Raw genomic sequence first — 67,710 nt, 5'->3', positions numbered from 1 at the left:
TGAAACGTTTGCTCCTGTTGCCAAGATGAACACTATTCGGGTTCTGCTCTCGTTTGCTGCTAGTTTAAACTGGCCACTCTGACAGTTTGATGTCAAGAATGCATTTCTTCATGGAGAGTTAGCCGAGGAAGTGTACATGAGCCTTCCACCTGGGTATGTAGTTGCTTCTCCCACTACCAGAAAAAAATGGTCATTTAGGGCCCACAAAGAGTGCCGTAAATGACGAATTACAGCACACAAAAACGCGCCGTAAATGGACATGCCGTAAAAGACAAACCTCTTTTACGGCGTGTTTCCAGAACGCAGTAAAAGACCCCACGAGCGCGCCGTGAAAGATATAAAAGAGCGCTGTAAAAGGGTTTGAGAAATTCTTAATTTCGATTTTGAAACATTAAAGCGCGCCGTAATTGACCAATAAGTGTGCCGTAATTGATCACTTAAGCACGCTGTAAAAGACAAAAATGAGCGCCGTAAAAGAGTTTAATAGATTTTTTATTTCGATTTTCAAATAGGAAAGCACGCCATAATTGATATCTGAAGCATGCCATAAATGTAGTCGTAAAGATATATTTAAGACGCATAACATTTGCACTGATTTTTTTTTCCCCTGTAAATGTTGTGATACCATTTCAAAATCGAAATAAATCTATACAATTTATTGAGATAAAAAGAGAGAGAACAAACTGCAAGTTTCTAATCTGATAATGTAAATTAATATGCCAACAACAATTGAGTATTGTACAAAAACAACTTAACTAAACCAACATATCATCACCATGCTAAAATCTATAACATTCTAGATTAACAGAGAGCATCTTAGATTTCCGTTCTTTGTTAATTGCATGAGATAAATATATAGCTAGTGAACCATCCTGTGGCCTTTTAACTATCTTCATATTATGCTTGATGCCAACTTTTACCTGCATAACCAAAACAAACACAGAGAGCAATGAAATCTGGTCAGTCATATTTGTTTTTCATTCAAGGAAAACATATACAGCTAAAATTCTAATTTAGCAATTAATGTATCATAAGCAAATAGAAGCAATTACCTCCGAAATGCCTAATTCACTTTGACGTACTTGATAGGCCATGCAATTGTACTTTCTGTGGATGTGTAAAGTTTACTAAATTCGCTTATGGAGTAAAGTATCAACATTACTCCATGCTTATGACAGCTCTACACAGTAAAGTCAGTAAACCAGAATGTGTCACAATCACAACACCCCACAAAGATTGGAACATGCACAAAAGCAAATGAAAAAGATCAGTTAAAAGCTGCAAACAAACGAATTTATTAAGTCATAAATCAGTTCCTTTGTAACAAACCTTACAGGAGTGGGAACTATAACAATCTCTGAAATTTCAAGACTACATCACATTTCCAGAAGCAATACACATTGCATCAATATTCAGTTAGATATTTTGACAATGACTAATCACATGTAGTTGCAAACAAGTGAAACAAACACAAATGGGATGCTGGTGTTGGATATCTTTTCTCAACAGCGCTACTGCAATGTGCAATAACTCATTTTCAAATACGCCAGTAAAATTGTTTATTGCTGGTGTTGGATATCTTTTCTCAACGGCACTACTGCAATGTGCAATAACTCATTTTCAAATACGCCAGTAAAATTGTTTATTGGTAATTTATCCTACCGAGTGGCCATTCAGCAATGTGGCATACTACTACATGTTGGTGAAAGGGCACTGAACTAATATGATACTATAGATTTTTACTTTCAGTAACCTCTTTCTCTCGAAAAATGTCTAGAAGAAAGAGAGTAGTAATAAAGAAGAGATCAAACAATAAACATGCAGTCAGAATATTTCCCTTTCAGGCAGCCCTAGTATGTACAAGAATAAAGAAGCAGATATGATAGAGAAAAGTAGTACCTCCGTCCAAGAGACCGAAGAAAATTCTGCATATTTCCAATTAGAAGAGCAAAGAAGAGTCCCAGTCCAATAATTACCATGGTAAAAACAATTTCTCCATTAAAATAGCTTGGAGTTTGATTTCCTGCCAGAGTGCTGATTTGCTTCATAAACCACAGGAGATAATATGTTAGCAGAAAGGTTTAATTTATTTGTGGAATCATAATAAAATTGACCAAAACATCTGTAGACTCACTATCAACCAAATTTGAAAATTATTACTCCCAACCAGGGGGCAAGTGGTGGTAGTGCTAGAGGCAACATCATTAACTCATCATCATCAATAAGAATAAAAAAATATACTGAGGCAAATTTCCCTATACGGATATCCGGCATTCCATTTATTTCTTGATGATGAGAACAGATAGAAGTTTCCTTGATCATTAACTAATTTACCCTTTTCCATCAAAAGAAATGGAAAGTTGAAATCGAAAGACACCATGGATTCATATTTTTTGTTTTTAACTATACAAACAGCTAAACATATTTCTGTTATAAACAATGAGAAGATATAATGTAAGGTACCTGGAATCCCCAAAACAGTGAGTATAAATATTTAGTCATGCTATCTCTTGTAGTGAGATTGACAATTGGAGTATATACTCCACATGAGAAATCTCCTTCCGGATTAAAACAACCAGCAGCCTCCTCATTTTCTCTCCATTTTGTTGACTCTGGAATAGATTGAGCATTGCAACAATCTATTAAACTCCCGCATGACTGCAGATTAGAGTTATGGCAGGCATCTCGAAGACATTGGTTAACCCTTTGGAACAAGAAAGATTACAAATGTATTATCAAACAGATAAGGGAATCTGCATCTTTAGGTTAAAGAAGGAAAGGAACTCCACACACCTCTAAGCCAAGGAGGTACCAGCATGACCCAATAACATGGCCAACGAACAAGAAACTGAGAGTGTTTATAAAAAAATTTGTCCAAGCTGACTCGAATACAAAGAAGCCATTTGGAGATTGACCAGCAAGCAGGGGCAGAACCCTATACAACCTGGGAAAATATTGAAATCTAGTCTGCCAGGCGAAGAAGATTATTTGTTTGATTAGCCGAGAATCCTCGTACAGCTTTAGCATCAGGGTTCACAACTCCGAGAACATATGGATACAGAAAAGAACAGGTTCTTTTAAACCATCCTTTAGCATCACCATACAAAATATTATGGAGCTGCAGAGAATCACAATCACAAATTCTGCATTAGTTTCATTTTATTTTAGTTTTGGACGAATGCATTAGTTTCATAGATAGTAAGAAAATAAACGCATTCTACAATGGCCAATATACAGACATTTAAACATTATAAAAGTCAAATTTAAGGTTTGCTTGGGACTTTCTTTTGTTCCATGGGGAAAACACTACCAAAAGAAAAGCAATGTAACCTATGCAAACAAGTTTAGTTAAAAATGGACCACCAGAAAAAAGATATAAGAAAGAAATATTGCAGGTAGAATAAAATACAAATCTTTAAATTACAAAAGAAGAACGGGAAGTTGGGTAAAAAAACAAAGGCAAAGGTTTGAGCAACTACGTGGATGCTCAAGTCAATGGTCAACTGAATCCACTCCTTGCACATAGCACCAATCGATCAACAACGAAGTTGGTTCAGTCATGAAGTTCTCATAAACTGTTTAGTTATCCTCAAGAGTAGACAATGATAAATGAAAAGGCCTCTCCTAATAACTCCAATATAGGGTGGTATCAGTAGGTATCAAATCACAGTTTCGAAATCAGTCTAATCCCTCAAGCCAATTTCTTAATATCTAGTTAGTCCACTTAGGGAATGGAAACACATCTCCTACTTCACTGTTGGAGTTAAAAAGGTCCTACCTTTTTAGTGCTTTCTTTGTGTATGTGATGTATAACAAAGTTATCTGTATTTTGATTTAAAGAACCCGACATCCGAGACAACGAATTCAACACTACAGAAACCCAATTTGAGCATTGCATAATAGTGATTACATTACAGAGAAATCGATATGAAACATAGAAACAAACCTAGTCAAAGCTGAACTGTTGTTACACCCCACATCTGTTATACCCTTTTTACTGAGTTACATGAAATTCATTATGGTTACCGTTCGCGGTTATAATTTTAACGTTTAGGGGGTGGTTAAAAATTGACTTTTTGTGAGTTAATAATTTGAGAAAATTTCCTTCATGAGAGTTGTAGAGGACGTTAAACCGAGCGCGTGCATATGTGATACGTAAAAATCGGAGTTCGTATGCAAAAGTTACGAGTGAATTACGAAAATTACTATTCATGGTAAATTTTTGATATATAGGGAAAGTTACCCGGGTAGGTTTCCAAAACCGGAAACCCACCCCTCTTTCTCTCTCCTCTCCCCCGACTCTCCCCCTTTCTCCTTCGGGTTTTCTTCCTCCCTCCGATTCCTCACTTTCCGGCCACCATCCGGCGTGCAACTGGTCACCACAGGGGCGCCTCAACCCGCTTGTGATACCTGTGACCTGGGTTCGGGGAGTTTTGGCCGTGAAAGCCCGGATCGAAGCAAGAAGTGCTCCGGTCGCAGTTTTGGGATTTTGCCGATTTCCGGCCATTCCGGCCACCTCCGGCCACCATATTCACATCGAAGGTTTGGTTTTTGATGGAGATTATTTCCCCTAAGGTAGTTCATTCCAATTTGCATTGTAGAGGTCGAATTGACAATTTTTCATTTCTAGGGTTCTGGGAGCTTCGGGGCTTTCCTTCACCGGCTTGATTCGACCACGTCGAGGTAAAATTGGTTGATGTTGTAGTTGAGAAGTTGGTTGGGCTTGTGGTGTAGATGCTAGTGCCGGAGTTTGGTGGTCATCGGAGGAGGTCGCCGCCGGCGAGTGGGGCTGTAGGTAGCGTGTGGTGGCGCGTAGACTTGTGTTTTAATTGTTGTTTTAATCCCATATACCCTATAATGATTGTAGAATGTAATGCATGAAGTTTGGTGGAAATCGGAGGATTTACAAATTGAGTTTAAATGATTAATTATTGATTATCGCGAATTCGATCGCCGAATTCCTTTCGAATTCACTCTAGGTATTGCATCAATGACAGATTAATGTTGGAGCATTAAGGATGGATGTTGTAGAGAGTTGAGGAGTCGGATATTAGGAAGGGGGATGTTATGAATTTCCAATTATAAGTATCGAAAAATTAAAATTCCGTCCTGTGGATTATATATATTTATGATTGTTATTCGTACAGGACGAGAGGAGTCTCCATACGAGGAGAATCACGAGCGACGTCAGGATTGACCGCATATTGTGAGTGGACCTTTGATTTTAATTGATGCATGCAAATGATATTCCGCAAGTTTTGAGTTTATCGATTTATCAATTTAATTATCGAGCATTTTATTTTGGTTTGGATTATTGATTGATTTATTGGTTTGAACTTTTGAATTTAGATTCATTATGCTCGATTTGAGGATTTTGATTTATGCGGATTCGGAAATTTATACTTATTTATACCCTATTTATATTTGAACCTGAGATGAGCTTGGCGTGCGGGGTCACGTCTTTATACATTGGATTCCGATTTTGCGAGATAAGTGGGGAAATTATACAGAATTACTGGCTTTTGACGATCTTCTTCCTCACCATACGCGGGTCATGTGAATAGGTCTCCTCCTCACTTACTTTGTGTTTGTGAGTGGCAGTGAGGTAGCTTTCTCCTCCTCACGTGGGTGGTAGTCGAGGTGATATTCTCCTCCTCGCACAATTTATGTGTGAGTGGCAGTTGAGGTTATTAGTTCTCCTCCTCGCACAATCTATGTGTGAGTGGCAGTCGAGGGTAGGTTGAGCTTGAGGGGCTCCATTCCCGTATGGTGAACCCATTTTCCCCATGTTCTTTTGTTGTTGTTCTTGACTAGCGGGGCTAGTCGGTCTTTTTTTAATTATTGCATGCATCGGGAGTTTTTAAAGAAATAAATGTGGAAAAGTATAAAATCTCTTTTGTTTAAAGTTATTTATTTTTGTCCACTCACGCTAACGTTTTTATATACTTTTCCCTGGGCCCTTCGGTTTCAAATGCCCAGATTGCAGTATTGTTGCTCGGTGTTCGAGTGTGAGCCATAGTGACCGCACCTGCTTCCGCCATCACATTCTGTAGGTTACCTGGTTAACCTACTGTATTCCTCGTCTTTTTATATTCCTAGAATGCTCTGATTATTAAGGGATATGTGACCCAACTTATATGTATTATATTTGAGGTCTATGACCTAACTTTGGTGATTATAGTAACTTGTACCCTTTGGAGATTATGTACGATGATATTAGCTTTGGGATGATTGTTTGAATTTGGGAGCAGGGTGGCTCCAGGAGTTGTGGTTGGATAATTAGAAGTGAATTTTGGTTTTCCGCAGGTTTTTGGGTTAACCATTTTTAAGGGAGGTTATGCCGAAATTTTTTGGTAAATCTCCCTTAAAGGTGGGTCCCGCAGGGCCACTTCAGATTCCAGGGTGGAATTCGGGGTGGGCCTTGTCAGTTGGTATCAGAGCACTAGGTTTCTAGATTCTGTAGACTTCCTTACTTCCTTACTACTTTATATGCCTAATGACGCCTGGTACCTCCCGAGTGATGGCCCGACCGCGGCGGATCCCCATCGTGTGCTCTTCGGTACTAGTGTGTTATTATGCATGTAAAGTAGATACCTTGTGGTACTGATCCTTGAACTTCTTAAATACTTTTCTTCAGGTACTATGGCTCGAAATCGCCGAGCACGTGAGAGAACTCCGGTTGGGGAAGATGAGCCGATACCTAGGGGGTTTGCGGATTCTTTTGGACAGTTCTTTCGGCAGATTGCCACAGCACTCCCCGGGTCACGTACTGACTATACTGTGGAGCGTGCTAGGAGGCATGGGGCTCAAACTTTTGCTTCTGCCACCTCACCTGTAGAGGCTCAGTGGTGGATTGACTGGATAGAGAGAGTTTTCTCCCAGATGGATCTTCCAGAGGATAGGAAAGTGGATTTGGCAGTACAGTTTCTTGAGGATACCGCCTGGCATTGGTGGATTGATGTTACTAATGACCCTGCAAATGTTGGCCCCATGACATGGGATATGTTCAAGACCCATTTCTATGGAGGGTACTTTAGTGATGCCCACCTCAATCGGATGCAAGACCGGTTCTTGAGCTTGGTGAAGAGAGATGAGCAGTCAGTGTTGGAGTTTGAGCAGGAGTTTCTCTCCTTGGCCCATCATGTGCCGGATTTGGTTCGTACTGAGCAAAGTAAGATTCGTAGATTTGTCTTGGGACTTGGAGGAAAGTTTAAGGATAAGATGTTAGGCACACCGTACCGGAGCTTTGTTGAGGCAGTATCTTATGCCATGGACATTGAGTCAGACTCACCTGCTGGATTTCACCCTAGGGATCCTGGTGGCCCTAGCCAGGGTCCATCTAAGATAGTGAGGAAAAAATTGGAGCGAGAGCTCCTCTTACTAACACAGGGAAAGATGACGGTGACAGAATATGAAGCAGAGTTTTCCAGGCTATATCGGTTTGTGAAACCAATGGATGCTGAGGATTTGGCCAAGAAGTTTCAGCGGGGGTTGAATGCTTCCATTGAGCGTGATGTGGCCATTTTGGAACTGAAGATCATGAAGGAAATTCTAGCAAAGGCTCTGATCATTGAGCAGCAGAACTTGATTCATAAGGAGAAGGAAACAGCTGAGAGGGATTTCCAGGGAAAGGGAAAGGCAGTGGCAGGTAGCAATGGATCCAGAGACTACAGGGGTGGATTCTGGAAGAGACAAAAGACTCAGTTCCACCATCAGGCCCCAGCTAGAGTAGCAGCAGCTCCTCTTCCACCTATTCGGGCTGTACCTATCAGGCAAGCTGTACCTGCAGCACCCTTGAGATGTTTTAACTGTAAGGAGTTGGGTCATACTACCAGGTTGTGTCCTAAACCCAAGGCTGGGGAATGCTTTCGATGTGGACAGACTGGGCACCATGACAAGGAACTCATAATGCCCATACCTGGTCCTAAATGCTGTTTTTGGGATATCCTCATCCTTCACCCTCAACTGGTGATATCCAGATCTCAAATCAATCTTTGAGAACACAGTAGCCTTTCTAAGCTGGTCGAACAAATCATCCATCCTAGGTAAAGGGTACCTGTTCTTGATGGTCACCTTGTTCAGCTGCCGATAATCCACACATAATCGAAGTGAATTATCCTTCTTCTTCACAAATAGCACTGGTGCACCCCAAGGAGATACACTAGCCTGTATGAACCCTTGAGCCAGTAATCCATCAATCTGAACTTTCAACTCCTGAAGTTCAGCTGGAGCCATCCGATAGGGTGTTTTCGATACAGGGGCAGTACCTGGTATCACATCAATGGAGAAGTCCATTACCCTTTTTGGAGGCAACCCTGGTATCTCCTTAAACACATCAGCATACTCTGAAACTACAGGAATCCCTGAAATCTTAGAAATACTACTCCCTGACTCAATATGAGCCAAAATCCCAGTCCTCAGGGCGATGTCGGACCTCAGACAACGGTAATGAAACACTGGTTGTCCCGGAATACAAAAGGACACAATCATCCTAAAGCAATCAATCAATGCATGGTTCGGGCTCAACCAATCCATACCCAAAATCACATCATATGTGTGATCTGGAATCACAATCAACGATGCAGAGAATTCTTTACCACATATCCCAATAGGGCAATTATCACAAAACATATCAAGCTCAAGAGATACACCGAGAGGTGATGTAACACATAAGGATCTAGTAAGAGGCATGGCAATCAGAGTGTAAAAATCCGACGGTCGGATTCTCACGAATCGCCTTCCAAATCACTATTTCACAACTATACGAAGATCCAACGGTCGAATCTTCGCCCATGACCACACAAAGTCACTGGGACAGTCATACGATCAACATATCAAAACTACAAGTCCATCGGACGGTCAGATCTTCACAGATCATAAATCGAACTATCGAAATCGATCGAAACATAAAAATTCATAACTTAATCATACGACATCCAAAAATTTCATATAATATATCGAAATGATCGTCTTAACATGTAGAACATAAAAATGGGCAGAAACTGCCCTTAAGGTCCCCGGAGGTGGCCGGAAAGCCGCCGGAGTTAGTGGCAGAGCCGCCGCCGACCACCGCCAATGGTGTCAGAGCCGGGCTGCTCCGCTTCATCTCATCAAGCTTAACAACTTTCCTAACTAGCATGTAAGCTGGAAATGACCGGAAGGGGTAGAAATTACCTAGAACAGTCGTGGTGGCCGGAATTTTTCCAGAATCCGGCGAGCTTGAGTTCGACATAAAAATTTCCACGAATCGCTTTGATCCCTTCTGTAGATTTGTTCAGCAACTCAAGGCGATCTCCCCAGTTCAAGAATCACTCAAAACGAAGCTCTACAGCTCGAGATATTCTGATCGAAAGTTCCGTTCGATCTAAGTCGGGGTTGACTTGCAGCCACCGCCACAGACAACTCCGCCGTGCAAGGTTGTTACTGGGAGCTTCAGGAGGTCGAGTCGACGTAGAAGGATAAGTTTGGTGAGGATTGGTGGCCAGAAACACGAGGAGGATGAGTTGGTTAGGTTTCGGGTGCAACCAGATCGAGCTGGTTTGCCGGACCTTGAGGCTGTGCCGGAGGAAACGACGACGTCCAGCAGGTAGAACGGCCTGAGGCGAAGCCAAGGAGAGTGGTCCGACGTGTGGAGGTGGCCTGAGGAAGGAGAGTTTGGCCGGAGAAGCCTTGCTCTGTTTTTTTTTTTTTTTGGTTCTGTCGTGCTAGAGATAAGGGGAGAGTGAGAAACTGTTATGCTGCTTTGCCTACACCCTCCACCAAAACTCATACAATAAAACAGAACATAGTGCCTCACTTTGCTGCTCAAAACATGGAACCTGCCTCACCTTTTCTTTATTAAAAGAACTCCACTACTTAGTGCCAAGAAAACAGGTTATCACAATCTTCTTTATTAAAAGAAGTCCACTACTCTTTATTAAAAGAAGTCCACTAATTAGTGCCAAGAAAACAGGTTATCACAATCTACCCCCCTAAAAAAGAATTTCGTCCCAAAATTCAAGCACCCAATTCCCCAAAGAGTTGCGGATACTTCACTCTCATGTCTGACTCTAACTCCCATGATGCATTACCCTCGTCATGATGACTCCACAGTACCTTCACAAGATCAACCTCCTTCCTACGAAGTTTCTTCATAGACCTATCACAAAGGTTACATCCGTGTTTACCTCAATCGTACCATGATTAATTACGTGGGACTCATCTCGGACGTACTTCCTGAGCATAGACACATGAAAGACATTGTGTACACCGGACATGCTAACAGGTAAGGCGAGACGATATGCCAAGTTCCCAACCCTTTCCAGAATCTTAAAGGGTCCAACATACCTCGGTGTGAGTTTTCCCTTCTTGCCAAATCTCACTACGCCTTTCATAGGTGAGACCTTCAAGAACACATGGTCACCCACCTAAAACTCAAGTGGTCTTCTCTTCAAGTCTGCATAACTCTTCTGTCTACTTTGCGCCATTCGGATTCTATCAAGAATAGTAGTGATCTTCCCAGTGGTCTCCTGAACAATTGTAGGACCCAAGAGTCCCTTCTCTCCTACTTCTGCCCAACAGATAAGAGTCCTACATGGCCTACCATAAAGAGCCTCATATGGGGCCATGCCTATGCTGGCGTGATAACTGTTATTATAGGCAAACTCTACTAATGGCAGATGATCCGCCCAACTTCCCTTAAAGTCCAGAACACAAGCTCTAAGCATATCCTCCATTACCTGATTCACTCTTTCAGTCTGCCCATCTGTCTGTGGATGAAATGCGGTACTCATAGCTAATGATGTGCCAAATGCCTTATGAAATCTACGCCAAAATTCCGAAGTGAAACGAGCATCCCGATCAGAAATGATCGTAACAGGCACACCATGAAGCATCCCCTGAGTAAGTTTTCGCCACAGGAAGAAAGTGTGCAGACTTAGTCAATCGGTTCACAATCACCCAAATCGAGTCATAACCTTGCATGGACCTAGGCAATCCAGTCACAAAGTCCATAGAGATATCTTCCCATTTCCAAACAGGAATCGATAAGGGTTTTAGCATCCCCACGGGCCTCTGATGCTCAGCCTTCACTTGCTGACATGTAAGATACTTCGACACATGTTCTGCCACTTCCCTCTTCATTCCATACCACCAAAACTGTCTTCGTAGATCCATATACATTTTGGTACCCCCTGGATGTACAGTGTATCTAGATCTATGTGCTTCCCGCATGATCTCCTCCTTGAGGTTATCAACACTTGGGACATACAATCTTCCACGAAATCTCAACCCTCCATCTGTCCCAATAGCCCACTCAGAAGGGCCCTCCACATTCGGATCAACATTCATCTCAGCAATCCTCACCTGAGCAAACTCATCAAGTGTCTGACCCTGAATGATCCTGGAATTCTAGGTGGACTGTAAGGTGATACTTCCGAGAAACATTTCATGTCCAACTCCTTCGGGTGTAAGATCAAACTCAGATGCAGCTTCCAACATGAGCCACTCCTGCACCATGAGTGATGCCATGATTACTCGGGGCTTCCTACTCAAAGCATCTGCCACTACGTTGGCCTTTCAGAGATGATACTCCAAAGTGAAATCATAGTCTTTGATGAGCTCCATCCATCTCCTCTGCCTTATGTTCAACTCCCTTTGGGAGAATAGATACTTTAGACTCTTATGATCAGAAAAGAATTCAAACTTCTCACCATACAGATAGTGTCTCCAAATCTTCAAGGCAAACACCACTGCAGCTAGCTCTAGATCATGAGTGGGGTAATTCCGCTCATGAACCTTCAGTTGTCTAGAGCCATAAGCAACAACACCACCATTCTGCATCAACACACACCCCAAACCCTGATGAGATACATCACTGTAGATAACTAATCCACCACCGCCAGTAGGAATAGTCAACACTGGTGCTGTAGTCAACCTGGTCTTTAGCTCGTTGAAAGCCTTCTCACACTCATCCGTCCATACAAACTGAGTGTCCTTCCTTGTCAATTTGGTCAAAGCCGAAGCAATACCAGAAAACCCCTCAATGAAACGCCTGTAATACCCTGCCAATCCAAGGAAGCTACGGATTTCAGTAACAGTGGTAGGGCGACTCCCACTCATCACCGCTTCAACCTTCGAAGGATCCACCGAAACTCCATCCTTCGAAACTACATGACCGAGAAACTTGACCTCCTTCTGCCAAAACTCGCACTTCTCGAACTTGGCATACAATTCCTTCTCTCTTAATGTTTGCAGTACAATCCGCAAATGCTTCTCATGTTCGTCAGACGACTTTGAATAAATCAAGATATCATCAACGAACTCCACCACAAACTGATCCAAGTAAGGACTGAACGTACGGTTCATTAAGTCCATGAATGCCGCAGGTGCATTAGTTAAATCAAAAGGCATGACAAGGAACTCATAATGCCCATACCTGGTCCTAAATGCTGTTTTTGGGATATCCTCATCCTTCACCCTCAACTGGTGATATCCAGATCTCAAATCAATCTTTGAGAACACAGTAGCCTTTCTAAGATGGTCGAACAAGTCATCCATCCTAGGTAAAGGGTACCTGTTCTTGATGGTCACCTTGTTCAGCCACCGATAATCCACACATAATCGAAGTGAATTATCCTTCTTCTTCACAAATAGCACTGGTGCATCCCAAGGAGATACACTAGCCTGTATGAACCCTTGAGCCAGTAATCCATCAATCTGAACTTTCAACTCCTGAAGTTCAGCTGGAGCCATCTGATAGGGTGTTTTCGATACAGGGGCAGTACCTGGTATCACATCAATGGAGAAGTCCATTACCCTTTTTGGAGGCAACCCTGGTATCTCCTTAAACACATCAGCATACTTTGAAACTACAGGAATCCCTGAAATCTTAGAAATACTACTCCCTGACTCAATATGAGCCAAAATCCCAGTCCTCATGGCGATGTCGGACCTCAGACAACGGTAATGAAACACTGGTTGTCCCGGAATACGAAAGGGCACAATCATCCTAAAGCAATCAATCAATGCATGGTTCGGGCTCAACCAATCCATACCCAAAATCACATCATATGTGTGATCTGGTATCACAATCAATGATGCAGAGAATTCTTTACCACATATCCCAATAGGGCAATCATCACAAAACATATCAAGCTCAAGAGATACACCGAGAGGTGATGTAACACATAAGGATCTAGTAAGAGGCATGGCAATCAAACCCAACACATCCACCACTGAACTAGATATGAAAGAGTGGGAGGCTCCCGTATCAAATAGTACTCTAGCAAGATAGTTATAAATAGATAAGGTACCTTCCACCCCAGTGCCTCTCTGACTGATTGCAAAGACTCTAGCTGGTGCTGGAGGGAAGAGCCTCTGCTGGTTATCCAGTTCTCCACCCTGAGGTCGAGTACAGTCCTTGGCATGGTGCCCAGTCTGTCCACATCGAAAGCATTCCCCAGCCTTGGGTTTAGGACACAACCTGGCAGTATGACCCAACTCCTTGCAGTTAAAACATCTCAAGGGTGCTGCAGGTGCAGCATGCCTGATAGGTACAGCCCGAATAGGTGGAAGAGGAGCTGCTGCTACTCTAGCTGGGGCCTGATGGTGGAACTGAGTCTTTTGTCTCTTCCAGAATCCACCACTAAAGTCTTTGGATTCACTGCTACCTGCCACTGCCTTACCCTTTCCCTGGAAATCCCTCTCAGCTGTTTCCTTCTCCTTATGAATCAAGTTCTGCTGCTCAATGATCAGAGCCTTTGCTAGAATTTCCTTCATGATCTTCAGTTCCAAAATGGCCACATCACGCTCAATGGAAGCATTAAACCCCCGCTGAAACTTCTTGGCCAAATCCTCAGCATCCATTGGCTTCACAAACCGATATAGCCTGGAGAACTCTGCTTCATATTCTGTCACCGTCATCTTTCCCTGTGTTAGTGAGAGGAACTCCCGCTCCAATTTTTTCCTCACTGACGTTGGGAAGTACTTCTCTCGGAATAGCCTCACAAAACCATCCCAAGTCAGGGTGGTCACGTCAATGGTCTTTTGAGTACAATTCCACCACACCCTAGCCTCACTCTTTAGCATGAAGGTGGCTAGCTTCCTCTTTTCGATCTCATTACAGTCCATCATCTCAAAATAGGTCTCCATATCCTCGACCCACTGATCAGCCACCATATAATCCATGCTTCCATGAAACTTGGCTGCCCTCAGATGATTAATGCATGTCTCTAGCCAATCTCAACAGACGACCAGAGTCAGCCACTTCACCCATGGGTGGAGTAGGTTGTACACCGATAGAAGACTCTACATTATCATCATAAAGCTCTTCTAAGGGACGGAACCTATCCCTACCACCAGTTCTGCCTCCTCTTCCGCCCCCACCACGAAATCTAGGCCCACCCTCGGAATTTCCATTACCTAGGAAGCATAGTATGCTTGGTTAATACATGTATAACACTCAACATAGTATAAGTCAATACAAGACCACATTAACCAAGTCAATACTACTAGGAAAGTATTCATGTTCCTTAGACTACTTAGCGGCCTAAACGACTCCTAACACTCACACATACCCAATGACTTTGCCAATACCGGAGAGCACACTATGGGGATCCGCTGCAGACGGGCCATCACTCGGTAAGTATTGACATATCACCAAATATGTACCTTACGCTCTGATACCAAATTGTCAAGCCCCGAATTTTGAATAACAAATTCAAATCCGAAACATGAATTAAACAACTACAACAAATAAACGTTCTGAATTTTTTTCTCAGAACAACCACACCACATGCCACTCAAATTTCAAATCTCGAAAACCTCGAGTTAATTATTACAACTCACTCTTACAAAGTAAAATTGTAAAGCTCTAAATGAGCATAACAAACCTCACAATAGAAATTCAGAGTATCACAAGCAGCTACTCTACACAGCTCGATCGCCTTCCTGATTCTTCTGTCCTGTAGCATTACCCGCTACACCGTTTGAATAGTGTACCGGGAATTGCAACAACACAAAACCCGGTAAGCTTTTTGCAAAGCTCATATGAGTAAACAAGAATGAACGGTTGATTTATTATAACACAATACTTTTAACTCAAGTAACAACCAACAATCCTAACATTCATAAAGAAGACGTCAAACCAACTCACAGAAAATAACGAGGAATACATCCCCACAATCCCCAAATCTCAATATCACCTATGTGGTCTTTCCTACAATTATTCCCCTTGCATGTGGTTTCCCACAACCTGCAATTATCCTCACTGCATGTGATCATTCCCACAACCTACAGTTATCCCCAGTGCATGTGGTCATTCCCACAACCTACAGTTATTCCCATCGCATGTGATCTTTCATACAACCTCAAACACATGCACTCCGGTTTATCGTTAAACCGAAGGACCTTAGACCATTTGGTCTTCAGAACCCCACATCATTGACCTCTATACAACCCATCAAGTCAACTATGATTTTTCGAACATGAATTAATCCATTCAAAATCATCATATATAAATATGGCACAAAACATTTCAGTCCATATTATATATAAAATCACCACAATTCCACACTCCTCAATGTCACACCATTCCATATATAATCACATAAATATATATATATATTTATATATTTATATACGTAATTATCCACTCAGGGATAATCACTAATACCAACTATAGTTCCAGCATAAAAATCATGAAATTCTTTTGTATAGTTAAAATTATTTTACTTACTTATGGACTGTAGTTGATCAAGTCCATATGATTTAAAACAAATGTTTATTCCATAAATATTTTCACACAATTATGACAAAATAAAGTAATTAAATGTACTCGGTTCGTAATATGAACCATGTGAGGTTTACGCACCTCTAAAATCCCGCTGCGTCTTCTTAACAGCTCAAGATACGATTCACAATCGTCCGCCAAATCAATCCGTCAATCACCTAATCCAATACAATCTTAACTTAGCCAACAACTCATAAACATAATTAAACAACGATCCAACGGCAGATCGAAATTAAACAATGATCCAACGATCGGATCCTCACAGATCGCCCTTAGGATCATCCTCCTAAATTATCACTAAGATCCAACGGTCGGATCTTCCTGAATCGCCCTTACTAACATCTCCACAAATTTATATGAAAATCCGACGGTCAGATTCTCGCAAATCGCCTTCCAAATCACTATTTCACAATTATACGAAGATCCAATGGTCGGATCTTCGCCCATGACTACACAAAGTCACTGGGACAGTCATACAATCAACATATCAAAACTACAAGTCCATCAGACGGTCAGATCTTCACGGATCATAAATCGAACTATCGAAATCGATCGAAACGTAAAAATTCATAACTTAATCATACAATATCCAAAAATTTTGTATAATATATCAAAATGATCGTCTCAACATGTAGAACATAAAAATGGGCAGAAACTACCCTTAAGGTCCCCGGAGGTTGCCGGAAATGGCCGCCGGAGTTAGTTGCAGAGCCGCCGCCGACCACCACCATTGGTGTCGGGGCTGGGCTGCTCTTCTTCATCTCATCATGCTTAACCAAAAACTCTAAATGCATGTTATCAGAAAACGTCAAGAAGAGGTCGAAAATTACCGAAATCAGTCACAGTGGACGGAATTTTTCCAGAATCCGGCGAGCTTGAGTTCGATGTAAAAAATTCCACGAATCGCTTCGATCCCTTCTGGATATTTTTTCAGAAACTCAAGCCGATCTCCCCAGTTTAAGAATCACTCAAAACGAAGCTCTACAGCTCGGGGTATCCGGATCGAAAGTTCCGTTCGATCTAAGTCGGGGTTGACTTGCAGCAGCCGCCACAGACAACTCCGCCATGCAAGGTTGTTACTGGGAACTTCAGGAGGTCGATTCGATGTAGAAGGATAAGTTTGGTGAGGATTGGTGGCCAGAAACACGAGGAGGATGAGTTGGTTCGGTTTCGGGTGCAACCGGATCGAGCTGGTTTGCCGGACCTTGAGGCTTTGCCGGAGGGAACGATGACGTCCAGCAGGTAGAGCGACCCGAGGCGAAGCCAAGGAGAGTGGTCCGACGTCTGGAGGTGGCCTGAGGAGGGAGAGTTTGGCCGGAGAAGCCTTGCTCTGTTTTTTTTTTTTTGGTTTCTGTCGTGCTAGAGAGAGAGGGAGAGTGAGAAACTGTTATGCTGCTTTGCCTTCACCCTCCACCAAAACTCATACAATAAAACAGAACATAGTGCCTCACTTTGCTGCTCAAAACATGGAACCTGCCTCACCTTTTCTTTATTAAAAGAACTCCACTACTTAGTGCCAAGAAAACAGGTTATCACAATCTTCTTTATTAAAAGAACTCCACTACTATTTATTAAAAGAACTCCACTACTTAGTGTCAAGAAAACAGGTTATCACAAAAAGAGGATGAAGGAACTGGATAGAAGTGTTGGAGAGGAAAGATCCCACATTGGAAAAGTGACAAATAAAATATAACTTATAAGTGGGTGGATCTCACCCAATTGAACCGAGGCCTTTTGTGATTAAAACCCAACACCTATCGGGTGGTTAAGTTGGGACAATATCGGTACAATGGTGGGCCACGGGCCACGCTTGTCGCTGTTTAACATGGTATCAGAGCGGGTCCTTCTCCTATTGCGTCTCCACGTAGGCACGTATTATGAGCCCAAATTGGGGTTCCTTGTATTGCCATTGAAATTACCAAGTGTCCAATGTGGGCCTTGGATTGTATTGACCAAGTCTCCAATATGAGACTTGTGTCCCAATTTCCAATATGGGAATTGGATGAATGAATTTCACGTGCAGACCTAGAGCTAGGTTGCACGTGAGGGGGCGTGTTGGAGAGGAAAGATCCCATATTGGAAAAGTGACAAATAAAATATAACTTATAAGTGGGTGGATCTCACCCAATTGAACCGAGGCCTTTTGTGATTAAAACCCAGCACCTATCGGGTGGTTAAGTTGAGACAATATCGGTACAATGGTGGGCCACGGGCCACGCTTGTCGCTGTTTAACAAGAAGGAGGAACGGGCTAGGATACAGGAGGTAAGCTTGACACCCTAAACTACTGATACCATGTAGAAATTGCTTCTCATTGATTTGTGCTTTTACATTCTGTACAATATGTAGCATACAATTACAACAATATCAAAACTGATGCATAATATCAAAACTGACGCATGATCATAGCCATAACATTACAGCCATATCAAGCTGTAGATGAGCTATTGAATGGGGAAGATTGATTGTCTTTAACAAAATCCCTTTACCCTCAGAGTCATCTTTGTTTGCTGAAGAACTAATTATTGAATACTCTTTTATGATTCCAGCTCCAAATGAGTATACTGCAGAGCCGATTTGATGCAGAATTTCTTTTGGCACATGTGCTCTGTCAAGTTCAAAGAGTGGACAGTGGTCCTTGCCACTCTTTTAAGACAATCTGACGTATGAGTGGCTTCATTTCTCACAAATATCTTTCCTATAATGAGCATGTCAGCTTAATTGGTATTTGCTTTGCTGATTTTGTTTATTGCACAGGTTCTATTTGATCTTTTTCAGCATGATATGCGGTCATATAGCATCACCTTGCAGGTATTTGTTCTCTAAAATGTTGTCAATAATAATTCTCGCTCTATTTATCTACACTGTCTGTGTATCAGATTAATGCTTTACTCTACTGATCTATGCTTTTCAGTCACATCCCGCCTTTGCTGAAAAACATGATCTGCTTGGAGATTTGGAAGACCAACTTTCCTCCATTGGAACTTCTGAAGAGAAATGAGGTTGCAAGCGGATATGTACATCTTTTCTCTACTTGAGAATTGGTGCTCATTTGGTAGTTACTCACGAGGGAATCAGTCTTCCCTCTTTTGGAGTAACAAATGCCGATCAGATCAATCATGTATATCAATAAACAAGTATCTCACTCAGTTGATGAAGAGGCATCTATGTATTTAATCGAGTGGATGATGAGCACTAGGACGCCATGTCGTGGGTCTGCATAACAATATTTGTTATTACAGTAATCAAATTACCGGTAATTTTGAAATTAGATGTTCTTGTAGATAAGGATGGCTGGAAACCACTGTTGAAGAGTAACATGCAATGTCTTCCTCTTGAGTAATTTTGTATTATTTTTCTTCGTTCATGTCATATTTTGTATAAAATTCTTCTTCAATAGTTTTATTAAGGCTAGTTGTATGAGTTGTTAAGAACGTGAGTTTCTCTAATGCATTGTAATTTTTTCCCCAGAATATAAGTTTAGACTTTTCTTTGTTCTGATGCCCTATTGTTTTAGGCTTTTAGGTGCAAAACTAGTTGCTGCTTAATGTGTAATGACATATGATCGAATTATGTCCTTGGTTTAAGACAAATATTCACTGAGGTTTCATCATTAGAAAATACGGCTCTATGGCTAAAACACCCTGCAACTTTTTCTATTCCCCATTGTCTGCTAATTTAACGGACTTTCTGCTATTCTGTTGTATATGTCTTGTACATTTTTTTCAAGTTGGATCTAGATGAGTTTCGCAACAGAATTGGATGTATGTACTATGTAATTGAAGACGACGAGGGCATTGGCAGAGTTGGATAAAGTTGATGTAATGGTTCAAGTTAAATAAGCTAGCATGCAATTGATAATCAGGCAAACAGTTTAGGTGTTTTTTAGCTGTTAAGCCTTGAAATAACCCGGAAAGTTGCAACATTTTAGCATTGAAGGGCCACTAATGTACCGTAGAGTTTTCCCTGTTGGAGATGCCCTAAACTACCTAAATTATTATCCAAATTGTGATGAACAACTTTTTTTCTAGTCTCTTATTTACAGTTCGTAGTCTTTATATATTATCCCTAAACGGAAATTATTATAATTCATTCACCAAATATGACAGCTATTCAATATAATTTATCTATGCAACATTGGACGTCAAACGGGTTTCTGCTAAGCACATATTCAATTCAAAATTTACATATACAGAGGGAGTATACATACCATTCCAGCAAATGTATATCTAACTTACTATGACTCACCTAAGCAAATCAATTCGATCAATTATTTAAAACTTGTTGGGTTCCCGATAATTTGCAGCTCACAAAAAATTTACCCTAGGAGAGTTTTTCTCTCAACTCTAGTTGCCTACGGCCTCCTAGCCTCCCTCACCATTCTCCACCTCCTTTTACCTACTCTCTCTCTCTACCTATGGCATCCATTGACGCGGTAACGGCGATTTTTGCTGCCTCGCTTGCCCTAGCCGAAGGGGGACACGCCCCTGACCTGGGGAAGATTAGCGGAGGTCCAGTGCGGAAGTCCTCCCAGTCTTTTCTCCTCGGAAAGCCTTTGACTCGGAAACCCATAGACCCAAAGGCATTCATGTCTCACTTCCACCGAACCTGGATGGTGGATAAGGATTTTAGGGTTCAAGAGCGTCCTGGGGACCTGTTCTTGTTCTCTTTCACTGCTACAGTGATCGAAACAAGGTTCTTCGAGGGGGCGTATGGTGTTTTGACCGAGCCCCGGTCTGTTTTGAAGTGTACGATGGTGTCAAGCCTCTGCATGAACTTCCATTTAAACATCTGCGGATCTGGACTAGGGTTTCTGGCATACCTCCTCTGTATGAAGAACCCGAGAATCTCACCTTGATTGGCAACCTTTTGGGCGGTTTTTTGGAGTATGACAAGAAGGAATTTAAGAAGGGGGTGATTAGGGTTTTATTCCTTCATGACATATCTAAACCGATCCTGCTGGAAAGACAAGTCTTCCTAGATACTGGGGTTGAACCCATATTGCAGTTTCAATTCGAGCATCTGCAGGGGAGATGCACTCAATGCGGTTTACTCACACATGCTGGCCTTTCTTGTGAGGAACCCACTGCAGTAAACCCTACACCTAGCGTTTTACGCTTTCCCGGAGGTTCGACCTCAGGGAATTCCTTTGCCTTCTCGGCTAAGCATCAGGGAGATCTTCTCTCTCCTTCCCCGACCGTCCCAAGGAAGAAGCGGCCTGGTTTTCATCGAGTGGAGCGCCCGACCTCAGAGCTTTCTCCCCCTAGTGAATCGGCTCCAACAGTAGTCAATACTGGGGTGGCAGTCACTACTTTACTGCACGGTTTGGAGGGTAACGAAAGTCTAGGTGAGGTTCCCGAACTGGCTATTTCTAGTGACACTGTTATTACTCCAGGTACACAGAAGCACAAGCCTGTTTTGCAGTCCAAAAAGCGGGAGTGTGGTGGTGCTTGCCACCCTAGTCCCAAGAAGTTTAAAACAATCCTGGGTGGCAAGATTCCAACACTGCATGCTAAGGCACTTGGTCTCATTGAGGAGGATGGCGACCTCACTTTGGTCTCGTTGAAAAAGAAATCTGGTAGGCCTCTTGGAAGCAAGAATAAGACTCAACGTGCAAACAAGAAGCTGGATGGTACTCCCCTGAAGATTACTTATCCTACTAGTACTGAAACTGGTCCTAGCCCTAGGGACAAGGGCAAAGGAAAGATTTAATCTTTCCAGCTTCCTTTGCCTTTCACTAGAAGTTGAATTTCTACTACTTGCATCTTAATATCTCTAGTTGTACACCAATTGCGGTCTCTAGGAGACTAGGCTACTACTTCACGGGAGGTTAGTAGGGTGGTTTTTTATTTCTTGTTTTTAGACTCAATAATTGAACGAATGTGTTAACAGTGAAGGTAGCATGTCCTTTATCTGGTAGCTTATACCATTTATGAGTTTGGTGTAAGACAGTTTTGGATGTATGAGCCTTCTGGCCCTTGATATCTCAATGAAGTTATCTCTTTTTCTAAAAAAAAAAAAAAAAAATGTTGGGTTCCCGATTAGAATGATTCAAAAGATCGCAGCTAGTGATTTCATCCAAACTCTTTCGCCAAGTCACTAACGTATTTAAGGTTGTTCATCATCGGATCACACTCAATTTCAATGAAAAGTGTTAAGGTTGTTCATTATCGGGACACTAACAGTTTTATTTTGAGAAGCATGATAATGGGTTCAATATATATACTACATTAACACTCATTCGGTTTACACGTGTGAGACATGATGTATACTGGAGCTACAAGCAGTACTCTATGACCATCATGTCACACTCCCTATTTTACAATCCACACTCCGTGTTTCTTTTTTTAGTATCATAACATCATATTTTTACAATCCATGCTACAAAAGGATAAATCTTAGAAAAACTTATGATATAAAGAAAACATTTTATCCTCTGAGTAGATTATAAAATCTAGAGAGTGAATTTCGCTCCTTTGTATATATAATATAAACTCGGATTTGGGAAGAATGTTAGGCTCAAAATCGAATGCCTTGACTCATTAGCGTCATCGGAAAAAGAATTATATCTTTCAGCAGCTGTGCATAGAAGATCACCGGCAGTGCAGGGATAAGAAAAGGCAGCGCAATAGTAGAGGATCTTGAATATGGAATGGTGCTTTGATGCAATTGCTGCCCATAATGCCGTGTTACCATTAGTGTCTGCCATTTACGTCATATATAAGCTGATGAGTGTATAACAGAGAATTGTGGCCAGCTGATATCATGATATGTTTCCTTCTTGGGGAGGAAAATATTTGAGAATGAATATCAATTAATTACCTGACCTCTTACATGTTACAAGCATACTTGAGGAGTACCAAGACACATTCTTCATGCCCGTTTGATGCTGCTACATGCTGGTGCATTATAAAGAAACACCTAATTCAGTTGTCCCCTCATGTTTTCTAATTGGACAGTGCCATCTGTTTAGTCACTGCAGTTCCTAATATGCTCATTTGTTCAAGATGATATTTACATTGTTTGATTAATGACAGTGATGAATTAACAATCGCTACTTAATTAGGAAGCTCCTTTGGCCAAATACATGATGAAAGTTAAGTTTCAAGCTTTTCTGTACTCCAGTAAAAGGCTGTTGTCCTGGGTTTCTCGTTTTGTAGTTTGTCTGGAATTAGATAAAAAAAAATCTAAATAGCTGAGGCTAGAAATCGAAGAAATATACCAGAGGTGTTCTTCCTTTGGAGTCTCCAATGTCAGGATCCAACTTTGACTTGAGAAGCTCTTCAAGAAGTGCAGCATTCCCTTTGCTGGCAAGAGTCAACAAGTCGAATGCTAAATTTGGATCACCCATGGCCTCATCTTCCCCACTCTCAGCCGATATTTCTCCAATTCTCAGATCCCTGAACTTTTTGTGATGCTGCAATGCAATATAGACAGGCCTCAGACCATTCTTCCCCAACCCCCCAAACCCCACCCTAAATCTAAGAAGAGAAATAAGGACGAAACATTGAGGAAGCTTGAAATATAATGCCATGTTTACCAACCTGCTTGAAGTTCTTAAGCATTTGAGCATTGTCTTCTTGTTTGGTCTGCATTGCTTCTATTAGTGCAGTGGTTTTGATTCTCAAGAGTTGTGAAAGTGTTTTTGTTCGATATGTAAAGCTTTGAGGCCTACAACAAAATGCACCAACTTCTCGGCAACAAAGTGCACCTACTTCTCCAAACATGTCCCCAGATTTCAAAGTCCCGACGACTAGCTCTTTATCCATCTCACAATCAATGATTTCCACTTCTCCAGAAACAATGATGTATGTATCATCGGGTGCTTCGTTTTGCATTACAACATCTTCTCTTGGTGGTATGTACTCTGCCTTCATGTTTGCAACCTGGTCGATCATCAATAATTTGGTTATATATGCTGTTAGATTACATAAGTCCTGATTGGTGTTTCAAGATTTTCTGTTCAGCTATTTAAGCAGGAGATTCAAGTTTCCGCACAAGACCAAAGTAACAATGAATTTTTAGAGGCCATTTTACAATAAAATCACCAAAGTAAAAGAAAAAGGCAAAAGATACATGTTTCTGTTTATATCAAATATTACTTGTGTCTCAGACTATGAATCTAAGCCATTATTTTCCCAATGAAAATCAATCTAACATTACAAGTGGGATGGAGGTGTGTGTTAGCCGCCTACCAGAATTAGAAGTATTTCCCTTGAGACACCCTTGAAAAGATAAACTTTCTCTACTGTTGGCAGGAACAAATGTTGACAGATGCTTTTACAAATTGCCTTGGGGAGCTGTTCAATTATTTGCTGCTGGTTCAAGCTCTCAGCCTTAAATCTCAAGCAAATATAGGCCAGAATTTGATCCTTCAACCTTGGAGGCAAGCGATTGCGGTCAACAAAGTTTGATGCTGCTTCAACGCTGTTTCTCTGCAAAACAAAAACAAACAAACCCCAATTGACATAGATCAAATAACATTTAAACTGATTAAGGACAATATTCGGCCTCTTGCTAGATATCTAGTAGATGCGTTCAGTATTCTCAGACTGTGAACTCAGCTGATTTCACATTCAAACACAGAGTCCTACTAATTAATTAATGGTCTTGATTGACAGCATGTGTAACATATGGAAATTGCCAAGATGAATTGGTATATGAATTTAAAGAAAGTAAGTACTTACAAATTCCATGGTACGGCGAGTGCCTTCAACAACTAAGTTTGTCATGTTGCCAATTAGGTAAGCAGTAAGGCCGAGGTTGAAAAGCATGTATAAAATGATGAAGATCATTTCCATGGTGTTCACTGCATGGAGGTCACCATAACCAATGGTGGACATGGTGGTGATGGACCGGTAAAGGGCTGAAATGTAGCGGATCCACATACTCGTCCTCTGAAATTGGGAATAACAGCTCCAATCCATGTCCTCCCTTGGTGCGGGTATCGGTCTGCTAGCAGGTAGTATATATAGGCACCCAGCACAATGTACTGAAAACAGTGTCACCTGTACCAATATCAAACTTCACCAATATCATCATCATCATCATCATCATCATATATTCCTCATAACATTCTCTTCAAATCTTAACTAAGACTAGATGCATTGCAGAGACAATAGAGAACTTATCACCGTACGTAGCTTGAAGTTATTTACAGTACATAAGTGCTTTAAGGTTTTGTCATTTTACAGTAAGATTTAGACTCTGGTACATATATATATATATATATATATATATATATATATGTTTTAAATTTTTCATCCAATGATTCAAGCACTTGCGTAATAGTTACACACAGACAGATAGATATAAATATGTAGATAGGACTACTTACAGATAAAAGCCCGGCGCATCTGACCCAGAAGTAGCTAAACCTGATGTCCTTCTCAAGCCTGCAGCGGGAAGAAAAATAATTAACATGCATGTGACTGAATGAGTAAGTTTGAGGCTGCTTGCTCGCTGAATATACCGACCTTGTGAAGAGTTGCTTTGCTCGTCTCAAAAGCCAAAATCGGAGCAATCCCAAGAGAGAGTAGGAGAGACCGAGTTTGTGTTCGCCTATGACCTCAAAGGGGAGGGTTGATGCCAAATCCATAACAAACCATGTCGAAAGATATCTATTTTGACAGTTGCAATAAAAAACCTACAATTAAAACAAGGAAAAACTCTCCCCATAGTACCTAAACTATCACGCTATGCAGTTTTGGATACCTCTTAACACACTGTTACTGGACTAGGTTTGTTATGGAAACTTTTGAGGCCTGAAGGTGAATTTTTTTTTTTTTTTTTTAAAGTTAACTTTCTTTGGTTCTCTTAGTTGTAGCCTGTTTTCACTTTTACAAAGACAGAGGATTTCCATTTTACAAGACACTGTTAAAATATTTACTCGCATGCATGTTGAAAAAGATACGCAATCTTCAGCCAGCAGAAAGTCCTCAAGACAAAATGTAGACATGCATGCTGATGCACAGTGTTGTGTCAAACAGAGTTGATTACCAAGCATTCACATTGTTCAAATTGAAAATAGAAATACCAAAATAAACTTTGCAGCAAGTCATAGCTAGGCTTGTAGCACATAGTTCAGACAAAAGAAATAAAAACATAGCAGTCTTCTAGCAGACGGGTAATGTTAGACCAGTACTGATGAGCGGTTTCTAGCACACATGTATCACCATCTTGATCACTAGTTAGCTTCCACTTCTTGTTCTTCCATTGCAGCTGCAATTCCCCAAAAGCCCTGGCCATCCTCTTCCTCTTTATCCTTTCGATCATCATCCAGATCACGAGCATCATTCCACAGGTTTTGCACCGCCTTCTCCAAAACAGAACCAATGGCAAGCTCATTGTCCTCAAAGGAAGCAATCAGTTCCCCAAGCTCAGCAATTTCCTTCTTCAAAGTAGTGACCGCCTGTTTGCAGTCGAGGAAACATGGGCCCACAAAACCAAATTCATGCACATCTGGTTTCTCCTCGGGGTATGAGAGTGTCAGAGTGGATAGTTGAGTGAAACCTCAAGAGGCAAGTATGCTGCATCAAAGGCGGCAAACATCTCCTTAATCTTCTTTCTTAGTTCTTCAACATCCATATTGAGAACCTTCAGATTCACCCCTTGTTGTTTGCTTTTTTCATCTTCCAGCATTGCCTGGTTGAATATTGCCATTGTAGTGGCTCCCACGAACCCTGGCAGAGAAGAAGCATAGTCTTTGAGCATAACAGTCAGGACTGGTACAGTTTTTGACACAATGAGAAAGAGCTTGAGAAATCCTCTAGTGAGCTGACGCCCCAGTTTGTTAACAGTATCCTTCAAACTACAGAAATAATGATGATCTTTACTGTTTTGATCATTCTCTATGAGCCACTGAACAACACTCTTAGTTCCAAGTTTGCTCTTTGTTCCATAACCTTTCAGAAATGATACCACAATCTTTGAACCATCATCAATTGCTATCTTCAGAGCAAATGCACCAGCATACCAATTGGATGACCAACTGGAGAGAAAGAAGGAAAAGTGGAATGCAGCGACAATAAATTGCCGGGAAAAATTCACCAACGATGTCTGAACACTTTGGTAACTTTCATAATGATACCTAAACTTACAAAGTTATCAATGTGATACCTGGACTCATTTTTTCATATCAACGTCGTACCTACGAACAGTTTCCGTCACGAGCCGTTAAATTTTGCACGTGCGATGCACGTGAGTCACTTAATGAAGATAAAAAGACCGATTTACCCTCAAAATTTTTTGGAAAAACTCACCAACGGTGTCTGGACACTTAGGGGACTTTCAAAATGATACCTGAACTTACAAAGTTATCAATGTGATACATGGACTCATTTCTTCATATCAACATCGTACCTACGACCAATTTCCGTCATGGAGCCGTTAAATTTTGCATGTGAGTAACTTAATGAAGACAAAAAGACCGATTTACCCTCAAAAGTTTTTTTTTCTTTCTTTTCTTTCTTTCTTTCTTTCTTTATTCTTCTTCTTTCTTTCTTTCTTTCTTCTTCTTCTTTTTTGTTTTTTTCTTCCCCTGATTTGAATCATGAAGATTCAAATCATCTTGCTTGGCCAATTTCCACCGCTGATCACCGATCAAACACCGCTGTTGCATCTCAATCCACCTTCATGCACCGCAGATGCTTCTGGTTCCTCATACTTCAAATCTTACAGCAAATTGAAATTGTGCATTGAGGCTTCGCCGCTCGCTCCGAGTTCATCCCCGCCACCGACGACTTAGCCACCACCACTCTAGTTCTGTCCTCCGACCCCCTTTTATACACCATTGATTAGAAACTCAGACCCCACTAGCCCTCCACTCTCAAATCACAGCTCCAATCCCACCCCGCCATCCTCTCCGTCATTCTCGACATGCAACACCACCTCCACACCATCCTCACCTGAAACTTCACCGGTCTAGCCGACAACTTCGGCCTCTAGCCCAACTTCGATTAGAGGCAATTATAGGCAGACAAAGATTAACATTAACTTCGGCCTCCACACCATCCTCAACTGTAGAAAATTCGAGCTATTCTGATTCACCAGCTCCGCCACTCCGCTGCTGCCCACCATTATGCCTCGTCGATTAGCAAACAAAGAACTCGGAGCCTCCACCATCGAGAAATGGAGGCTCGCGTTCTGTGTGTCCTGCTAGGCGGATATCGGCACCGTCGGAGAAGCTGTTGTCTGAACAGAAATTGAGTTTGGGTTCCACGGTGGCAGCTCGTCGATTGCGGCCTTGGCTTTCTTGATGAGCCAATCGACGGCCATGCTGGGCCGGTCGTATCAAAGCCGATCTTGCACGTAGTAGAATTGAATGGCGTTGAGGGCGGTGAGCCGGACGCGGTGGTCCCTGGGGCCTTTGGCGGTGCAGACCTTGCTATGGCGGTCCTTCCGGCCGGTGGCCCTTAGAATGTGGCCTCGAGCCTCCACGATTTCGCTAGCGGTGGAGGAAGAAGCAGTCCTTATCCCCAACCCCAATCAAGAAGCAGCGGAGGACGACGTCATTGCGCGGTGGTGGAGGTTGTTGTAGCTCTCCCCCATTTTTCTTCCTGCATTTTCGATGGTGGGTTCTCCGAAAGCGGTGGTGTTGGCAAGGAGAGAAGGAGAGAATAAAGAGTTTGAAAAAGAAGAAGAAGAATAAAGAAAGAAAGAAAAGAAAAGGAAAAAAAAAACTTTTAAGGGTAAATCGGTCTTTTTGTCTTCACTAAGTGACTCACGTGCATCGCAAATGCAAAATTTAATGGCTCCGTGACAGAAATTGGTCATAGGTACGACGTTGATATGAAAAAATGAGTCCAGGTATCACATTGATAACTTTGTAAGTTCAGGTATCATTCTGAAAGTCCCCTAAGTGTCCAAACACCGTTGGTGAATTTTTTCAAAAAATTTTTAGGGTAAATCGTTCTTTTTATCTTCATTAAGTGACTCATGTGCATCGCACGTGCAAAATTTAACTGCTCCGTGACGGAAATTGTTCTTAGGTACGACGTTGATATGAAAAAATGAGTCCAGGTATCACATTGATAACTTTGTAAGTTCAGTTATCATTCTGAAAGTCCCCTAAGTGTCCAGACACCGTTGGTGAATTTTTTCAAAAAATTTTTAGGGTAAATCGTTCTTTTTATCTTCATTAAGTGACTCATGTGCATCGCACGTGCAAAATTTAACTGCTCCGTGACGGAAATTGTTCTTAGGTACGACGTTGATATGAAAAAATGAGTCCAGGTATCACATTGATAACTTTGTAAGTTCAGGTATCATTCTGAAAGTCCCCTAAATGTCCAGACACCGTTGGTGAATTTTTCCCATAAATTGCCGGACTGATTTGCAATTTTTTGGGGGCCCATCTGTCCAGGCAATTGGATGACCAAAGATCAGCAAATGAATTGCCCGACCGTTGGTGGTGGGCTCCACACCCACATGGGCCTGTTGCCAACGGCTGTTTTTTTTTTTTTTTTAACTGTCCTTTGTGCAATGGTCACTTAATTGTGGCTGTTGGATGATGTGATCCAATGGCTGCAATTAATTGACAACGATAAGATTTTTTTCACCCTAAAAAATAATCTTAATCACTTAATGGGGTAAAAAAATAATCATAATTTTTTTTTCAAAAATTCTATAAATACCTAGTTCCTCACCTTAATTTCTCACACCAAAATTTTCAACAATTTTACCTCTCCAACTTCTTCCTCCATCAATTTTCTCTTCATTTCTTTCAATTATCATCCAACAATTTCACTTATGTAATTTTAATTTTATGGTCAGTTACGTGACCAGTGACATGGTCAGTTACGTGACCAGTTACAGTTACTTGGTCAGTTACATGGTCAGTTACGTGACCAGTTACAGTTACTTGGTCAGTTACATGGTCAGTTACGTGACCAGTTACATGGTCAGTGACATGGTCAGTTTTATTTGTTTTTAAAACTTATGCATTAATTTTTTATTAAATTAACAATATTGTATGATTAATCTAATTGTTAATTGTTTAGTTAATTAAATTATAAGTTTTATAAATTATTCAAATTTGAAGTGTGAATAGTGGATTGGCAGGCAAATTGTCTTTCATTGGTGCATTGTATAAGCTGAAGGCAATTGCCAATTTGAGATGAATAGTTGATTGGTAGTACCAATTTGGTTAGCAAATCAGCAATTGCCCTTGGTTCATGGGTGCATTTGCTCTCACCTCAGTGATTTTCCTGCTAGTCTCTTGGGGTCTTTCATAATCATACATGTCAATTTCATCATCTTCATCGTCGCTAGACAAGCTCTCATGTTTCACTTTGTCACAACTCTCCATCCAGGTATCAAAGTTGGCTTCCATAGCAGCTCTCTCACGCTCCTTAACCTTCTTTTCCTCTGCTGGCTCCCCATAGATATCCCTGATGTGCTGCCGCAACGTGCTCGATGATTCTTCCAACTGTTCTTGCAGGATCTTGTAACGTCCCGAACCTGAATCCACCGGTTTACTAGTCATTTGGACGGTAAACGACAACTACTTTCACTTTTACTTTCGTTTCCGTACTTTTAGTGGCCCTAAAAGTTGACTTTTCGTTCGGATCAAAATTTGAGGAAACTTCCTTCACGAAAATTGTAGAGGACGTTAAACCGAGCGCGTGCATATGTGGTGTGTAAAAATTGGAGTTCGTATGTGAAAGTTATAAGCGAAAGATTAAAGTTACTGTTCATGGTTACTGTTCATGGTAAGAAAATTATATATATAAGGAAAATTACTGTGGTAGGTTTCCAAAACCGGAAACCCACCTTTCTCTCTCCTCTCCCCCGATTTTCCCCTCTTTCTTCTTCGGGAAATCCTTCTTCCCTTCGATTGGCCGTCGTACGGCCATCACCCGGTAGAAAGCCGGCCACCACAGGGTCGCCTCCTCCCCCTGGTCACGCTGGTGCCCTTAGTTTTCGACGATTTGGCCGGAAAAGCTCGGATCGAAGCAAGGTTTGCTCCGGTTGCAGTTTTGGGGTTTCGCCGATTTCCGGCCATTCCGGCCACCAGGTTAGCATCGAAGGTTCGGTTTTTGATGGTGATCATTTCCCCTAAGGTAGTTCAATCCAATTTGCAGTGTAGATATCGAATTGACAATTTTCCATTTTTAGGGTTCTTGAAGTTTCGAGCTTTTCTTCACCAGCTTGATTCGACCACTTCGAGGTAAAATTGGATGATGTTGTAGTTGGGAAGTTGGTTGGGCTTGTTGTGTAGATGCTAGTGCCGGAGTTTGGTGGCCATCGGAGGTGGTGACAGCCGGCGCGTGGGGCCCACGCGCTGCCACTGTTGGTGGCGCGTGGAGGCTTACATGGCAGTGTTTTAATTTCAGTTTTTAGCCCATTAAATTGTATATTGTTGTAGAGCTTGTATGTGAAGTTTGGTAAATTTTGGAGGAGTTTGGAATTGTTTGTGAATTTCTGAAGTTTGGAGTTTTGTGATGGAATTGTGGCCGGATTTCCCTCGTTTTCATTGTGGAATATGTAAATTGAGGAAGTAGTGTTGTGGAAGAGATTTGGGTGGAATTTGAGAAGTAATGGAGATAGGGATTTTCGAGTTTCGTTTAGGTTCGTATTTATTTTATCGGATTGCCGTTTACGGAAACATAATTGTGTACAGGATGACGTACCGAGCTATTGCTCGATGAAGGAACTCGTTTGCGTGGTCGCCCAATAGTACTGTGAGTGGACTTTTGTTTTTTTTTTTAAAAAGTGATGCATGCATTTATTTACTAAAGTACGTTCTATTTAATTAACCTATCACTTTCCAAGCATATGAATTGATTTTGGAATTTAATTATGATTTATTTCGGTATGACTTTCGGAATTGGTTTTGGAATATATGATTATTATTTGGAAATATGATTTACGAGATTTTTCGACGACTTATTTTACCGAGATGATTTTACATATTATATTTAGTAGTCAAGTTTGAGATATTCTGGAATATTATTGGAAATGAGATTTTTCCGAAGGAATTTGGGCTCGAACTAATTTCCGGGTTTGGTTCTGAATTTGAGAGTATTTGGCGTGCAGGGTCACGTCATTGGAATATTTATTTGTTTTCTCGTGAGATATTGGGAAAGCCTTTCGGATTTTATGGATTTTGAATGATTTCCTCACCATACTCGGGTCATTCAATTAGGTCTCCTCCTCACTTACTTTGCGTTTGTGAGTGGCAGTTGAGGTAGCTTATTCTCCTCCTCACTTACTTTGTGTTTGTGAGTGGCAGTCGAGGTGATTTATTCTCCTCCTCACGTGGGTGGCAGTCGAGGTTATTAGTTCTCCTCCTCACACAATCTATGTGTGAGTGGTAGTCGAGGGTAGGTTGAGCCTAAGGGGCTCCTTTACCCGTATGGTGACGTCCCTTCCCCATATTCTACTATTTGTTACTTGACTAGCGGGGCTAGTCCGATTCTTTTAGCCAGCGGGGACTGGTATGTTTTCACGAGACTCCGAGTTTTAAAGACATACGTTTTATAAATGTTGCATGCATCGGGAATTTTTTTTAAGAAATAAATGTGGGAAAGTATGAAATCCTTTTTCTTTTTAATTTGTTTATTTTTTGTCCACTCACGCTAACGTTTTTCATCTACTTTCCCCTGGGCCTTTCGGTTTCTAATGCCCAGTATGCAGGCGTTATTAGTTGAGGTCGTGCATACGTGGTTCGAGGCATAGTTGACGAATAGCTTCCGCACTTCTTTGTTTGGCTCTGATCTATTGTGGGTTACTGTTTTGGGTAGTCCACTTTAGGGGTGACTCGACCAGTTCTCGGTAGAGTTATCACTAAGGTGGGCCCCGCAGGGCCACTCTGGATTTCGGGGTGAAATCCGGGGCGGGTCCTGTCAGATCTGGTTCTTGCCTTGTGTAGGTACAAGTTTTGTGTTAGCATTCCATACAAAACGGGAAAGTATCATTGAGGTTAATGGGTTTAATATCTTTTGGTTATTTAAAGATATTTTTCTGTGTGCCATATTGGATTATTAATTTCCCTAATATTTTAGGATTTGGTGTCCTTAATTATATATATTTGTTATTAACACAAAAAGATTTGTTTTTCCTTGTAGAAGGTGGATTAGGGTAATTAGCTGTTTTTGGTTTTTTTGGTGAACACATTGGCTAACCCTGATAAGAAGGAAAAACATACGGCAAAGGAAAAACCTAGAGACGCAAGAATATTTGGTAGAGTCTTGCATGTTCGCTTGAGATTGAGTCCTCACAAAGAGTCAAAACACTTGATCCATGTATAAGTGTTTGTGATCATAGTTTCATATGATAATACTCTCTCGAGATCAGTAGAGAGACTGTGAAGAAAGAAGAACAAGATTTGAAGATCATTCAAGTGAAGGAGTTCTAGAAGGAAGACAAACTTAGAGTTAGCTTTTGTCTAAATCTTATAGCCGAGCAAGTGCTATACAAGTTTGTACAAGAACATATCCTTTTGAATAAGATGATTATTATTTTGGGTTCTCAAGAGTAAGAGCCCCGCAGTGTTTTTAATCCCATATTTGAGGTTTTCACTGCGTAACCAAAATCTGGTGTCTAGTTTGTTATTTTGGTTTCTGCTGCCCAGTAAGGATTGATCAGTGTACTGCAATCCCCATTCTCCAGAAAACAGTTTCTGTCCTTGTATTTTCATTTGGCATCAGAGCAAGTTCTAAAGCTTTTTAGTTGATCTGTGGTCAAGGATGGAACGTGAATATAACAGAGCCTCCAGTTCAATAAATTTCCCTCCTTTGTTTGATGGTGAAGATTACTCACAATGGAAGATCATGATGAGGGCTTTTCTCTACTCTCAAGATGAAAACATGTGGAATATAGTTGAGAATGGATGGGAACACCCAACCAAGGCAGAAGAATCAAAGAAAGTAGAAGGGTTCTCAAACCTAGGAAGGAATGGACAGAAAAGGAAGTTCGTGATAGAACTTATGACTTTAAAGCAAGGAATTCACTATTTACAGCTTTGTCCAAGAAGGAGAGGATGAGAATTAGCCACTGTGACACAGCCAAACAAGCTTGGGATCTACTTCAAGTTACTTATAAGGGAAACAAGAAGGTTAGAGGTCAGAAGTTTCACAGACTCGTATTGGAATTTGAGAACATGACCATGGGGGAAGATGAATCAATTGACGATTTTCACGCTCGACTTCTCAATGTGACAAACCAATGCCGTAGCCTTGATGATCCATTTGAGGAGCACTAAATAGTCAAGAAATTTCTCAGGGCTCTTCCTTCAAAATTTCAAGCCAAGCAAATTGCCATAGAGGAGACTCAAGACCTGGACACATATTCTCTTGACGAACTGATAGGTAATCTCAAAACCTTTGAGATGAGGATCAAGCCCAAGAAAAAGGTAAAAAATATTGCTTTCTCTTCTGTTAAAAAGAAAGATGTTGTTGATGATGATTATGTGGATTTATCGTTGTTGACAAAGGAGTTCAAAAATTTTATGAAAAACAAAAAATCCTTTGGAAACTCTTCGAAAATTTTGCCTAACAAACCTAAATGTTTTGAGTGTGGTGGAATTGGTCACCTTGCTGCCGATTGTGGCAATAAAAGGTATAATTTGCGTGGAAACAAGGCTCTAAAATCTACTTGGAGTGATAATGATGAAGGCTCTCAATCAGATGGTGAAGAGGTAAATCTTGCTCTTACTTCCTCTCTTAATATTGATGTATCTGATGATTCTGACTTAGAAGATGATACCATTGATGAAGAAACAAATGTCAAGTGTAAACAATTATATCATGCTTCAAAAATTGTTCTTCAGAAAAATTATACACTTGAAAAAGAAGTTGATTCTTTAAGAGAAGAAAAAGAGAAAATTGAGCTACAATTTGAAACTTCTCTAAAAGAATGGAATGTTGAACGTACTAACCTTGTTGATAAGATAAAAGTTTTGCAAGATGAGGTTAAGTCTGAAAATGGGGACAAGGAACATGGTGATCTCATTAATAAAATTAAAGTTTTGCAGGTTGAAGTCAAGGCTCAATCCACTTTAAATGTTTCACTAACCCTTGAAAATGAGAAATTGCAGGATGAGTTGCTTAAAGTCAAGGAAATCTTCAACAAGTTCTCCATAGGGTCTGAAAAGTTCTCCAAAATGATAGGATTTGGTAAAACTCACGGCAACAAAGAAGGGTTAGGGTTTGAAGGTGAGTCGTGCAAGCCTTTCACCTTTGTAAAAGGTGGAAGGTGAAAATTCGCTGGGTCAATCACTTGCTTCAGATGACATTGATTCTGGTCCCAAATTTCCCAAAAGACCAGAACGTAAATTGGACCTTCAAACCTATCAAAAAGTTTCTCAGGTAAGTTCTGACAGTCACACCTCTGTGTGTCAGCCCAGGTATATTAACAACCCCAAAAAATTTCATTCCTACTTGTCATTATTGTGGAAAATTAGGACACATACGTCCTAGGTGCAATATGCTTCGCAGGGCTACTCAAAATCAGAGGAAAACGTTGAGAATTAACTCACATGGCTCGTTGCAAGCTAAGTTGAAAAAGGGTCTGAATCTGATCGCCAGGATTGCAAAGCTGGCTTCAATCCCCGTGGATCTGGAAACAAAAACAAAGCAGAAGCAAATCTGGATTAAAAAATGTTCAAATAATTATTTTTCTGCTCATACAAATAATCTTGATAATATGCTTGAGCTTGCTTTCGTTCCTACTGAACATAAATTGGCTAATTCTTTTTCTAAGTTGTTAGACAGAACTCAATTTGAATCACTTAGAAGCACCGTTAGTGGATGCTCTAAGTATTGATACTCTCACTTCATTTTATCCATTTTGCATGCATTCATGGTGTATGTCTTCATGATAGTATAGGTGCATTTTCTTTACGTTTCTGCATTGTTAGGTTCAGCATCTGGAAATTCAGGATTGAAAAATAGTGGTTTGTATCCCCGAGTATCTGACAGATTGTTTTGAACTTAGATTGACAAGGGCCATACTCTTTTCCTTAAATCTGTGTGTAATGAGGTGCCTAGCATGTTTTGAATTTGCTCTTGCATCACTCTGTAATTGTGAGCTTGAACAACATATTCTCTATCACTTTGAATCCTCACATGCACACATACTCTAAGTGGTGGTAAGTCATATTTGTTGGTTGGCCTGTTCTCAATTCTCATGTTCGAAATTATTCTTTATTTTTACTGCTCCTTACCAAAAAAAAAAAAAAAGAAGAAGGGAGAATGATTTATGGAGCATGGCCAGGCTATTCCCAAAGTAAACAGGCCTCGGTCGTGACGAACGATATGAGGATTGGGAAGAAACGGGAAAGGTTTGGTCACCCCGGTGGATTGTGAAACTATTGACTCAAGTAGATGTGCTCTTTGGGATGTCCTTGTTACATCTTGTACCCTAAAGTCATCTGACTTAGGAGTTGCTAGCATAATACTCGTTACATGGGTCGTAGTATTCTTGAGCAAAAATGTTACTTTGTGTGAAAGGCCAAAAGAAAAATTCAAAATCATGCCCAGACGGTGTTATAAGGGGGAATAAAGTTTATGTGCTTCAATGTGTTTCGTATGTGAGCCTTGCTTTTCAGGTTTCCATAAATGTTACACACCCCATCTTGAGATATGTTCACTCTTCACAATAAGAGGTATAGAATACTCGATCACCTTCTATCTTACCTTGTGATTGTCAGCATAAATTCACTCGTGTGAACTTTTTTTGTTGCACTCTTGTTTATGGTTAAGTTGTATTGCTCTTGTTGGAAAAGCTATGCGAATTCAATCTGTTCTTAGCATTTGGATACAAACCCACTCATTGTGTGTTTGCATTTCATTCTTGCATCTTTCATAACATGATCACACTTAGGGGGAGTATTAATACTTGGCATATCTTCCTCTGATTGATTCGACTTGGGCTACTGTCTACTATGCACCATCTATTTGTGATCCTCCTTCTACATTGCTTCGGCTACGTAAGTTACCTTTGTCATTCCTATTCAAAAAGGGGGAGAAATTAGATGTGTGAGAAATGTGTGACTATGATAACATTATTTTATCTTATGCATTTAACCAATGTGTGAGAAATGTTTCAGGAATGAATGGATGAAGAGTTGTGAGTTGTGATGCTCCTCCTGTACTTGTTGAGGGGGAGAGTTTGTCCAACTTTATGTTTTGTATAGGAATGCCAAAGGGGGAGATTGTAGGTACAAGTTTTGTGTGTTGGCATTCCATACAAAACGGGAAAGTATCATCGAGGTTAATAGGTTTAATATCTTTTGGTTATTTAAAGATATTTTTCTGTGTGCCATATTGGATTATTAATTTCCCTAATATTTTAGGATTTGGTGTCCTTAATTATATATATTTGTTATTAACACAAAAAGATTTGTTTGTCCTTGTAGAAGGTGGATTAGGGTAATTAGCTGTTTTTGGTTTTTTTGGTGAACACGTTAGCTAACCCTAATAAGAAGGAAAAACAGACGGCAAAGGAAAAACCTAGAGACGCAAGAATATTTGGTAGAGTCTTGCATGTTCGCTTGAGATTGAGTCCTCACAAAGAGTCAAAACACTTGATCCATGTATAAGTGTTTGTGATCATAGTTTCATATGATAATACTCTCTCGAGATCAGTAGAGAGACTGTGAAGAAAGAAGAACAAGATTTGAAGATCATTCAAGTGAAGGAGTTCTAGAAGGAAGACAAACTTAGAGTTAGCTTTTGTCTAAATCTTATAGCCGAGCAAGTGCTATACAAGTTTGTACAAGAACATATCCTTTTGAATAAGATGATTATTATTTTGGGTTCTCAAGAGTAAGAGCCCCGCAGTGTTTTTAATCTCATATTTGAGGTTTTCACTGCGTAACCAAAATCTAGTGTCTAGTTTGTTATTTTGGTTTCTGCTGCCCAGTAAGGATTGATCAATGCACTGCAATCCCCATTCTCCAAGAATATCACCTCCGAAACATAATGAACAAAAAAAAATTAAAAATCGATTTGGTCTAACTTTCAATTTCATAAATGATCTACATCAATGGAACTAGAAAATTTAAATGACTAGACATCGTAGATAACTTGATAAACTCCTACCATTTCGTGCATCAAAGAGAAAGAAAAAACAAAAGAACCAACAGTGCTATAAATAAAATAAAACCTGAGTCCATTTTCAGAAAATCATCCATATAGATCAAAGGATACGAGTACAAGTGCCTTGAGTTGTGACGGGATGGGATGGATCTGATGTAGGGTCCTGTTTTTTTTTTTATACAGTAGTGTTGGGCTTCAACTGGGTAGGGAAGCTGTTTGGGCCTCATTTGGGCTCTCTGTTTCGAGTGGCTCAAGTCCGACAAGATCTGGACGGGTCGGATCCGGGTAGTGTCGTGTGGTTGCGAGATCCAACTGGAGGATCCGAACTCCAGCGAGCTCCGTCGAGTGGTCGAAAGAGGGAGAGCTGGATTGTTTGATGGTCGATGGTTGGGATGTTAAGTTCAGGTGAGGTCCCGTCGCAGTGGTTCTCTCTACCCAAAGTGGGTCGCTCTGCAATTCCAACCCCCGTTCATCTCATTGCCTCTGCCACTTCTATCCGCCTCACCCACCGCTTCCGCCTTCATTCCCTTCTCCGCTCCTATTTTCAGGTCTCCCTTTTTTCCATTTTCGTTTTCATTTCATCTATAATCTCATCAAAGATTAATTGACTGACCTATGCTTTGCTGCCACTTATGGAATTTTCCATCTCTTGTCTGTTGTTTAAACCCAGAAACTTGTTCATATCAGGCCCTTGCATAAATTGAAGCAAGGGTTCAGCACTATACCATTGTCAACTCATACTTCAATTTGCTCTACTTTCTTTAATGGAAGAGACAACACCAATGATCTCACAAATGAAGACATGCCCAACTCTAAAACGTCCACGGGAAACTCCTTCACTGGAAGACAATGGACAAATCTTCTCCTTGCTCTTAATATCATGTGAGTATCAATCACTTCAGAACACTCGTAAAACAAGGATGACCTGTCGTTTAGTATATTTGCATCATGTTTTACTTTTCTGAATTGGACCCTGCAATTCTCTTGACAGCATAATGTTTGCTGTATGATGTGAACAGAGTTTATATCGCGCAAGTTGGGACACAAAATGACTTAATCCTATGGGGTGCCAAGGTAAGACTTGCAATACCAAATATGGGCTCATATTCTTTTCATTACAGAAGCTACCAGTAAGTGGGTTTTTTCTAAGTCTTGATATATACACACACAGATAAATAGGCTCATCGATAAAGGGCAATTGTGGAGGCTCGTCACGAGTTCCTTTTTGCACGCAAATGTTGGCCACCTCTTGGTATGTTATGAATCTTAGGCTTTCTGGTTCTGAAGTCTGCATCTCAATCTGATGTTTGTGATTGTGTGCGTATTCAGGTTAATTGCTATTCTTTGAATAATGTTGGCCCTACCATGGAGAGGCTCAGTGGTCCAAAGAGATTTCTTGCGATTTACTTCACCTCTGCAATTGCAAGTAACAGCTCATGATCTCTCTACAATAGCCAATAAAAATTGCTTACAGACTATTACTGATTCAGTGGTTTCAAGAAAATCAGGTTCAGCAATGAGTTATTGGTGCAGCCAGGCACCTGCGGTTGGTGCATCAGGAGCAGTCTTCGGCTTAGTAAGTCATTTTTCACCAGCCAGAATGATTTTCTACACTTCCTACATGCACCACGTAACTGAGCAGAGCAGTTTGGTTTGGTTTTAGCGGTAGCTCTGATATTTTGCATGAAAACTTGCCTGATTAGTTGATCTCTATAGATCCATATTATCACAGTCAGCCTATTACACACCTTTGCCTAGTAAATGAGCTCTTGGGTACTTTACTTTACATAGTTAGCCTAGTTAGCCAGTTTTGTAAGGCCACATAGGCTCCTAAGAATTGGTATCGAGGGGGACGAGCTACATTAGCCCATATTATGATCCCATGAACCATTTTTGTAGAGGCAAGTTTCATGAATGATCTCCTCTTATCTTGAGCCAATCAACCAACATATAGAAAAGAGAAAATCAGTAAAATCAGTCTCAATGGTGGATTCGCACATAGTGCATATGAGCATGTCACTCCTTCAGAATACTAAGTATTTTCTATTTTCTATATGTTACAATTGTGACTTCAGTTCTAGCCTATTTTCTCTGATTACTAGTTATAAAACTTACTTAAATAACACTGAGTATCCTGTTAAAGGAAACTTTCTTGGTCCAGAATAATATTGTCTTGAATAAACTAAGACTAGTTCTTGTGGTGTTGGACAAAGAGGGATAAGATGTCGGGATGCTACTGTGGGACTTAGATTCTGCAAAATGGTTAGTAGATTAAAGAAGAAAAACAAAATTTTAGAAAACAAGGATAGAAACTACGAGCATCAGCTGGTAGGGTGTTAAGAATCACTCCTAGAGTGATGAAGGAAAATTCTGGCATCACAAGAGCTTTCACTATTAAATTTTTTAAAAAGTTACATAGTAGCCCTTTTATAGTGCCATTGATTCATGAATCATTCAAACTACCCAAATTAGTGCACTTAGGAATTATATAAGAGACATAATTCTTGACACATATTATAGCAAACACTATAACATAGAGAGGATGAAAAGAAAATGAACCTATATTTATGTATGGATTGCAATTATTATGTGTGAATTGCATTATTACACATGCATTGCATGTGTGAATTGCAACCTATAATATGACGCTCAAAACTTTTTTTTGATCAAAAGATAACTTCATTCATGATGAAAATGGTTACAATGAATAGAGTGCAAAGGAGCACTACCAAACCAGCAATAAGGTAGAGGTAGAAAGCATCCTTGCCCACTTTAGACTTTGACTGAAAGTCTATACTGACAGACTGATGGAGCCACAAAGACCCTGACTCCAAACAAAGTAAAGGCTAACCAAGGTTTAAGGTTTCTTTGGAAAGACGATGGGCAACTTTATTGCCATCCATTCTTACAAAGTGCCAACTACAAACTGAAAAAGACTTAACTAAAAACTTGACTTCATCTAAGATATGACCCTCAGAACTGAGATCATCACTCTCAACTTGCAAAGAACTAATGACATTTAAAGCATCACCTTGAACCTCCAGATTTCTAAACCCAATATGAAGAGCAAACCTGAGACCATGTAGAAGGGCTAGAGCTTTGAAAGACCTTGGGGAAAGGTTCCCAATCTGTGGGACAGCCATGGCACCTCTTAAGCTTCCTCCTTCATCTCTGAACACCACACCTAAACCACAAACACCATTTTTTGCATCCCCTGCTCCGTCAAAGTTCATCTTCAGACAACCTTGCCATGGTGGCTTCCAGATTACATTATGGTTTGGGGCAGCTTGCACAGCTTCAGTTCAGACCAAACTATGTGAGAAGAGATAAAAACTTGGACAAACTTATTTAGTGTGGTTTGAAGTTGGCTCTTGTATCTTCTTGTCTTTAAGCTAGAAGGATAACTATTATGTATGTTAACTTTTAATATGTTATGGAATATCAAGTGATACTTCCTTCAAGCTCATTCTGACATGGTTTTGCTCTTTCTGATTTCCCATTATTAATTGAACCCCTGGTGATGATCTTTGATTCAGGTGGGATCTCTTGCTGTATTTGTCATGAGGCATAGAGGTCTGGTTGGAGGTGGCAAAGAAGATCTAAAGCACATAGCATATGTAATTGTCCTAAATATGGTACGCTCATTCTCAGGATGATATCTTAAATTTTTTGCATGACCCAAGCCCTTGTCTATCTGAATGACTTAATTGGTTCCCTTTCTTGTCTCCCGCATCCTTTGGTTTGGAAAAACTGAAATATAAATGTGTCATTTTTTTTTTCTTTTGCAGTCTATTGGGCTGTTCTCCAAAGGCATTGACAACTGGGGCCATGTAAGCTGAACACTGCAACATATTCTCTTTCTTTTGCGCTCCTTTGTTGTTATTATTTATTTAACTAACCTGTTTAGAACTGTGTTCTTAGATAAATGCTTTAAAAAAATGAAAGGAAAGGAGGGTGCCTAATTAGCATGGGGGCAAAGAGAGAATTGAATTCTAATTAGCCTGCTTCAAAATTTCTTTGAGATTAGGTTTAAAAATGACGGGAAAAGATATGACTAATTTGGTGTAGAGAGAGAAATAGAGAGTTTTTCTCTTTCAACTTTCAGTTTTGCTTTCATTTCTTCTCCGACATTCTAGTCACTGGAATTGAGTTTTTAACTTTACCTCATCCTGTCATACAACTAGACATGGTGTGAGTTTACTCATAAGTCGCAACACATCTTTGTAAAAGTTGAGCTGTGCTAACATTTTCACTAAATGGCCTTGTATTAGTGATATGAATAATTCAAGAGCATAATTTTGATACTTCTGCGTACTTTGAAGTTATTAACACAATAGAGATATCCTCTGCACTAAATTCCTTCACCAAAATCCTTATCTTTGTTTTGGGTGACCTGTGAATCTCAGCTGGGAGGCTTGCTTGGTGGAGCTGCCACAGCATGGCTTTTAGGACCTGCCTGGAAGTACGAATTTTCTTCCACTGATAGACGAAGGATCTTTGCTGACAAGGCTCCTATTTTCTACCTCATCAACAGGAAAACTAGATCGTAGGCATTATATTCATAGCTCAAATAATTGTACCTTTTACATTCCGAATTATAGAATGTGCTGTACAGACTTGTGGGGAAGTAGTTGGCCAAATTAGACATAATTTCCTATTTTGATGCTCCAGAAGTCATCTATGCTTTGGTCAGATGTTAATTGACCCAATTCTAAATCATCTTCTAGAATCAACCTACTTTGGTTTACAAGATCATCCAGGTGTACTGTGTAATGCCATTTTTCTTATTATATTCCATTACATACAATATGAATTACTAGGGGGGGATGCTGAGAGATTTTGGAATTTATCTGTTTTAGTATCTTGTTGTGTACTTGTGTGGATTAATTGGGTTACATTGGTAGATTAATTTCTCATCTTGCTTCTGTTGGAAATGTCCATGCGACTATAATTATTCTTACAATTATTACCATGTTGGTTAGGCACCACTGATGGTTATGGTGGGAACGGTGAAGGTGGCCGTTATGTTGAAAGCTAAGTTGGCTCACTGTGTGGGTGGTCTTTTGGGGGACGGCCGTGCCACCTAGCACATTCGATTCCCTAATCACATTAGCATGATAGGCATTTTCAGGCCAATACTTGAGGGCGGATGATGATCACCATTTGATTTTGATGTAATGGTATCGGATGCTGTCAGTACCGAACAAGCCATTGAAAACTCACTATTCTATTGGTACTGAAAGAAGCCGGATGGTCATTCTTGACTGGACATGAGACTTGATCTTGAGGAAAAGCAGAAAAATACGTGTCGAAAGTCAGATTGGTGCAGCAATTTCACGATAACATTTATCTGGCCATTTAACAAGTATATATGATTTTCCTTTTTGAGAATGAACAAGTATATATACAAATTGGTGCAGCAATTTTACTTAGCCTGGCATTGCAGATGCTCCAAAAGAGCCTGTATATTTTACAATTGATTTAATGTAAGAAACGGTTCCTTTAGGAAAATCTGCAGGGCATGCTTCAACTGGTCACAGACACACACACTATCTCCAAGAGGTTTCCCTTTGAAAAGAACATCCTGCATCAGTGAGATCAGAAATTGTAGAAGTGAAATGCAAGGCCTGCCACCTTTTGGCTTTGACCTGCAATCATCTCTTGATTCACTTACATGTCTCGCTTACGGGACATGTTCTGTCAAACTTTTACATTGGCACACTGCCATCCTCGCCGAAACAAAACTGAGTATGGTAGATCATTATGCTACGGTGTTTCATATGCTTGCAACTTTTCTGTTGTATAATGGAAATGAACCATCAACTTCACCAACAAAGGAGATGAAAGATGAAGAGTCCACAAAATCCCAGTAATCGTATCTCTTTGTAGAAAGGCCCTACCGCTAAAGCTGCAAAAAAAAAAAAAAATCAAACAGTTAACTGGCATACTTTGAAGTAAATATCAATATGACACGTAAAGAATGCTAATGGTTAACAGAATCTTAGAGGCACATCAGCAAAAGACAATGCTAATAGTTCTTGCTTTTGTACTCCCTTTTTCCTTTTTGGTAATATTTTGTTCTCTTAGTTGTGGACCTTAGGTCCACTTTTGCACTTCACTGCATAGCATGCACAAGTTGTATAAACATCCTCGATCACATTTGGTTGCATGTGGATCTGATCAATTATAAAATTCTACCGCTAAAAGAGATTGCATAATCAAATCAAATCAGATGAATAAATTCAAACTCAAAACTGATTCTCAAATCTCAAGTCTTCATAAAGGTTGCACTAAATTTCAGTTTATATAGATCCAAGAAGCTCCAAATCTAATTAAGATCGACGCTTCTGTTGTATAAGTTACATTACAATTTTGTTTATTTAAATTCAAAAAAGTATGTCATAATTTGAATTGAAAATCTAATCATCATGGTTTAGCCACACAAAATAAAAAATATAAAAAATTAACAGATTCAGATTTGGATATTGCTAAATCTGCAACCCCCCCCCCCCCCCCCCCCCCCCCCCAAAAAAAAAAAAAACGAAAAAATGGGTAAAACTGTGCCATGGCACTTCTTTATAATCTCAAGTTCTTATATAACCTGCATTGGTAAAGCAGGGCAGCTTCTACATGTTATCAAAACTCTCATTACTGATAGCACTTCATCTACACAGAGACCTATTTGGCTATAATAGGCTAATTGCTAAATCAAAAATTAATAATGCCTACTATGTAATGAAAAAAGGACGGTCATAATTTCTCATCAACCTGAAATCTAGCATGCATGTCTATATGTACCATATAACCAAAAGCCACCCAAAAAAATTTCTCATGGTGTGTTACAAGCTATCCATGTCAGATAAATAAATGCAGGACAAGAAGAAGAAAAAAAACAAAATTATTAATTGTGACTTACATGATGGGGTTGGGGCGGGTGATGGAGACCTCAAGCCTTTTGCACTTTTCTTGTAGCCTGGACTAGAAGCATAGGACACTCCGGGCACGGGTGATGCATGTGGGGCCACTTGAGATGAGGGACTCATAGAAGGTGAGTAAGGCGAAGTTCTAGATGCATAAGGAGGGGGGATACTAGGGTTAAAATGAGGAGTCGGTGAGGAGCTTGGATGAGTAGAACCATGGTAAAAACATGGACGAGGAGGATGTGTAGTCTTGGAGGGTGAAGGTGCTGAAGAGTAAACTGTTGGAGCAGGATTTGGAGAGATTGATGGTCCTGCAGTATCACTTAGTTCTGGTGATGGAGCTGGAGAAGGAGTTGGAGGGGTGGCAAAAAGTGTACCCTTCAAATAGGAGGATAATCTGATACTTTTGACCTTACCAAAGACGGAGTTATCAAGGCCGAGATTTCTTGCAGGAGAGCCTGTAATTGTCTGAGCTAACTGTTTCAACCTCTGTGGCAGAAGTCCCCCAAAAGCAGACATAAGCGAAGCTTGAACTTCAACTGGGGAATCTGTAGTTGAACCCAATGTGTTTGTTACTTGCAGAAAGACATCCTGCATAAATAGGAGAAAATAACTTTCATTCACGTGCAGATAAGTTGAGACCATTAACCACTATTGTATAATCTGATAATTCCGATCCTTAATAACTATTAAAAACCAAGTGGACTTTAGCTATTCTTTTTAATTCTCTAGAAGCAAAGTCAGCACTCAGTGGCTATCTATCTTGTGTCTTTGACTCCTTAATGTCAAAGACTAAGCTTTACCATTTCATAACTGGAAACAATACTCGGCATAGGATTTAATATATAGGGCATGGAACTTGGCATCTGTCATAAAGGTTTTGATTCAAATGATGGGCCATCATGTTATAGTACTGATCCAATATACTTACAACCTAGACACCAGGACCACAGACCAAAGAACCTAGACATCAGGACCAGAAAACTAAACTTTGAGGCACTCCAATCTTGCATAGAGAAGATAAGGATAGAACTGGATTCACTCCAATGCTTCACACCAAAACTTGGTTTCATAACAATATTACCATCGCAGGGAAATCAGAATAATTTGTGATAACTTTTATTCCTCAAATCATGACTTTGCTTCAGGACTTGCACAGGGTTATAGCAAAAAAGATAAATCCAGTTAAACTAGCATATAAGACATAATTAAAGAGAAAATTTTCCTACTTCCAAACCTGATCACAAATGTAAAACTTCTAGACAACTAACTGAAACTGAAACTCAAAATTGAAGTCTGAAAGAATTCCCCCCATAAATCTGCCCCACGGCTGTAGTCGACATGATTAAAGAGAAAATTTTCCTACTTCCAAACCTGATCACAAATGTAAAACTTCTAGACAACTAACTGAAACTGAAACTCAAAATTGACGTCTGAAAGAATTCCCCCCATAAATCTGCCCCACGGCTGTAGTCATTAATACAACCACAAAGATAGAAATGGATTAAGCGCACTCTTTCCTTTTTTTGCACTCATAGACCCTAAATGGTTTGACAATAAGCTCACCACTGATGAGAATATTAAATACATAATAAATGTTTGTCCACATCTGAATAGCTTAATCTTATGGAATACTGGTAAACCAAAAAAATTTAACAGACCAGAAACCCAAATTCTGATGCCTGGAGAGAAATGAGGAAATGGATTCTAGAGTAGGTGTTATACCTCGTAAGGCCATAGATGCAACCCAAACCTCAGCTGCTCCTTTAGCTCACCAAAATTTTCCACTATTTCAGTTATTGAATTATTGAGAGTAAAGTTAAACAGAATCTGCGGTATCTGCCAGAGTGAAGCAGCTTTCCCAGGAATCACAGTGATTCCCCCAGGATACTTTAGAATCTCAAACATATATGGTTGCCCGAACGTTGATGCCGTCAATGTAAGATTAGATTGCTTAAGGAACAGCTCAACCAAAGATGATTTCAGCACACTTAAGGGCACTGGAAGTATCGGAACATTCACGGCATCGGAAAGAACACCGAACACCACATCAGTCCAGTTAGATGCACCGTATTGGTGCATGGACAAAATAGCCACCTGTTGACAAAATGCAAAGTTTAGTTTGATTATTCACCTTGTTGGACTGAAAAATGATACGGTATACAATGGAAGAAGATTGAAATTGTACCTTTGTACCTGGGACACCTATTTCCCCATAGATATCGTATTCTAATTGACCGATGTGTGGAACAAGCTCTCGAACTGGCTTTTCCAGTCTGAAGTATGCCTGAACTGTGGCTGGAAATAGATAAAGGTAAAACTAAGCATCTTCTACTGACTTGGTCAAAGCAATAAATAGCATGCATCTGAGGAACAAAAATACTATCGGAAATAACTCTTTTGAAAACCAATAACCAATGAGTGGGAAAAGTTGTTATAGAATGGTAGGTGCAAACACGTTACATAAATGGAGCTAAAGTAGTTCTGCAGCGATTATCTCCACTAATACTAACAAATTGGTCCAGTCTTACCACATTCACAAATCTAGGGTCCTTACATCTTAAAACAAGTCAGTATGAATAATAATAATAAGAAGAAGAAGAAGAAGAACAATATAATACTGAATCCAGTCCTGAACCAAGGTGTCATTAGAAGCTTAGAGCACTTTTGGCAGTCTTTAAGGTATAACTCAGCGCCTTTGTATCCTGAGACAGACAACACAGGGGTTCCTAGACCTCTTAGTTACCAGATTTACAGGTTGAGAGATTTAACAGATCGTCTTAAACTTGCTTACTATATCCCATGACCATTATGCTTAGCTTTGATATTTTGAGGTGACAACTGATTAACATATCGATTACGATGGATTGGTTTTATCCCACATGTTAGTACATTAGAAACCTAGTAAGATCTACTGGTTCTCAGCAGTTGCCACATTCCTGGCTAGTGCTGTTGGGGGTGGGGACGTGACACCTAATTCTTTGACAAGGAGGTGTAATGAAATGCATAACCAATTCCTCAAAACGCCATCAATGCTTAAAACCCAAGTGACAAGGCAATATCCTATACATAGCCAGGTGGTGAGTCTTAACATTGCAGGACCCGAATTATCAAACACGGTCAACATCCAACATAATAATCATATAATTCATTACATTTGAAAAACATCAAAAATCCCTAATTTTTAGGTAAACCACCACAAATGAAGATCCACAACCACCAATACCAGCCAAATCTAAACCACCAAAATCTCAACAACAACAAAAAAAGCGACAAAGAAAGACGAAATTTTGGACATACCACCGAGCTTAATGGCCTCTTTGGCATCGAACCCATTATCGACGGAATGTCGAGGAAGGATCCAGAAGATCCCGGAGAGAAAAACCGAGAACCCGAGAATCAAAACGAAGACGCATCGAAAGCTGAACTGGTGGGCGATTCCGTTGAAGCATCTGGAACATTGAGGACAGACGAACCCAGAAGCAGAATCGTGGGGTTGGTCACTCTGGTGGCTGTGCTGCTGCTGCTGCAGGCTTTTCTCACCTTTCCCCATTTGCAGAGCATCTGGGACTCACACACTGACACACACAACAACAAGAAGGGCAACAAGGGCACCAAGAGAAGAAGAAGAAGAAGAAGAAGATGAAGATGGAAGAAGATGTGAGAGACAAGTGTTCATGGTGGGTATCGCCCCATTAATTAAAAAGAAGAGAGCTTTTTTTTCTTTTCCTCTCTCTCTCTCTACTCTCTTCTTCAAGTCTCACCCTCTTTCTTTACACCACACACGCAGAGTCCACTTACACTTACTTATTTTTTTTATTTTTTTTGAAGTAATATTTTATTATATTGTAGGCTACCCAACGTTGAGAAGAAGCAAAGGCTGAAAAAGAAAGGGGGGTGACAAGGAGCATAAAGGTTAAAAAAGATTATTTCAAATGTTATGGAACTCCGTAAATATTCCATCTGTGATATAAAATTTTAATTCGAAACATTATCCATCTCTAGAGGCTTTAGGCGTTAGCCCAATAATATAAGTTCTATGCATTTACTTTTTTTGTTTTTTAAGTAAGAAGAGATAATAATGTTATTGTCTTATTGATGGTGTAAAATAGGTTTATGAGAGCACTAGGGGCTGTGAGTTTATTTGTCGACTGGCATATGGGGGCTCGATTCTTGCTGACGCTGTACACCTTTCTTTGTGGTCGGATTGTGCTACATTCTAGCTCATTCTCTCCCATTTTCGCTTTATTTTTTGCACACAAGGTTGGGAAAACATTGGGTGCACACCATAAGTACAGCCCAATAAATCTTCTCTAATTAGTATCCTCGGCAAGTCAGCCCATGGTCAGTTACAAGTGTTGAATTCATTGTTCGGTTACAAGTGTCCCGAGCTTACTCGGATAATGTTGAGACCGTTGTGGTTTATATTGGCTCTAGTAGTAAACTAGTCATTTAATCTTTTAAGCTTGAACTAAAGAATTTTATTCAACTTTAGTTCTAGATATGAAAGAGCATAGAGTACAGTTGAAAACTAAGAACCCTAGCCTCGCTCTCACACCGCACGAGGTTGGGCTAGGTTTTGACGAAGTCCCCTCTCGTCCGGCGGCGCTCAACGTAAGTGCTGGCTTTGCCTTGCCAACGTTGTATTGCTGCCGGATGGGTGATGTTGGTATATGGTCCTTTTAGCTTTTGGACTGGCTTCGCTTGGGGTGTGGGCAGTGGGTTTCGGTGCTGGTCTGGTTCGGAGCTTCTTTGAGGTGAGGCTGTTGTTCCGTTCTCTCATCCAGGCATTGGTCGGCAACGAGGGCGACTTCAAGGAGTTCTACTAGTAGCTTGAAGTGCAAGTGATCCAAATCGATCGGTTTTGGGTTTGGCTGTGTTGTTATAAGTTTGTCGGTGCCTCTTGGTGGTGGTCATGGCGACGCAACGTCTGTGGTGTGCATGTGACGACACTATTTCAGGAAGGTGATGGCTGGATCTGGGCCGACCCAAGTCTGCTGGGCCTTGGGTGCTACTATGCTTTTGGGCTATTTTAGGCTACTAGGGTTTTAGATAGTTTTTTGTTGTTTATTTCCAATAATTCTTTTTTTTTAGGGAGCTATGCTTGTGTCACACCCCTGATTTTTAACAAAATTAAAAATCGATATATAATCTCATACTTATATATGCGCGATCGTTCATCCATCAATACAAAATACCTGGAAACTTTTTCCTTTTAACCCAAGTACACATTGATGCCCTGAACCCACAATAATAACATAAACTCGCCCTCCACAGAGTTATGTAATACAACAGCTTACGAATTAAATTGTCACAACAAAATAAAACGTAAATGCTCCTCAGAGCTCACTACAAGCGGAAGTCTTTATAACGGTAAAGTCACAAAATTGACTTCTTACCATTAAGCTGCAAGCACGCTACCTCAGCATCAGTCACGATTATCCTGACTTGCAGAAATAACCCCTACACCGTTGGAATAGTGCACCGGGTTGCCACACAACAAACCTGGTAAGCTTTTGCAAGCCCGTATGAGTAAACTCAAAACCACAAAGCAAAACACATTTCTTAAGTCATCCCAACCTAAACAACGATAAGCATACATCTCACACCTACAGCCATCTATTTCATAATCGTCCATCTCATGCTTACGTAGGTCAACTCGTGACTAAACTACATGCTCAGATTCTAAACCTAGCATCCCATTACACAAATTTCCCGTTAAACAAAACCTCCTCAGATAATGTTTGGAAATCCCTTAACGCACAACGGTAAGTCACAAGGATCACACTCATTTCCTTCCTACCGGAAACCTTGTCATCAACATGACATCAAGGTGAAAACAATGAATCACCTTCCTATCCTCACACAGAGCACAATCGTCACCACTATGGTCTTCAAGATAAATCAAACCATCAATCAATCAAATCAAGAAGAAAACAAGGCAATCACAATTCAAAACAAGTCATAGTAATCATCATAACCCCACACTCTAACATCTATAGGTAGCTCTGACTATCACAGCAGTCCTCTCGATCTTTGTTAACTTAATAACAATTCAACTGCGCTACCGAGCTGTCATCACACAGATAGCCATCATCCTACTGATCATCACACAGATAGTGATCATCCAACTAATCATCACACAGATATCGCCAATCATCACACAGATAGCGATCATCACACATATTCATCACACAGATATCGTCGATCATTACACAGATAGCGGTCATCCAACTAATCATCACACAGATATTTCTACACAAGCTTTACATTACAATCATCACAAAGATTCATCATACTGATATCATCGATTCATCACACAGATATTCCTACGCAAGCTTTACATGACAATCATCACAAAGATTCATCATACTGATGTCATCGATTCATCACACAGATATTCATACACAAGCTACCAAATCTTATATCTCACTTAAGACAATCATATTAGACTCATGGTATCTCAACACATGATATCCTACAATCACAACTCAATACACAATTTCATCAGACATCAGTCATCACACAGATAGCAATCATCCAACTTATCACACAAATTCCACCAATATATATATATATATATATATATATATATATCACGCAAATATATATACATGATCTGTGAAGACCCGAAATTCTCAGTTAAATATTTTGTAATTTGATATTTGTTCAATTATATGAAATATGAATTGTGGGCATGATTCGTATGTCGTTGTACGAGAAATTGGTTTCGAATGAGTTTATTTTCGAAACAAACGTTATTAGGGGGGGTCACTAAAATCGACTTTTTGTACGTATGGAATTTGGGAAAACTTCTTTCATGAAAGTTGTAGAGCTCGTCGATACGAGTTCGTGCATATGTGGAACGCAAGAATCAGAGTTTGTACGAAGAAGTTATCACGTTTGGAAAAGTTTTCATTTTGGGTATATATACCTAGCTATTTTTGGGAATTTCCAAAAATAGCTAGGGTTTCCATTTTTGGCAGCCGCACAGTTTTTCTCTCTCTCTCTCTCCCTTCCGGGCCCGAGCCAGAGCCAAAAACAGAGCAAGGAGTCTCCGGCTCCGTTCTCCCTCCTCCGGCCACCAAACCATACCAAACCACCTCCCATGGCTTTGTCTTGACCTTGCGCAGCTGCCAGTGGCAGCCTTGCGCCGTGGCACTACTTGTAGCGGCGGCAGGAAGCTTGTTTCCATTTCCGGCCGTTTTGAGTGCGAAGTGAATATCTCGAGCTACCGGCCACCAAAACTCGATGTTCTTGGCTTTTTGAACTCACCTTGAGTTGCTAGACAAGAACCAAGAAGGAAAGCACCTGAAGTGATCGATTTCACACTCGTCGGAGGCCTTACCGTTTTCTGTAGATTTTCCAGCCAAACCGGACTATTTTGGTAATTTTCGACCACTTCCACTCGTTTTCTGACTTCATGATAGTTATGAAAATTGCTCAAAATGATTAAACAAAGAGGAAAATCCCGGACCCGACACCATTGGCAGTGGTCAGCAGCGGATCTGTTCCTAACTCCGGCATGCTTTTCCGGCCACCTCCGGGGGTCCCAAGGGAAATTCCTACCCATTTTTATGCTCTACGTGTTCATACGATCATTTCAATATATAGCATGTGAATTTTGGAGATCGTATGATTAAGTTATGAATTTTACAATTTCGATCGTTCGATTTGTGATCTGTGAAGATCGGACCGTCCGTTGGACTTGTAGTTTGATATGATGATCGTAGGACTGTCCCGATGACTTTGTGTGGTCACAGGTGAAGATCTGACCGTTGGATCTTCATATAAATGCGTTTTTGAATTGTACGCTAAGTTAATTATCGTATTTGGTTAGGTGATTGACGGTTTGAGTTGGTGGACTATTGTGAACCATATTTTAAGCTGTTGAGAAGACGCAGCGGGATTGGAGGTGAGTAAATCTCACATGGTTCATTTATGAAACCGAATTTCCTTATTGCACAAATAATTGTTATGTGTGAGAAAATGGTTTTAAGAAAATGAGATTTAAAGTATACAAGAGAATGAATTTCTTGGTTTTACTACGTGTGAACTATAGTTGGTATTAGTGGTCATTCCTGAGTGGATGATTACGTATATATATATATATATATATATATATATATATATATATGTTGCGTGATTTTATACGGAATGGTGTGACATTGAAATATGTGGTTTTTTGATGATTTCGTTTATATACTTGAATGAAGGATTTATTTGCCATGAATATTATGATAATTGGTATTGTTGTGAGTATGATTTGGGTGGAGATGTGATATTGTGAAACGGGTGGGATTCTGTTTATATTTTGTTCTGCGGACTGAAATGTCCAAAGTTCGATGGTTATAATAACCAAAGTATTTTGTTCTAAAGGCAGAAATGTCCAAAGTTCGACGGTTATCATTGTGATAAACGAAGTATTTTTGTTCTGCGGGCAGAAATGCCCAAAGTTTGACGGTTATAGTAGTAACCGAGGTATATCGGATGCTTGCACCTGGGCCAAGGTGACAGATAATGATTCAGATAGAGCTTTAGTCTGTTGTGGGAGTATGGTCATGGTGGTAACTAGGTTATTGCGTTGTGAGTATTTTGTGCCACGTGAGTTGGGTTGGTGATTAAATTGTTGGGGTTGTTGTGTGTGTTCAGATTGTTGGATTGTTTTACTTAAATTAAAAGAATTGTGATTTAATAAATCAACTGTTCATTTCTTATTTACTCACAAGCTTTGCAAAAAGCTTACCGGGTTTTGTGTTTGCAATCCTGGTACACTATTCAAACGGTGTAGCGGATAACCCTGCAGGTCAGGAGTATCAGGGTGGAGATCGAGCAGAGTAGGCTATCGGTGTTAAGTGCTGCACTTAACTTATTTTGGTGTGTTGTAGACTCTTTCGGACTTAAACATTCTATCTTTGTTGGTATTGTATTATTTGACTCGATAGATAGTTTGCTACGAGGTTTGTATGATGGTTTGTGAGACGCTGGTTAAGAAAAAAATTCAGGACGTTATTTTTATTGGTTATTATTCATGTTTCGGATTTGAATTTGTTATTCAAAATTCGGGGCATGACATGATCATCAGGAATGTCACTAATACCACTATAGTCACAGTTAATCCCATAACTCAAAGACAATATGCTAACTAGGGCTCATAACGAATATCGTGAGATTTACTCACCTCGAAACTCTCACTGCGTCTTCAATACAGAACAAAGCAGCCAACCTACAAAACGACAGTCTAATGATACATAGTCAAGTACCTAATCATAATCGGTTTCCACTTAGTAACAATTCACAAACGATTTAAGTCTGAAACACTTGTTTTGAACTAAAATCTCCAAAGTGATGCCAATCGAGGCGAAACCACATCCGAGACCACCCAATGTCTCCGGAATACTTCTACGATCGATATGCCAAAACCACAAGTCGATCGGAAACTCGGATTCTCACTGATCGAAAAATCGACACGTATGAAACCGTAAAAATCATAACAAATCCATACGAACTCCAAAATTTTCATATTATATATCGAAACGCTCGTATCAACGAGTAGAACATATATAATACCAAAAACAGTTACCTACATGGCCGGAAAGCCACCATAACGCCGCCACAGGTGGTGGGGCACCACCACCAGCCAAAACTTAATATTTCACAAAACTCCCAACATCAAAGCTGTTCATCTAAGCATGCTTTTGAATTTTCATAACTAGCTTGAAGTCAGAAAACAAGCATAAAGGGTCGAAAACTACCTCACAAGCTTTGTATTATTGCTCAAACTGAGTTGAACCGATTTTCACGTTAATCGATCAAAACAAACACTATAGATCGATCAGGGAGCCTTATCTGAACTCAACCAAGGAAGCATGAAGCCAAGAAATCACCGGAGCTTCATTTTCAGACTGGGTCCGAATACACCAGACTCCGCCACCTTCTAGCTAGGGCTGGGCATTTAAGCCCGAAAACCCGAAAACCCGAACCGGCCAGTCAAAACCCGACCCGTTCGGGCAGGGCCCTATTTTTTTTTTTAACAAAACGGTTCGGGCCGGGCCTTTACTTTCAAAGTTACGGTTCGGGCCGGGCCGTCACTTTCAAAATGGCAAAAGCCCGTCAGGCCCGTCTTATATTTAAAAGGGACACATGTCCATTTCTTATTGGAGCTAATATAAGGCTCAACATTTTACATAAGATCGGACACACTGAAATATTCTCACTCAAAAACCTAAATGACTAAACGTCTAAACCTAATCAATCACTCTATCAGCCTTCATTTCTTCCCAAACTGAGACTGAGAGGCCGCCTCCTTCATTATCAGTCGTTTTTCACAGACCCGATCTGAACCTGCCATATCAGCCAGCGACCAGCACTCAACGCCGAGACTGCTCTCTCTCTCTCTCTTCTCTTCAGCTGCGCTGCTGCACGGCCGAGACTGCCGCTTTCACTCTTCTCCTTTGCCAACGCCGTGACTCGAAGACATGGGGAGGCTAAGAGGACGCGCAGACACGGAGACGCGGGGAGGCTGAGAGAACTCGCAGACGCAGGGTGGCTGAGAGAACGCACAGACGCGGAGAGGCAGAGGCTCGAAATCCCGATCTGTGAGTTTCTTTCTCAGTTTCTCCCTATACTCTCTGAGTTTAATGTACTCTCTCAGTTTCTTCTTTCTCCCTCACAGATCTTTCTGCCATAAGCCAATTAGAAGCCAGGGAATAGAAGCTCGTTCTTCAGGTCTGCAGTTTCTGAACTTTCTGGTATTTTTGTTTATTAAGAGATCTGCAGTTTCTGGTATTTTTGCATATTGACTTGTTGATGATCTTGAATGTTGTTATTGAAGTAGGTTCTCATACAAGTAACCATCATTTAGATGATCTGCATTTTTTTTCTGGTTGTTTTGAATAAGTTGACTTGTTGATGATCTACAGATACGACGGGTATTGCATATTGACTTGTTTATTAAGAGTTATTGTGTTTGTGTTTGTCAGTTTATGTTTGCTGATAAAATGAGGCTGAAATGTGATGGAATTGTTGAATCCTAAATTTAAATTTTTGATTTTAGTGACTGCAAATATACTTGTGAGTTGTGGTTCCTGAAAATGGATTTTAATGTAGCTTGTACTATGTGATTACAGGCTTGCAGCATGGCTGCTGATGGGACGGCTATTGTTCCATCGCCGACAGCTCCAGTAGAACCAAACCCAGCAGTGCCAATTGGTCCAACAAGTCGTCCTCCTAGATCCAGATAATGTTTATATATATAGACATCACAGATGAAAACCTTGCCAAGCCTTATTTAACGTTATTTGGGCTTGAAGAAGCAGAGAGCACTGTGGTTAGTTTTCAACTTGTGAATGACATGCATGTTGGCTATGAAGTTTTGCTCTGTGCTAAATAATATTTACCAAGGCTATAACTTATCTTGTTTTGTTTGTTTTCTGCACAGGTGGCTGCTTTTGATGTCCGAGTCAACTCTAAATATCTATTAGAGTCAAATCCAACACCAAGCAATATAGAGGTAACAGTTTCTCATGTACCATATTTTCCTTATGAAAAATAACTATGGTGGTACCTAAAACTTCTGGTGTGGCTTTTGTAGGAGTTCTGCTCAGGGCTTCTGCATGGCACTTTGTCTCCATACTTCAAATCACAAGCAATACCTAATAACGTGAGTAGTTTTTTCCCTTAAAAGCATTTGGATCAATGATGATAAACCAGTCTTGGAAAGCTTCCAAATTTCATTTATGCTTTTGACAATAGTTATATAGTTTGCTTCTTTGTGTGTTACTACATTATCTTTCAGCTGAATAAGTTTATTTTATGGCAGAACCAATGAAACAATGAATAATCTCAATGCTAATTTCATAATCTGATAGATTTATCACATGCATATTGTTGGTTTAAGTCACTCAAAAGCTGTGAATCGTGAACTCTTTCTTATACAGTTTATGAAAAACTTCAATGTTATCTAAATCTCTTTATGATGGTTGTTGTAGGCAAAAGCAAAACTGTGGAGTCCAGTTGATGGATGGAAGCTGTTGAATTGCTCGATGGAGAACTGGAAAAATGGCTGCTAAATTGTTGTATTTGAAATTTTGAATTAGGACTTTCTATTTCAATTGCATATTTGTATTTCAAACTTGGACAGTTGGACATTTGAACTTCATATTTAAATTGGATCATTGTATTTCAAACTTTCAATTGCGGGTATTGTGATTAACTTGTATTTGAATTTGGATTTTATGTATTTTGGATAGTTCAATTTGCAGCTTCAACTTTGGATTTTGAAAGTGTTTTGATTCAAATCTGAACAGGTTGAAATGAATGAAATTAAATGAATGAAATCTGGTACATAGCAAGGTAGATTATATATCCTACTAAGCGAAAAATACAGGTTTTTGGGCCCGAAAGCCCGTAAGCCCGGCCCGAAATGAAACGGGCCGGTCCCTGTTTGTGTCAAAGCGGGCCGGGTCCGGGCCCAATGAAAAACGGGCCGGTCCCGGGCCCAGTGAAATTATTGTTGGACCCGGCCCGTGCCCAGCCCTACTTCTAGCACCATCACCACCGCAAATGGCCGCAAGAGGACACCACAGGAATGAGCGGACGGCCACGACGAAGCGATCTGGAAAGTTTCATTGCCGGAGACAGCTGGAGCTCACCGGAAAAGCCGGGTCTGGTTTCCAGATTAGGGTCGGGTCAGTCGCGGGTGAGGAGAGAGAATGGAGCATTTCTGATTTTCGGAAAAGGAAAATGGAAAATGGAAATAGTAAGTTTCCAAAAATGGAAACTCCTATTTATAGAACTTTCCTAAAACTTCAAATGCTCATAACTTTCACATACGAACTCCGATTGACTCGTTCCATATGTCCACGAACTCGTATCGACGCGCTCTACGACTTTCATGAAGGAAGTTTTCAGAGAATCCTAACGAATAAAAAGTCAACCTTAGCAACCCCCCTAAAGTCATACTTTCCGAATAAAAATTCGTCCGAAACACTTCCGCTCCATCCACAAGCCACGAAACCGTCCAATAACCACTAATTAAATTCTGGAAAATCCTCGAAAAATAAATACGAATTTCCGGGGCATCACAGCTTGTTAGTTTCTTAATGAGCACTAACCGGTGTACTTAGGTGGTTTTTTAGCCTGCAAATTATGATGTTTCTTTTTACATCTTAATAATGGAAGTTTCTAGCACACTGCAATTGAGCGCATTGGCAAAGGAAGTTTTCACACAAAATTATCTCTTTGTAGGATAATGTTGTAGTTTGTTAGGCTCCTTCATTAATTAAGTGGGCTTCGATGTCTTAAGCGAATGGTGCATGATTCACGTTTTCTGGGAAATTGGTAAGTGTCGTTCTAGCATGTGATTATCAATGAAATCTTCATTTACTCAAAAATAGAGTACATTTGACATAAATTTTGTACAACTAAATTTGGTTGCAATGTCATTTTATGCATTAAGTTTATGCAATAAGTCTCACCCCCAGTTATATTTCATTGATGCAACTAATAAAATAGGCATGTATATGCTCTCAATTTGACTGGGTTCCAAACCACAAAAAAAAAAAAAAATAAATAAATAAATTTGTTATCGTAGCTTTTTCTGCCCCTCCAGAATTAAGTTCCTAGCTAGTTTCACCACTGTCTCTAGCAAATATGTTGGAGACATCATTGAGTGTGAAAATATGTGCAAATTTGTGTATGATGTGCTCTACTCCCAAGTATAGGAGGTCAAGTTTTAGTAAAGGGAAAGTGAGAGTATCGTATCCAAGGGATTGAGTAACTCTACCCTAACTAGATCACCGTGAAAAGAAACCTAGAAAGAACAAGCAAAGTCTACCTTTTTACAAGTTCAATAGTTTTGGCCCTTTGGAAGCCTAACTACCAAAAGTGATATTAACAATGGATAGTAGTGAATCGGCTTTTGAATTAATTTTAACTATATTAAAATTAAAGTGCAAAATAAACTAACAAAGTGTAAGAGGTTTGATCAAATGAGATAAAAGGGGTTGTAAGGCATCACACCTAACCTCCTTTGTGCAAATTCTAAGTAAGCAAATCTAACATGCTCATGCCAAGATGGAATCCCCCTCTGTTATCTTGATTATCGAGTAACCAAGAAACAATTATACTTGAGAATGTATTGAAGCTACCCCTTCATTATCGGACATAACTCTCCTACAATCCTTTTAGTTTCTGCCCATTCCTTGATTATCGGATACAAGTAGACCTATGTAGATGCAAGCTAAGATCCCTTGATTATCGGACACCTAAGCCACATCCATATGATAAGCTCAATTGTAAGGACCCAAGCAACCTTATTTGATTATCACAAGATTACCATTTCTACATTTGCAACATGCTTAAGTTTATTAAGTTTGTCAAGCCTAGCATACTTCCATGAAATTATCAACATTTACCAACCTTAGGTGACAAATCTAAGAAGCATAAATGATGAACAATTAAACTAGCAAAGTAAAAATTAATGGCATGATCCATATTAAATTTAACTACATAGTTTGTACACAAATTCGGCTAGGGCTAAACCCTACCCCCAAATTTATTCTACTCACAACTCATAGTTCCATAAATTAAAGCCATAAACTTGTAAAGCATCAAGTTAGAAGAGAAAATATATAGTAGATTAAGGAAGGAATACCCATGGGTTTGGTTCCAAAAAGAACCAAACCATACCTCTAAGAACACTTTCTACCCTCCAAGATGCAAAATAAGGTGAGAAATGTTTCCTAGCATGGTATTTTTGGTTTCTAATAAGAGAGAGGAACCAAAAACACCATGCAACTCCACAAAGTCTCTTAGAAGTATGATAAGCAAGACTCAAATATATGAAACTAGAGTTGTGATTGATCAAAAGTGTATAGATACTTCGGTTTTGGTAAGGAAAAACCAAGAACCCAAGAAGCTATACACCTATCTCTACACAAAACTAAGAAACTATGAACTAAAGCTATGAAACTAAGAGAAATGTGTGAAGAGATGTGTGTGAAAGTGAGAGGAGAACATGAAAAACGTCCACCATGAGGGGAGGGTGTTTTTATAGGCCAAGAGCGATGAATGGAGGGTGGAGATCAAAGGAAATGAAGGACTAGATGTAAAGAACAAATGTGTAAGCACAAAATATGGATCTAATCTTTAACTCCACATTAAAATGACTTAGGAAGCCCATAGATATTTTGGTGGAGTAGATGAAGTAAGGGTAGAAGGGTCATTGGGAGACAAAGGTGTAAGATGTAAGAGGAGGACCATTTGTCATCCTTCAAATTTTGAATTTCAAAATAACCTACACCTAAAGTCTTTCCATCTAAACTCTCTAACCCTAGTCAACAGCTGTTCCATGCCCTCCACACATGTCCTTGGCTGGAAATGGTTGGAAATTCGGCATTGACCTCCATTGACCCATTTTTTTGTCCTTTTTAGCACTTTCTTCTCCTTTTTTCCTTCAATTGAATCTCCACCTAGACTTCAGAATTGGCCTTCGGTTTCTTCATACCAAATGTTCCTCCATGAGTGCATATCATCCTGGTAAAATTTCAGAGATTATTTCACAGTGGTGTGGCTGGAAATGCTGTCGGAATCAGTACAGGTCCTGTTTTGCAGTTTTCGTCTTTTAGTCAGAAAGTTGGATCGATCTTTTGACAACTTCCACTCAGAACTAGCTCTTTCACTCTTCATAAGAAATGATTCTTAGGATATCTAAAATAGATCTGGAAATTTTCAACTCATTTGGAGTTCATTTGGTCAGTCTACCGCTCCTTCTTCTTTGCCTAGCTCTGTTTCTCCTAGCCAGAGCAGGAAAATGTCCTAAGATTGACTTTTTAGTGCATTTCTAAGCTTTTCCATTATTTCCTAGCATGATAAGAAAAACCATAATAAATAGATATAAATGAAAACAAAGGTTAAGCAAAAGTGTAAGATTAGGGGAATAACTACTAGGTAATTATGGACCTAACAAAAGAACACCCTTAAAAGGCTAGGTAGCTTACTTACTACAATTAAAAAAAGGATAAAAAGAAAAATATTCTCTTCAGTTGTATAAACTCTCATCAATGTATGCAATTTTGGTACAAGAAATTTAATTGGACTCCAGGATATGTTGTCGTAAACCTGAATAAAGAATAACACTAAAAACCTTTCCAAAATGCACTACTTTGTCATTTATGAACGACCCGATCTAGACCTAAAAGCAAGAAAAGAAATAGAGCTTACTAGAATAAGGTTTAAAGCCCAACACCACAAGCCCCACCTTTCTCTGTCGACCTGGTCATCCTAGAATAGATGATGTCGTATAGTAGGACAACTTTTGGCCAAGCAAAACTTGTTGTCGTTGTTGTCTTTATGATGCCTGGCTCCCCCATTTGGATTCGAGGCAGCAATAGATCCCACAGCCAACCAAATCGGTCAGCTCCTCTAAAGCTCACGAAATCAAAAAAATCTTGTTTCACTTGCTGTTGGTAGTCCCACCTACTGAGGTCTACATTTTGTTTGTACGGTCACTGCCTGGTTAAGGAGAATGCACGTCCGGACATGTGAACGAACACGATCCTCCGAAATCGACAGTTGGCATAGACCCTAACACACCCTGACACCTATATAAAGGGGGTCTTACCCCACGCTCGAGGTAACACTCATTTTTCTCCATTCCTACTGATCTCTCTATTAGCTTCTGCTTTACCCATTCCTGACTTAAGCATTGGAGGAGTAAAGTCCGGAATACTTTGGACTTTCTCTTAACGATTCTTCTCTATGGACAGGTCTCAATGGAAGGATTCAAGCGTGGAGGCAATCTCAAGTAATATTCACTCTTTCTCATTCCATCCAAATTCGTGCACTAACATTCACTTGCAGCTTAAATTGACATTGGTCAAAACTTGATCTCTTCATTATTGACATGCCACGGCAAATGCAGGAGACACTAGACAAGCGCTCCTTTATGAAGTTTAGAAGCAAACCATACTCTCCTTAGATGGGCAGAAGGATATGAACCGCCAACCATCCCGCCTAAGCTAACTATTATTATTAGTCGAGAAAACTACCTCAAAACAATCTAGAAAAATGAAGACATGAGAACCACTACTGAAAACATCGTCAGACTTCTCTCCTAGTGAGTTTTGCCTACACCTATAGTCATGAAGACAACTCATAGTATGGTGAATTTTCTTTTCCTATTTTACGGTTCCTTATAATGATCGACCAATGAAGCGAAGCTGGGCTTGATTTACTAATTTTGATTTCAGCTTTTCAAGGATTTTATAATTGAATTGCATGCTTATTTTGAGAAAAATAATGTCATGCCTCGAATTTCAAATAAAGATATTCGAATCAGAAAAGCAATAACTTAACCATCTTCTCGAAACTACATAGAAATTTTTTTCTATTTAATCTAAGCAATTACAATAATCCAAAAGCATAAACTTAATAAAGACTCAAACACTCGAGTCGAACGTTATATCAACAAGTGTTTACAAAACCCGAATGAAGTGAACTACGAATGTAAACGCTCACTAAGAGCATAATACAAATAGCAGTTACTAGCAAAAATAGGCTAAGAACCTAAACTGCTGCAACTACACCTCGAACTCAGCCCTGGTGGTCTTGACCTGTAGGAATAACAGCTACACAATGGAATGGTGCACCAGGATTATAAACAACAAACCCGGTAAGCTTGTGAAGCTCGTATGAGTAAACTCAAATAACCACAATTGTACTCCCAAATAAACTAAATAAAATAGTAATCCCTGCATAGAAAATTAGTTCAGGAGATCACCTAAAAGCACTCAATCCAAAAACATAGTAATCCCTACCTGTATTTTAGTTCAGGAGATTACAATTAAATCAAACAATAGAATTCATGGTAATCCAAATCTCATGTAAACACTAAAGAAAGAGAACCCCAGAAACCTTCTCCGAAACTATGTACTCATGATGCAGTAACACAGTTACCACCATGACAGTACACTTACAACAGACAACGTACACATGATGCAGTAACCCAGTTACCATCATAACCACACACATACAACAGACTACGTACTCATGATGCAATAACCCAGTTACCACCATGACCGCACGCATGCAAACAGACTACGTACTCGATCAAGGTTCGGCCTTACAATATATTTGCACCCAGGTTATCACTGTAACCTTAGGACTTTGGACCATTTCACCCTCAGAACAAGACATTTAAAGACATCCCACACGACTCACACATGTCACACCACAACTCCGAATCACTCTTTCAACAGTATAAATCGTCAAATATACTTCCGGCAGAAGTAAATGTTCAATTCCACAATATGAATGAAATTGCCAAAAATCTACATATCACAATGCGACACCATCCAGATATATATATATATATATATATATATATATTCCGCGTACATATATATATACATAGTCATTCACACAGGAATGACCACTAATACCAACTATAGTTCATACGTACTAAAACAAAGAAATTCATTTTATATTTAAATTCATTTTCTTATCAGTGAACCGTAGTCCTATGAAACGTAGTCGATTGAGTTCATATTATTTCAAACAAATATTTATTTTCGAAAACGATTTACAATTATCAATCAATTCTGGATATTAAAAAACTTGGTTCGTAAATGAACTACGTGAGATTTACTCACCTCAAAATCCGATTGCGTCTTCTCTTATAGTAGATAATGTATCGAATACGCTCCTTTAGTCACCTAAGTACAATACGATCTTAACTTAGTACTCGAAAATAAACGATTATATTTCGAACTCCCATTTGCCCTAAAATCCAAAAACTAATGCCAATTAAGGCGAAACTTCATCTAAGACCACCGAGGTCTTCGGAATACTTATACGATCAGTATAACAAAAATACAAGTCAATCAGACTGCCGAATCCTCACGGATCGAAAACCGAACAAACCGAAAACCCTAAAAATCATAACTTGCTCATACGATTTCTAAAAATTTTGTACTGTACATCCACACTTTCATGTCTATGTGTAGATTGAAGAAAGGGACATAAATTGTCCCTAAGGTGGCCGGAAAACACCACCACAGTGGCGGCGCAACTGCAGGCCCAAAGTTAGAATTTGGCCAAACTTCCCAACCAAAAATTTTCTTCACAGCACGAATTACAACTTTCCCAACTACATCGAAGTCAAATTATAAGCCAATTGATCGAATTTTACCTTAGAACAGAGGGGGCCGATTGAAACCCTAGAATTTTAAATCCTCGATTCGTCCTCCACACGTGAAATCGTTGCAAGCCACCCTGGGAGAAACCTTCCCCAGCCTCTGAGCTACAAAACCCCTCATGATCACTGACTATGGTGGCCGGAGGAGGGAGAACCAACAATGGCCATTTCAGCTCCGCCGCGGCTTCTTCTTGTTGATGATTCTCCTTCCACAACTCGAATCTTGGTACATTTCTTCCACAAACTTGTAGAAGAGATCGAGGCGAAGAAAACCCACATTGTTTGACATCCTACGGTGGCCGGACGGTGGAGAACGAGGCCGGCGAAGGGAGGGTCAGCGCGCGGCTAGGGGAGAGAGAAGGAAGCTCGGGTTTCCTTTTTGGGAAATCTGGGTTTTTTTTGCAATTTTCACACAAATTCGTCCTTTATACAAAAATAGAAAGTTTTTCTGAAGCCCATAACTTCTTCATACGAACTCCGATTTTCGTGTTCCCCATATGTACAAACTCGTATCGACGCGCTCTACGACTTTCATGAAGGAGGTTTTCACAGAATCCAAACGTACAAAAAGTCAACTCTTGAGACGAAACATTCCGAGCGAATAATTGTTCGAAATACTTTCCGCTCCACCCTCGAATCACGAAAACATGTTATCGAACACTTAAATAGTTCCCGAAACATTTAGGACTGAATAACAAATTTCCGGGGTCTTACAAATAATAATTAGGAAAGCATTAAAAACTTCTTTTGTTTATGTCCTTTAACGTATTTATTTTTATCCACTCACGCTAATGTGTTTCTAAATGCTTTCTTAGGCCTTTCGCTTTCACTTACCCAATGTGCAAACTAGATAACAGGACCTACCCATAATTTCACCCTGAAATCCAAAGTGGCTTTGTCGGGCCCATCTTAGGAATAACTATAACGAAAATTCGGCAGAGTCATCCCTAAAAATGGACTACCTAAAACATGTAGAAAGCATATTTACACTTCTAAACAAACCACTCTTAATCTCATAGAGCCACCCTGCTCCCCAAATCACAACAACTTCACATCGAAGTGAAAACCAATCCATCACTTCCACAATTCACTGAAAATTTGAAATTATAACATAATCCCAAGTACATAAACATAACTGTCATAATATAACAATTATCCCAATAGGTAATTAGAGCAATCTAGGAAAACGAACCGAACTACATTACACGTAGGTTAAGCTAGTAACCTACACAAAATGGTAGCAGCGGAAGGATACTATGCCTCAACTCCTACTATATCGACTCAACAAGTCTGCAAATTGCATTTGAAACTGAAAGGCCCAGGGAAAAGTATAGGAAAACGTTAGAGTGAGTGGACAATAATAAATAATCAAATTAACTGGAATAAAGAATTTAATGTTCTCCCACTTCTGTAACGTTCTTAAAACCAAGCATGCGATTCACCTTAGCATAAGAAAAAACTTTAAATAATCAAATATGAAACACATTTATTGGAAAAGGAAGTCAACAAACCAATGCCGACAAGTGCCTCATCTAAGTGTACAACCGTAACCCTAGGGGATGACACAAACAAACTCGCATGCATCATCACACAAATCTTAAAACATGTTAATCCAAACTAGGCCTCCAGTACATCCCCTCTCTCCTAGTGTTTCCACTCCTGGTGACTACTAGTCCATCCCTTCTCTCCTAACGGTCCCGCATCATCTACATATCTACTAGTACATCCCTCTCTTTTGGCGCTACACTCCTATAAGACCACTAGTCCATCCTCTTTCTCCTAGCAGCTCAACAACATAATCAACGTTCAATAAACAATCGAAATATCACAAGTCAAGCAATAAATCACCTCATCATAATAGTTCCAGGAACATGGTTTGAAGGAAGCACAAGTTATTAATTGATCAATAATCCAAATTTTCGATGCAAGATTCATAACGAAATATTTTAATTTTCATAATATGGCAATTCAAATAAAAATAACAAATTAACCACATTTACTTCAAACACGAGAAAAATCACTATGTTAATATAAAATCCAATATCGCCTTCCGTAATACCAAAGAAATCATTTCAAGAATAATTATTTTCAAAAAATTAGAATCGCATGCATTTTAATTCAAAATAAATGTCTACTCACAATTTATTGCTAAAACCGCCAGGTGTGCGGATCCACGTCAAGCGATGGGTTAGTATCTCGTCCTTGAATTGCCGGAATTAAGCTCGAAAGCAAGAGACCGAGTTTTTCCCCAAAAATATACCGAAGCTCTATTTGTCCTCTAGGCTTCGAATCGTTCCAAGCCATTTGGAAGGTTTGCTCTACAGTGAATGGGCTTTAAAACCTAACCGGTATCGTCACCGGAGGCGGCCGCAAACGTGAGTTTCTACCGGGTTGCCGAATGGGTCCGCCACCTCGTGTTCTTCTCTTTGTTGTGCATCCTACGGCCTAAAACGCACTGCACCACCACCCTAGATCGACGGACAAAGGAGAGAGGTCCGAACAACACCGATGCTGACCGGATCCACAGCCGGGCGACAGAGAAATGACCGGAAAACCTATCCGGGTTTAGTCGAGTTTTCCGGATTAGTGAGAGAGAAAAGGGGGGTTAGGGTACCGGCGTAAGTTTCTGAAAATGGAACTTACCGAAGGTGAATGGCTATTTATAGTAAGTTTTTTTAAATAGTAACTTTAGTTTTCTGACCATAACTTTCGCATCCGAACTCTGATTTGAGCGTGCCACATGTCCACGAACTCAGTTCAACATCCTCTACAACTTCCGTGAAGAAAATTTTCTCAAATAAGGAACGAAACAAAAGTCAACTTTTTGGTCCACTAAAAGTACCGAAACGAAGTAAAAAGTAGAAGTAATTGTCGTTTACCGTCCAAATGACTAGTAAACTAGTAAATCGAGGTACGGGATGTAACACTAGACTAGTTAAGGTCATGCATACTTTGAGTCGAAGCATAGTTGACATCACTGCTTCCGCATTGTAGGACTTATTTATTACACTTCGATATTTGTTTTATATGAATTAGACTGATCTGATTACCAACCTCTTGTATTAACTGTAAGTTGAGAAATTCAGTTTATTTCTTCTTATCTATTGTTGTGGAGTAGGTTGATAATTATAAGGAGCATGTACACTCCAGGTGTTGAGATTGGAAATTTGTACTTTTAAAAGTGTTGAGTTTACTTGTACAAGTTTTGGGTAGTCCATTCTTATGGGCTATTTTGTCAAATTTTTGATACAATTTCTCCTAAGGTGGGCCCCTCATGGTCACTTCAGATTTCGGGGTGAAATCCAGGGTAGGTCTTGTCATCATGCCCCAAATGTATCAACCCATGTGCAAGGATCGCTTATCAACCCATTGGTGATAAAAACAATTAGTCTCGAAGTAACGCCATAACCATGACACTACTTTAAGACAAAAACTTTTTCTCACCAGAAGAGATGGCATAAAGAATACTTTCAATCTCCAAATGCTTAGCTATCTTAAATACCAAGGACACCCAATTTTAGGACACACGATGGATGTCGTGAGCTATAGACCTGCATCACTGCCTATCGCTGCCTACAACCTTAGTTCATCTATTCCCAACTAAGCTTGCCCCACCAAATCCAAGAGAAAACCAATCTAAAATAGGGTCGGGAACTAACATAATGACCGAAACCATACCTATCTCTTATTCGACATATGTGTTTTGCTCTGATCCACTAAACAAAAGTTATAAACAAGCTCATGTGCAACATCCTTTAAAATAGTTACTAGCTTGAATCTT

The 67,710-nt window shown here is 40.0% G+C and overlaps 3 protein-coding genes, 1 long non-coding RNA gene and 1 pseudogene across 4 annotated transcripts; 3 read left to right on the top strand and 2 right to left on the bottom strand.

Annotated features, from left to right (window-relative positions):
- Positions 1-22,222: 22,222 nt before the first annotated feature.
- Positions 22,223-30,100, bottom strand: LOC112177963 (annotated as a pseudogene).
- A 7,886-nt stretch (positions 30,101-37,986) lies between these two features.
- Positions 37,987-42,660, top strand: LOC112176866 (RHOMBOID-like protein 10, chloroplastic). Its single transcript, XM_024314971.2, has 9 exons — positions 37,987-38,359; positions 38,482-38,693; positions 38,831-38,885; positions 38,983-39,063; positions 39,141-39,237; positions 39,320-39,387; positions 41,348-41,446; positions 41,600-41,641; positions 42,218-42,660. Exons 1-9 carry the CDS (start codon positions 38,195-38,197, stop codon positions 42,359-42,361), a joined length of 963 nt encoding a protein of 320 aa, XP_024170739.1. The 5' UTR covers positions 37,987-38,194; the 3' UTR covers positions 42,362-42,660.
- A 502-nt stretch (positions 42,661-43,162) lies between these two features.
- On the bottom strand, positions 43,163-48,516 carry LOC112176865. The gene is made up of 5 exons (XM_024314970.2): positions 48,032-48,516; positions 46,920-47,029; positions 46,457-46,828; positions 44,728-45,322; positions 43,163-43,719 (listed from the first exon to the last, which is right to left on the bottom strand). The coding sequence occupies exons 1-5, from the start codon at positions 48,282-48,284 to the stop codon at positions 43,637-43,639; spliced, it is 1,413 nt and encodes a 470-aa protein (XP_024170738.1). The 5' UTR covers positions 48,285-48,516; the 3' UTR covers positions 43,163-43,636.
- Positions 48,245-49,758, top strand: LOC121050524. Its single transcript, XR_005803236.1, has 3 exons — positions 48,245-48,411; positions 48,584-48,646; positions 48,844-49,758. It is a non-coding gene; the product is annotated as an uncharacterized LOC121050524 (long non-coding RNA).
- Positions 49,759-55,972: 6,214 nt separating this feature from the next.
- LOC112175222 (protein disulfide isomerase-like 1-6) lies at positions 55,973-56,414 on the top strand. Its single transcript, XM_024312875.2, has 3 exons — positions 55,973-56,060; positions 56,172-56,243; positions 56,325-56,414. Exons 1-3 carry the CDS (start codon positions 55,974-55,976, stop codon positions 56,412-56,414), a joined length of 249 nt encoding a protein of 82 aa, XP_024168643.2. The 5' UTR covers position 55,973.
- The last annotated feature ends 11,296 nt before the right edge of the window (positions 56,415-67,710 follow it).

This window comes from Rosa chinensis, chromosome 7 (genome assembly GCF_002994745.2).
Source record: "Rosa chinensis cultivar Old Blush chromosome 7, RchiOBHm-V2, whole genome shotgun sequence".
NCBI lineage: Eukaryota > Viridiplantae > Streptophyta > Magnoliopsida > Rosales > Rosaceae > Rosa > Rosa chinensis.
This window is presented reverse-complemented; position numbering and strand designations above follow the sequence as displayed.

Coding starts and splice junctions, on each gene's coding strand:
- LOC112176866 (XM_024314971.2), top strand. CDS start 38,195: ATGGTTGGGATGTTAAGTTCAGGTGAGGTCCCGTCGCAGTGGTTCTCT. Junction 38,886..38,982: donor TAATCCTATGGGGTGCCAAG/GTAAGACTTGCA, acceptor ATACACACACAG/ATAAATAGGCTCATCGATAA. Junction 39,064..39,140: donor CAAATGTTGGCCACCTCTTG/GTATGTTATGAA, acceptor GTGCGTATTCAG/GTTAATTGCTATTCTTTGAA.
- LOC112176865 (XM_024314970.2), bottom strand. CDS start 48,284: ATGGGGAAAGGTGAGAAAAGCCTGCAGCAGCAGCAGCACAGCCACCAG. Junction 46,829..46,919: donor TAGGTGTCCCAGGTACAAAG/GTACAATTTCAA, acceptor TTTTGTCAACAG/GTGGCTATTTTGTCCATGCA. Junction 43,720..44,727: donor ACCCGCCCCAACCCCATCAT/GTAAGTCACAAT, acceptor TTTTTTTTGCAG/CTTTAGCGGTAGGGCCTTTC.
- LOC112175222 (XM_024312875.2), top strand. CDS start 55,974: ATGTTTATATATATAGACATCACAGATGAAAACCTTGCCAAGCCTTAT. Junction 56,061..56,171: donor AAGAAGCAGAGAGCACTGTG/GTTAGTTTTCAA, acceptor TTTTCTGCACAG/GTGGCTGCTTTTGATGTCCG. Junction 56,244..56,324: donor CAACACCAAGCAATATAGAG/GTAACAGTTTCT, acceptor TGGCTTTTGTAG/GAGTTCTGCTCAGGGCTTCT.